The sequence below is a fragment of the Zootoca vivipara genome, chromosome 2 (assembly GCF_965207765.1).
Source record: "Zootoca vivipara chromosome 2, rZooViv2.hap1.1, whole genome shotgun sequence".
In the NCBI taxonomy this organism is placed as follows: Eukaryota; Metazoa; Chordata; class Lepidosauria; order Squamata; family Lacertidae; genus Zootoca; species Zootoca vivipara.
The window spans coordinates 114135968-114194395 of NC_142584.1; the positions used below are offsets into that span (position 1 = coordinate 114135968).

General features: G+C 46.8%; 2 protein-coding genes across 8 annotated transcripts; both read right to left on the reverse strand.

Annotated features, from left to right (window-relative positions):
* Window positions 1-14325: 14325 nt before the first annotated feature.
* LOC132591514 (uncharacterized) lies at window positions 14326-40210 on the reverse strand. Of its 6 annotated transcripts, XM_088663801.1 has the most exons (12): window positions 39924-40207; window positions 36861-36911; window positions 36168-36281; window positions 35573-35621; window positions 33884-34433; window positions 30561-30678; window positions 28962-29044; window positions 27512-27638; window positions 26412-26507; window positions 25797-25955; window positions 25565-25693; window positions 14326-23814 (listed from the first exon to the last, which is right to left on the reverse strand). In XM_088663801.1, the coding sequence occupies exons 5-12, from the start codon at window positions 34256-34258 to the stop codon at window positions 22646-22648; spliced, it is 2256 nt and encodes a 751-aa protein (XP_088519927.1). In that variant the 5' UTR covers window positions 34259-34433; window positions 35573-35621; window positions 36168-36281; window positions 36861-36911; window positions 39924-40207; the 3' UTR covers window positions 14326-22645. The 6 variants fall into 6 exon arrangements, with proteins under 6 accessions (XP_088519927.1, XP_060126329.1, XP_060126314.1 ...); XM_060270346.2 differs by lacking the exon at window positions 35573-35621; XM_060270331.2 differs by lacking the exons at window positions 35573-35621; window positions 36168-36281.
* A 4459-nt stretch (window positions 40211-44669) lies between these two features.
* Window positions 44670-58161, reverse strand: LOC148687103 (uncharacterized). Of its 2 annotated transcripts, none has more exons than XM_088663825.1 (7): window positions 58046-58161; window positions 52796-53592; window positions 52084-52207; window positions 51177-51259; window positions 47717-47843; window positions 46717-46809; window positions 44670-46623 (listed from the first exon to the last, which is right to left on the reverse strand). In XM_088663825.1, exons 2-7 carry the CDS (start codon window positions 53243-53245, stop codon window positions 45320-45322), a joined length of 2181 nt encoding a protein of 726 aa, XP_088519951.1. In that variant the 5' UTR covers window positions 53246-53592; window positions 58046-58161; the 3' UTR covers window positions 44670-45319. The 2 variants fall into 2 exon arrangements, with proteins under 2 accessions (XP_088519951.1, XP_088519952.1); XM_088663826.1 differs by having other exon boundaries at window positions 52796-53607; window positions 58046-58121.
* Window positions 58162-58428: the final 267 nt, after the last annotated feature.

The following is a 58428-nucleotide window of genomic DNA, read 5'->3' on the forward strand; positions in this document are numbered from 1 at the left end:
TATCAATCAAACCGAATGTTATGCCAAATCATCTAAAGAATTTTTTATTTGGGTTCCCATGCTTCAAGAAATTGGGAATTCCTTGCAACTGTCCACTGCCGTCTTTTTTCTAAAGTTCAAATCGTCCTCCAAGTTCATAATAATCCAGATCTTCCCCTTACAGTCACATAGATGTATTCCACTTTCATCCGATTGTTTCCCAGCTGCTGAGATAAATATCAAACAAAGTTTCACAGATGTTCTTTCTCCTGTGTGAGTTAATCAGTCCAGCCTCCCCATAAATCTTCTTAATGGAGCTCCCTGTTGCGTCGAAGCAGCTCGAAGTAGCGCCATCATGGATCAATGCCTTGTCGTGGCGAAGGGGCTTGAATAACTCAGAGAAGCTATGAGCTATGCCATGCAGGGCCACCCAAGATGGACAGGTCATAGTGGAGAGTTTTGACTAAACGTGATCCACCTGGAGAAGGAACTGGCAAGCCACTCCAGTATCCCTGCCAAGAAAACTCCATGGACAAAGACAACAGGCATATAAAAGTTATGACGCTGGAAGATGAGCCCCTCAGGTCGGAAGGCGTCCAACATGCTACTGAGGAAGAGCGGAGGACAAGTACAAGTAGATTCAGAGCTGATGAAGCGGCTGGGCCAAAGCCGAAAGGACGCTCAGTTGCGGATATGCCTGGAAGCGAAAGGAAAGTCCGATGCTGTAAAGAAAAATATTGCATAGGAACCTGGAATGTAAGAACCATGAGTGGAGGTAAGCTGGATGTGGTCAAAAATGAGATGACAAGAATAAATATCGACATCCTGGGCATCAGTGAACTAAAATGGAAGGGAATGGGCGAATTCAGTTCGGGTGACTATCATATCTACTACTGTGGGCAAGAATCCTGTAGCAGAAATGGAGTGGCCCTCATAGTCAACAAAAGAGTGGCAAAAGCTGTAATGGGATGCAATCTCAAAAATGACAGAATGATCTCGATACGAATCCAAGGCAGACCTTTTAACATCACAGTAATCCAAGTTTATGCACCAACTACCGGTGCTGAAGAAAGTGAAATTGACCAATTCTATGGAGACCTACAACAACTTCTAGAAATGACACCAAAGAAGGATGTTCTTCTCATTACAGGGGATTGGAATGCTAAAGTAGGGAATCAAGAGATAAAAGGAACAACTGGCAAGTTTGGCCTTGGAGTTCAAAATGAAGCAGGGCAAAGGCTAATAGAGTTCTGTCAAGAGAACAAGCTGGTCATCACAAACACTCTCTTCCAACAACACAAGAGACGACTCTACACATGGATATCACCAAATGGGCAGCATCGAAATCAGATTGATTATATTCTCTGCAGCCAAAGATGGAGAAGCTCTATACAGTCAGCAAAAACAAGACCTGGAGCTGACTGTAACTCAGATCATCAGCTTCTTATAGCAAAATTCCAGCTTAAACTGAAGAAAGTAGGAAAAACCACTGGGCCAGTAAGATACAATCTGAATCAAATCCCTTATGAATACACAGTGGAAGTGAGGAACAGGTTTAAGGATTTAGATTTGGTGGACAGAGTGCCTGAAGAACTATGGATGGAGGCTCGTAACATTATACAGGAGGCAGCAACGAAAACCATCCCAAGGAAAAGGAAATGCAAGAAAGCAAAATGGCTATCCAACGAGGCCTTACAAATAGCGGAGGAGAGGAGGCAAGCAAAATGCAAGGGAGATAGGGAAAGATACAGGAAACTGAATGCAGATTTCCAAAAAACAGCAAGGAGAGACAAGAGGGTCTTCTTAAATGAGCAATGCAAAGAAATAGAGGAAAACAATAGAATGGGGGAAACCAGAGATCTGTTCAAGAAAATTGGAGATATGAAAGGAACATTTCGTACAAAGATTACCATAATCAAGGACAAAAGTGGTAAGGACCTAACAGAAGCAGAAGACATCAAGAAGAGGTGGCAAGAATACACAGAGGAATTATACCAGAAAGATATGGAGGTCTCATACACCCCAGGTAGTGTGGTTGCTGACCTTGAGCCAGACATCTTGGAGAGTGAAGTCAAATGGGCCTTAGAAAGCACTGCTAATAACAAGGCCAGTGGAAGTGATGATATTCCAGCTGAACTATTTAAAATTTTAAAAGATGATGCTGTTAAGGTGCTACACCCAATATGCCAGCAAGTTTGGAAAACTCAGCAATGGCCAGAGGATTGGAGAAGATCAGTCTACATCCCAATTCCAAAGAAGGGCAGTGCCAAAGAATGCTCCAACTACCGCACAATTGCGCTCATTTCACACGCTAGCAAGGTTATGCTTAAAATTCTACAAGGCAGGCTTAGGCAGTATGTGGATCGAGAACTCCCAGAAGTGCAAGCTGGATTTCGAAAGGGCAGAGGAACCAGAGACCAAATAGCAAACATGCGCTGGATTATGGAGAAAGCTAGAGAGTTCCAGAAAAACGTCTACTTCTGCTTCATTGACTATGCAAAAGCCTTTGACTGTGTCGACCACAGCAAACTATGGCAAGTTCTTAAAGAAATGGGAGTGCCTGATCACCTCATCTGTCTCCTGAGAAATCTCTATGTGGGACAAGAAGCTACAGTTAGAACTGGATATGGAACAACTGATTGGTTCAAAATTGGGAAAGGAGTACGACAAGGTTGTATATTGTCTCCCTGCTTATTTAACTTATATGCAGAATTCATCATGCGAAAGGCTGGACTAGATGAATCCCAAGCCGGAATTAAGATTGCCGGAAGAAATATCAACAACCTCAGATATGCAGATGACACAACCTTGATGGCAGAAAGCGAGGAGGAATTAAAGAACCTTTTAATGAGGGTGAAAGAGGAGAGCGCAAAATATGGTCTGAAGCTCAACATCAAAAAAACCAAGATCATGGCCACTGGTCCCATCACCTCCTGGCAAATAGAAGGGGAAGAAATGGAGGCAGTGAGAGATTTTACTTTCTTGGGCTCCTTGATCACTGCAGATGGTGACAGCAGTCACGAAATTAAAAGACGCCTGCTTCTTGGGAGAAAAGCAATGACAAACCTAGACAGCATCTTAAAAAGCAGAGACATCACTTTGCCGACAAAGGTCCGTATAGTTAAAGCTATGGTTTTCCCAGTAGTGATGTATGGAAGTGAGAGCTGGACCATCAAGAAGGCTGATCGCCGAAGAATTGATGCTTTTGAATTATGGTGCTGGAGGAGACTCTTGAGAGTCCCATGGACTGCGAGAAGATCAAACCTATCCATTCTTAAGGAAATCAGCCCTGAGTGCTCCCTGGAAGGACAGATCGTGAAGCTGAGGCTCCAATACTTTGGCCACCTCATGAGAAGAGAAGAATCCTTGGAAAAGACCCTGATGTTGGGAAAGATTGAGGGCATTAGGAGAAGGGGACGACAGAGGACAAGATGGTTGGACAGTGTTCTCGAAGCTACGAACATGAGTTTGACCAAACTGCGGGAGGCAGTGCAAGACAGGAGTGCCTGGCGTGCTATGGTCCATGGGGTCACGAAGAGTCGGACACGACTAAACGACTAAACAACAACAACAACAACAAAAAAGCTCAAATCACTTTCGTTTTCTCTCATAGCCATGAAGATTTATGATCATTATAGAATTTACAGCTTTTTCAGGCAGGAGACCCAAACATCAAACCATAAACTCTTGGTAAATTAATGGATCTCCTTGCCCTATAGCTGAACTTAGCTTCAGGTCGCTGCTCCAATTTAAAGTGCGTCACAGCTCATAAATCCTCCGAACGCGTCCAGAACTTCTTCCGTCCGACTAGGGGGGGGGGCTTTTCTCATCGGCAACTCCACATCTTTAAAAAATATGCTCAGTAACAACAATTATAAAGTTCAACTCACACAGTCTTTTGCTTCTCTTTCACTCCAAACAAGCCAGGACATCGCGTCCGGGAAGGTACGAGGCAACAATATGAAGAAAAAAAAATAAAAACTCACTTCCCTTATCGCTCCGTCCCCATCAATCCTTCTTCCAGATGCAGTACAGTCTTTTGACTCCTCTCCCTCAGCAGCATAAATTTCTCAGCAGTAAACAGCGCTTCTTCCCCTCCTTCTGAAGTATGTCCATAGATTTAAGCCTAATTATCTTCTTTAACCATGGAAATCCCCGCCATGCAGATTAGCGTCCGGGAGTCCTGGCCCTCGTAAGTGCTCAGCCCAAGCTCCCCCCACTCCAAAAACAGTCGGAGTGGGTCTGGGGGCATCGCGGGCCAGCGGCCCCTCTCCGTAACCCCCGGAGAGGGTAGGGGGTTGCCATTTACTCCCCTAGCAACCGCCAAATTCCTTACGAAGGTCAGAGAGATGGAAAACAGGTCCGCCATTCCTGCAGGCGGAAACCGGAACCCTCTAAGCAAAGTATTTTTATGGTCAGCTAAGCGGGTGGCGCTGTGGTCTAAACCACTGAGCCTCTTGGGCTTGCTGATCAGAAGGTCGGCGGTTCGAATCCCTGCGACAGGGTGAGCTCCCGTTGCTTGGTCCCAGCTCCTGCAAACCTAGCAGTTCGAAAGCACGCCCAAAAGTGCAAGTAGATAAATAGACCCTGGGCCCATGACCCATGTTAGCAATTTATAGGCGTTTCCGTGTGCTGCTCTGGTTTCGCCAGAAGCGGCTTAGTCATGCTGGCTACATGACCCGGGAAAACTCTCTGCGGACAAATGTCAGCTCCCTCGGCCTGTAAAGCAAGATGAGCACCGCAACCCCAAAGTCGTCTGCGATTGGACTTAACTGTCAGGGTCCTTTAGCTTTACCTTTAAGCATAGAATGTGGCACACGTCATTTGGGCGCTGTCTGCACTACACATTTAAACCTGTATCATACAACTTTAAACAGTTATGCCTTCACCCAAAGGATCCTGGGAACTCTAGTTTGTTAAAGACGCAGGCAGCTGCAAGGAGACCCCAATTGCCTTTGCAGAGCTGCACTTCGCAAACTGGCTTAACAAGCAATCCCAGGAAACTCCGGGAACTGCTGATCTGCGAGGAGAGTAAGAGTCCCCTAAGAATTCAAGTTGCCGTGAAGCTCACTGGTTGCACCTGGTGCGAGTCCTTGCCTCTCAGTCGTTTAACCTATCTCACAGGGTTGTTTTGAGGAAGAATTGGGAAGCGGGGGAGCTGTGTCTGCCACCTCGGGACCCACAGATTCCGCTTTGTTCTTGCAGGGCCTGTTGACCTTTGAAGACGTGGCCGTATATTTCACGGAAGGGCAGGCGGCTCTGCTGAACCCGGTCCAAAGGGCCTTGTACCGGGAGGTCATGCTGGAGAATTATGGGAATGTGTCCTCGTTGGGTAAAATCTTGATAAAATCTTAAAATGGAAAACATAACCATGGTTGTACAGCAGCCTTCGCCTACCATATCGTTGGGCTACAACTTCCATCACCCCTCACCATTAGCCATGCTAGCTAGGACTGATGGGAGCTATAGTCCAAACCGTCTGGAGGGCACCAGGTTGGGGAAGGCTGGTGTACAGGGTAATCCTTGTGGTCTGCCTAAGGACGTAAATGCATTTTCTGAATTATTTTGGCGTTGCAGAGCCAAACATTCATTCTGAAATTATGGGTAAACATGCATTCATCCTGAAGTGATGGCTGAAAGCAAAGGAAAATGGGAAGCTGTCTTATGCTGAGTCAGATGACGGGTCCACCTCGCTCAGTGTTGTCTAGCAGAAGCTCTCCAGTGTGTCAGGCAATATTTCAGCTCTACAGACGCCCTGATCTCTCCCAGCCTTAACTGGAGATGTTGGGAATTGAACCTGTGGCTGTTCCATTGAGGCTGTTCCATTGAGCTAAGGGCCTCCCCTACAAGAGCGTATAAATTTTTTTTCCTTACTAAGCACCAAGTAGGCATATACAGAGTTTTTATACATAGCCTCTATCAGCAAAGTTAACTCGGCATAAACTCTCCTTTTGCATAATAATAATAATTATACCTTCTGGTATACTGGACCGAGGCCATTTAGGGCTTTAAAGGTCAGCACCAACACTTTGAACTGTGCTCGGAAACGTACTGGGAGCCAATGTAGATCTTTCAAGACCGGTGTTACGTGGTCTCGGCAGCCGCTCCAAGTCACCAGTCTAGCTGCCGCATTCTGCATTAGTTGTAGTTTCCGGGTCACCTTCAAAGGTAGCCCCACGTAGAGCGCATTGCAGTAGTCCAAGCGGGAGATAACTAGAGCATGTACCACTCTGGCGAGACAGTCCGCAGGCACGTAGGGTCTCAGCCTGCATACCAGATGCATGACTTGAGGTTAAACCTCAGTAAAGAAGAAGAAGAGAAAAGAAGTAATGGAAGGAAATAAAGGAAGGGAGAAGGGGGGGGGGGGGAATAGTACATCTATGTAAGCTTCCATTTCTGCTCCTGTTGTTTTGTTTAATGGAAAGAGTGAATTGAATAAAAATGAAAGTTTTCAGCCAGGCAAAATGAAAGATTAAATGGTTACATAGGCTTGGTCTTCTTAAGTTTATGGATATATATATATATATATATATATATATATATATATATATACCACACACACCCCCAATCAGCCAATTGTGACCTTGATTTCCCCCAACCCCTCGTTCTTTCCCAAGAAGGATTGCCAATCCTCAAGCCTGACCTCATCTCCCAGCTAGAGCAAGGGGAAGACATGTGGGTGCCCGATTCTCAGGGGACGGATGAAAGCAGGATCTCCAACACACACACAGGTAAGGGGCTTGGGATAAGTTGGGGATTCCGCGCCCCCCCCCCGGACCCTCAACAATTAGCAGTTGCCTGAAACTCTTTCATTTTCTCTCCTCCCCCCCCCCCCGCCTGAAAGTGTGACCACATCTAGCTCGATTAGGAATGGGAAGACCCACCAAATTTGCTTCTTTTCTCATTTTTCTGATCTTCAATTTCATTCTCCACATTCCTGCAGCAAATCTGCCAATTTTGTTTCTTTTTTTAAAAAAAAACCCCTCTTGGAAATTATTTCTCCTAATAAGACACACGTTTGCCTGCAGTTTTGACCAACGTACAGTGGTCCCTCGACTTACGAATGTAATCCGTTCTGAATGCACATTCATAGGTCGAAAAGTTTGTAAGTCGAAAAAAGCGGTTTCCCATAGGAATGCATTGGAAACCAAAAAAAACCATAAGTCGAGTAAACCGCATCTAAAATTTGTAAGTCGAGAAAACCGCATCTAAAATTCGTAAGTCGAGAAAACTCCATCTAAACCGCTACGGTTTTCCTTTCGGATGTCAAAAAAAAAGTAAGCGTGCCGCCATTTTTTTTCCATTCGTAACTCGAAATTTTGTATGTCGAGTACTTTGTAAGTCGAGGGACCACTGTACCCATTTTTGCAAGCCGCTTCTCCGACTGTTGCATTTTTGGATGCTGTTTTCGCAAACGTATTGATTCTTATGCCCATGTTTACCTCAGATATGCCTTTTTCTAAATGTCGGTGGGAGAACCACATCATGAAATTTGGACAGGTGTGCTTTTCGAAGGGCGGCTCCATCTCTGTTCTCATACTGCCTCGGGAAGCATAAATTTGGCTTTAAATGGGAAGGGAATGGCATTTCTTCCCAGTCCCTTAAAGGGATTCCAGGCCTCTGTGTAGCATTTGTGGGGTGCCCCATGGAACACAAGTGGGAAGACCCTCTAGCGAAGGGCCGTATACCCTTGTGGCAGCCTTCTGGGGCCCCCATGCCAGTGGAGGGTGTGGCCAGGGACAGTGGGTGGAGCCAAAGTTGAAAAGTGGGCGGGCCAACAGACGTTCCATACAAGACATATTTCCATCCTCTATTCAGGCGAGCAAAAGGCATTACAGTGGAGCGATGTCATAAGTACATTTAACGTACACGAATTCAACTCCATGTACCTGTCGAAACAAGGCGTGGGTGACTGTCAAAGCCAAGTGTGGGCAGTTCCACCCAGTGAGCCGTCTTGGGGTGAGCGTGAGTGCGATTTCCTTGCCGAGCACACCGTCCTTCAAGGACAGTGTTCATCATACCCCATGGCCCCTAAACGCAAGCTAGCTGCCTGCAGGTCACCTGGAGGGCAGCGCAAGAAGCAGCGATCTGTTCCAACGCTGGAGGAAAAAGTGGCCGTGTTGGATTTACTGAGGACTGGCCTGTCTGTCTCCAAAGTGGCCCGCGTATACGGCCGCAATGAATCGAGCATCCGTGCCATTAAGGTTCGAGAGAGAGAAATACGCCAAGCCGTGGCCTCGGGTGCTCCCATAACGGCTAAGGTGACGAGCCAAGTTCGCGATCAGACTTTGGTGAAGGCGGAAAAGGCGTTGTACTTGTGGCTGGAAGACATGAATGCCCAAGGCGTTCCCATCGATGGCAACATGATGCGAGAAAAAGCTCTTGACCTGTACGCGCTGTTCAAGCCTCTTACCGAAGAGGGGCGGCCTTGCGATGAGAAGGAGTTCAAAGCCAGCCAAGGTTGGCTCAACAGCTTTAGGAACCGCTTCAACCTGAAAAACGGGCACAGCCCTGGCGACGCTGCGCCCGCCAGTAAACAAGCAGCGAAACCCTACTCCAAACAGTTAAAGAAACTGATAGAAGAAAAGGGATATCTCCCCGAGCAGGTTTTCAACGCTGGCGAGACGGGGCTCTTCTGGAAGAAAATGCCCAGCCGCACGTACATTTCGAAAGCAGAAAGGCAGGCGGCCCAAGACCGTGTGATGTTGTTGCTTTGTTGCAACGCGGCTGGGCATTTAATAAAGCCCGGCTTGCTCTGTGGGTCTGCAAATCCTCGTGCCCTAAAAGGCAAGGACAAACACCTCCTGCCTGTGTTCTGGCAATCGAGCAAAAAGGCTTGGGTGACGGCAGCAATATTCCTGGATTGGTTCCACCGATGCTTCGTTCCGGAGGTCAAGCGGTACCTTGAAGAGAAAGGAATCGACTTTAAGGTGTTGTTGATTGTCGATGATGCTCCCGGCCACCCCGAGGGAGTCCGGTTTGGACATAGCGACGTCGAAGTTGTCTTTCTGCCCCATAACACCACCTCTGTCATCCAGCCTCTGGACCAAGGCATAGTTCGCTGCTTCAAGGCAAAGTACGCGAGTCTTATGTTCTCGCGGGTCTGCAACGCTATGGACGCTGATCCCAGCCTCAGCGCGGCCGAGCGTTGGAAGTCCTTCAGTATCGCCGATTGCATCACTTACGTCAAACAAGCCACGGATGCGATCGAGCCCGAAACGGTCAATGCGTGTTGGCGAAACCTGTGGAAAAAATGTGTGAATGATTTCAGGGGTTTCCCAACCATTCACCATGAAGTGGAATGTATCGTTCGGGTGGCCAGGCAATTGGGCGGCGATGGCTTCAGCGACATCCTCGAGGAAGAAATAGAAGAATTAATTGAGGGCCATAGAGGAATGTCGGCTAGCGAAGAGCCAGAGGATCTGATAAAATCGGAAGAGGAAGATGACGACGAGCAGGAAGAGCCGGCAAGTTGGAACCTTCCCAAATTTGCCGAGGTGTTTCAAGCGGCAAAGCACTTGAACGATTTGATTTCGGAATATGATCCCTCCCTGGAGCAGAGCCTCAAAATCACACGTGGCATTGCGGAAGCCTTGAGGCCGTACCGAGAAATGTTTGAGCAGCTCAAGAGGCAGCAGCGGCAGTTGCCGGTCGCCATGTTGTTCTCGAAAAAACATCCAGCAGCGGATGAGCCATTGCAACCGACTCCTCGAGCGGACACAGAGCCAGCTGCCTTGTGTGCGACTCACTCTCCATCATGCAAGCCTGGACCATTTTCTGCCGCATCGGCATCAAACCCTCGTGATCCCTCAGCAGTGATGTCGGGAGACGAGAAAGACCAATTGCCCGAGTGTGTACAGCAGCCCTCTTCATTGTTTCATCCTCCTCGTATACAGGTGTGTACCGCAGTGTGCTTTATGGGTGGTTTAAGGGATTTTCAAGGGTAATTTTGACTATACGAATTTTGCGCTAAGGCACTGAGTTCGGAGCCTAACCCCCGTGTTAGATGCGATTCCATGGTATTTATAGTTTGAGGATACATAGGGCAAAGGCCCTCAAGGAGGATGTGGGGCAGGTTTATGATGGAGGGGGTGTAGCCTGATGAAGCGCATGGGGGCTGGCTGGAGAGAGGGGCCCGGAGGCCAGAGTTTCCCAGCTTCTGGGTTAAAATAATGCAATTACTATAGAGCTCCAGGTTCAAATCGCCACTCGGCTGTGAAGGCCACTGAGAGATTCTGGGGCATTCACACATACTGCCTAATCTGCCTCACGGGGTTGTTGTGAGGAGAAAATTGAGGGGTGGGGTATGTACCATGCCCTGAGTCTTCTGCAGAGAAGGCAAGGTGTCCACATAGTGAACAAATAAATGCTACGCTCACCAAAATGTATGTTTCTTTTGTATTTGTTTGCAGTGCTTTGGCTCCTCCGATAAGATCAAGGAGGTTCGTGGGACTGTTTCCCTCCCCTTCTGTACCTCCCTGACCCACCTGGCAATGTCTGCCACCTCATAATGGCTTCTTTTTTACCAAGAGATGGGCAGATCCTGCTCCTCAGCTAAGGCAAACCTTTTTGCCCCTTCTCATTTGCCCACCCTTATCCCTCCACCCAAGGATGACAGGGATTGGCTTGTTTATCATTGTATCAAGTCTGAAGGGGTCTTAATGGTTTATATATGGTTTTCCTTTCTCCTTTCCGTATCTCTTAGTGCAGGCATCGCCAACCTTTTTGGGGCTGGTGGGTGTATTTGGAATGCGGTGGTCACAAAATGGCTGCCACCAGGGGCATGCCTTGAGACAAAATGGTTGCCACATATAGAAGAACAGGGAGGAAAAATGAAACCGGGCAGGGAAGCTCTGCCATTGACAGCTCCATCAATGGGCGTAATGTGCTTTTTACTGATCATAAAATCATAGAATTGTAGAGTTTGAAGGGACCCGAGGGTCATCTAGTCCAACCCCCTGCAATGTTCTGTTTGACATTCCGGTTGAGTTTCAGGGCACTTCCAGGCAGCCATTTTGTGACCACCACATTCCAAATACACCCACTATTTGGGGGTGGGATTCAGGCATGAGATTATGGTGGGTCTGGAGCTCTGGTGCAATAAACCCTCCACTCCCAGCTTTACCCAAATTTCCATTTTGAATTGTCGTTTTCCTCTCAGTTTCCCTCCATCCCTGCTAATAATAAAAATGACGAAGGGAAACTCTTTGTTTTTCTGTTCTGTTCAGAACAAGCGGGAGCCTGGGTGCCCAGTCATGGCATCTGATAAAATGTGGGCCTGCTCAAGGGGCCCTACATTTAATGTAGGAGAGGCTGATGTGGATTTTTGAAGTAATCTTACTCAGTAGGCACCATAGGAGGTACTGGTGGGCATACGTGGGCACCATGTTGGTGGCCCTTGCCTTGTCCATTTTCTGAGGTTGCTTCTTACACGGGTCAGCAGTGAATCTCTTATGTTTTTTGCTCTTTTCTCCTTGCAGGCGACTCGGAGAAGAGGCACTCATGCCTGGAGTGCAGCCGGCGTTTTGCTCGGAAATCATCTCTCGCCAGACACCAGAGAATCCACGTAGGAGAGAAACCCTACAACTGCTTGGAGAGAGGGAAGGGTTTCCTCTGGGAGGCAGAACTCGGGAGCCATCGGAGAGCCTGCCCGGAAGATAAACCGTATAGGTGCCAGGAGTGTGGGAAACGTTTTGTTTACAAATCGAAACTCAATGTGCATCGGAGGGCCCACACGGGAGAGAAACCCTACAACTGCCTGCAGTGTGGTAAATCTTTTGCCCAGTGCTCGGCCCTTGTGATCCACCACAGGGTCCACATCGGGGAGAAACCCTACATGTGCTTAGAGTGCGGGAAAGGATTCCCACAGCAGTCGGAGCTTGCAAAACACTGGAGGACCCACACGGGAGAGAAGCCCTATACCTGCCTGGAGTGTGGGAAAGGTTTTCTTCAACAGGCTCACCTCAGCGGACACCAGAGAATCCACTCGGGCGAGAAACCCTATGGCTGCAGGGGAGTGTGGGAAAGGTTTTGCCGACAAATCGAACCTGGTAAACAACCAGAGGACCCACACAGGGGAGAAGCCCTACGATTGCACTTGGTGTGGGAAGCGTTTTGGCCAAAAATCCCACCTCGTGAGACACCAGAGAGTTCACACAGGAGAGAAGCCTTACAACTGTTCAGAGTGTGGGAAACGTTTTGCCCAAAAATCAAATCTATTTTTTAACTTTCCCTTTTTCCTTTCTGTTTGGAATACTGTCTTTGCATTATTCACCCGTGAGAACATTTGAATGAAAGGCGAATGAAAGGCAGATAGCACAAGTAGAACTCTCCAGAGTCTACCATGAGACATTGGAGGAATCCTTTTTCGGTCGTCCTGTCTCATGCAAGATATAAACTCTTGCCATGCCATGCATTATTATTATTTATTTATTGAATGTATATACCGCCCTATACCTGGAGGTCTCAGGGTGGTTTGCAGAACAAAATCAAATTATAAAACTGCAAAATATATAAGGGTAAAGGGGCCCCTGACCATCAGGTCCAGTCGTGCCCGACTCTGGGGTTGCGGCGCTCATCTCGCTCTATAGGCTGAGGGAGCCAGCATTTGTCCGCAGACAGCTTCCGGGTCATGTGGCCAGCATGACAAAGCTGCTTCTGGCGAACCAGAGCAGCGCATGCAAACGCCGTTTACCTTCCCGCTGGAGCGGTCCCTATTGATTATAAAATATATAATCAAAATAAAAACAACAACCCAATAAAGCCCTGTTTAGGGAAGAGTTTTTTAAATAACTGATGTTTTAATGTATTTTTCATCTGTTGGAAGCCGCCCAGAGTAGCTGGGGAAACCCAGCCAGATGGGTGGGGTATAAGTAATAAATTATTTATTATTATTATTATTATTATTAACATTATTAACATTATTAAGCCCCCTCCAAAAAAGCCACATTTTAAAAGGGCATAGGATGTCAATCAAATCAACCAAAGACCTGGTTAAAAAGGAACATTTTTGCCTCGCCTAAATGTGTATAATGAAGGCGCCAGGTGAACTTCCCTGGGGAGAGCATTCCACAGATGGGGAGTCACTGCAGAGAAGGCCCTGTTCTCGTGTTGCCACCCTCCGGACCTCTCAAGGAGGCACACAAAAAGGGGCCTCAGAAGATGTTCTTGGGGTCCAGGTAGGTTCATATGGAAAGTGGTGGACCTTGAGGTATTGCAGTCCTGAGCTGTTTACGGCTTTATCGGTCAGAAGCAGCACTTTGAATTGGGCCCAGAAGCTACTGATAGCCAGTGCAGTCGGACCAGGATCGGTGTGATATGCTCAAATGGTCTTGCAAACCTCGCAACCATCTGGTCTAGGGAACCACCCACTAACAGTGCCTCAGTCTTATCTGGATTGAGTTTCTGTTTGTTGGCTCGCATCCAGTTCATTATCGAGGCAAGAAAGAAGAGGGGCAGGTTCTTTAGCAGTGTGGATTTGGCATGTTAGTTTCTCTGCCACTTTTTTTCAGACCCTTTGGTACCAGGCATCAGTTCTCAGACCTTTAGCTGTTTGCCAGCATCTGGCAATTTTCAAGCTGCTGCGAGCAGAAATGACAGCATTTCTTTATATACAGCTTGGAAAGTCAGTGTTATTCATTATTCCCACTACTGCTGGGGCGGGAGACATGTTGATGTTCATCTTATAAAAGTTTTTCAGTTCTTTAAAATCCTCTGTCCAAAATGCAAACAGAGGTTTGCAATGCCACCAGGGGCATAGGAAAATTCCTGGACTCTTCTTATCTGAATGCTCATATTTTCAACCCTAAAAGGGGAACTTTTTCTACATCAGGGAATCCCTTTTGGGTTGGGACACTGTTGTACTATTTCAGTCTACAGTTGGCTAGGATAATTCAGACTTCTTGTATTAATTTACAAGACTCTTGACGGCTTGGGTCTAGAATATCTTAGGGCTCGCCTGATCACTTATATCCCTGCCTCTCACCAAGCACTTTGTGGGACTCACAATTTGTGGCTCAAATGCACGGTTTATAACCCCAGGAGCCATGCATTCAGTACTGTGGCCCCAATCCTGTGGAACTCCCTTCCACCTGAAATTGCACATACATGTTGAACTTCAGGCATTGAACAACAGTCAGCCTATTCCAGCAGGCATTTTAAGTAAGTTATACTGTGTCGATTTATGAAACATGTTTTTTGTTGTATTATTATGGTTCATGGATTGTTTTATTTCTCTGTAAACTGCTTTGTGACCACCCAGTCTTAGAAACTGGGATAGGAAAGCTAGGAACCCAATGGCTCCTGGGATCTGGGTTGTGGGCGCCAAAACAGAATGTCTAGTAGCCATGGGGGGGGGGGGTCAGCAACACTTTTTTATTTATTATTTTGAGAAGCATGAACTAAAACACAATTCACTTAAGTGACACATTGTTAATATCACATTTTTAACAGAAATTGTTGCTGCATGTTTAATTTGGTGTTTGCACAATAAAAAAATATTGGTACCATACTTCAGTTTTCAAAACACTCTTTATTGTTAAACATTGAAGGCTGATCCTATAGCTCTAACTGATCTTTGTGTTTTTTCATACAGAATCTTTGTAAACCTCTTAAGAGACTATTGTAGTTACATGGTATATAAATTGTATAACTGAATAATTGAATAAAAACCATTCCCCGCCACTTCCCTAACTGCAAAAAGTCAAGAGGTTCCTTTGGAAAGTACCTGAATCCATTTCAGTTGTCCAAACTTAAATTTCCTGGTATTTCCATCCCTCCTGCAAGCTACTGACTGTCTGGCGGCACCCTGACTCTCTTAACTACACACAAAAAAATTTTGCTAAGTGTTTCTAGGGTTTCCTCATAATTTATGTTGCTTTTCTGCTTTCACCTAACAATGTCACGATAATACTGCATTTTTGTTTCGCCAATCCTGCTTTTCATATTTGATGTATATCCTGCATCTAGTAACTCAATAAAGAATTGAACCGCTCTAAATCTAGTTCCCATTTTTATATTCCATGTATATCCTGCATAGCGACGTTTTTAATGTTTCGTTATTATTTTTAAAATATGCTGGAAGCCCAGAATGGGTGGGGCAGCGCAGTCAGGTGGGCAGAGTACTGCTACTAATACAAAGGCTTTGCTCGAATGATAAAGCAGTGAATTCCTCAAAATAAGAGGTAGGGGAACTTTTTGGCTCCGAGGGAACTTGCAGGGTAACACTGCCAGGTAGGTAGAGAGATAGAGGCTGAGAGATAGCGACTGGTCCAAGGTCACCCAGCAAAGTTTTGTGGCTCGTTGGGGATTTCAATCTTAGTCAAATTGGGGCAGGAGGAGAGGAAGGGGAGCTGAGGAAAGAGTAGATTCCTTCGACTGTCAGTTTTGAGGACAAAACATGGAGGGAACGAGGGATGCTTCCTTATAACCCATGGGTAGGCAAACTAAGGCCCAGGGGCCGGATAAAGCCCAATTGCCTTCTAAATCCGACCTGCGAACAGTCTGGGAATCAGTGTGTTTTTACATGAGTACAGTGGACGCTTGGGTTGCAAACATGACATGATCCATGCGGGAGGCACGTTCGCAACCCGCAGCGCCGTGTCTGCACATGCACGGGTCACGATTCGGCACTTCTGCGCATGCGCAAAGTGCGATTTAGCTTTTTTGTGCATGCGCGAGCATCAAAACCCAGAAGTAACCAATTTGGGTACTTCCGGGTTCGCGTTGTGCACAACCCAAAAAGACACAACTGAAGCATCTGTAACCCAAGGTATGACCGTAGAATGTGTCCTTTTATTTAAAATGCATCTCTGGGCTATTTGTGGGGCATAGGAATTTGTTCATTATTTTTCTTCAAAATATAGTCCGTCTGCCGCGCCCCCCCCCCACATGGTTTGAGGGATAGTGGACCGGCCCCCTGCTGAAAAAGTTTGCTGACCCCTGTTATAACCTCATCAGGCCATTGGTCCATCCAGCTCAGTATTATTTTCCTACGTCTGCCTTTTCCAACCCATGGCCTGTCAAACTCTATCCTGAGTGAAATCCCCCAGGCCCCATTGTTTCAGGCCTGGCGACCCCCTGCTCCCAGTGTTTCCTATGGCTGCCAAAGAGCTCTTGCCATCGGAAAGTTCTTCCTAATGTTTAGTTGGAATCTCTCTCTTTTTGTAATTTGAATCCATTGGTTCGGGCCCTACCCTCCAGAGCAGGAGAAAACAAGCTTGCTCCCTCTTCCGTGCGACAGCCCTTGAGATGTTAGGAGATGGCTATCGTATATCCACTCAGCCTCCTCTTTTCCAGGCTAGTCATACCCATATCCTTCAACCGTTCCTCATCAGGCTTGGTTTCCAGACCCTTGATCATCTTGGTTGCCCTCCTCTGTATACATTCAAGCTTGTTAATATTCTCCTTAAATTGTGGTGCCCAGAATTGGACACAGTGTTCCAGCTGTGCTCTGACCAAGACAGCAGAGAGCTGTGCTATGACTTCCCTTGATCTGGACACTAGATTTCTGCTAATGCAGCCTAGAATAGTATTAGCTCTTTTTGCTGCTGCACCACACTATTAAGCTTGTGGTCGACTAAGACCTCTAAATCCTTTTCACGTGTACTACTGGCAAGCCAGGTCCATTAACTTTTATGAGTCTTCTCTGTGTACAGCTAACCCTGGACACAACCCTTACTTTTGTGTTGTAATTTTGGGCATTTTTCTCAATTTTATTTTATTGGTCAGTTGGCAGCATTTAAAAAATAAAATAAAACCTGCACCTCAGTTTTTTTTTTACACAGGACCCAATTTTGGTGATATCAGGCATGCAAAATTTAATATGTGCAACGAAATTGTCATTCATTACTCTTTATTTGCAGAACATTTTGCCAATACACTATGAAACTCTTAAAGCAACCATGCAAAGGCAGCCACCTACACATCCAGTTATTTAAAAAAAAATCACCTCAGAAACAAACCTCCACACATAGACGACTCCCTACACAGTATAACAAAATAGGGGGAGGACTTAATTTGGAGAAGCCGCCATTTGTTTGCGGTACTGAATGAGTGGAGTCACCCTGATCAAATCTTCTCTAACCTGAATTTACACACAATGGTCAAAGAGAACCCAAGGCATTTTACATTTGTAAATTCAGTTTCTTTTGATTGAGGAGTTGGCCGGTTTTCAAAATGGAGTCCCACATCTCAGGGATCGTGGCGAGCTTTCCCTATTCCCCCTCACCTGCCTTTATTTAATCTTCACTTGCATACAGTATTAACATGGCGGTAAGTCATATTATTGCAAGGTGTACTCCAGATCACGGTATTTCACAGCAAAAACTTGCAAACACAGTAAAGGAGCGAGATTAAAATGAGAGGATTTCAACGCAAGACAGGTAACAATAATGTGAACTAAGCATGGATAACAAAAAGCAAAATCTAGGTTAAAATATTTTAAAAGATACAGAATGTCTATGATACAGTACAACTTGGAATCCTTGAAGTTGATGCTTCGTGACAATGTTAAGGCCGCTGGAGCCCAGGGGAGGGATGTAATGGCAATCTCAGAAAATTCTGACATTTATCAGTAAAGCCAGAGCACAAGATGATTCGGTTAAAAGAAGAAGGTCATTTACCAAATGACCAAGTATTTTTCTTGTTTCTGATTTTTGCAAGTGAGGAGTGACATTTAGCATTTATTTGGTTGTACATTTCCAAAACAAGTATAATGATAAAATTCTTTCTAATACAGTACCTTACTGAAGTTTCAAGACCAACTACAGTCAGCTAGAATGAATTATACAAGAGTAACATTTCCCATGGGCTGCAGGCAGAACCCTGACAATCAGGGGTAGATCTCAAAAATACGGAGTGCCTGGAAATAATCATACCCTCTTTCTCCACCATTAACTGGTAAATGTCAGCATTTAACAAGGGCAAGCAAGTCCAGGATGATTTAAGAAATGAATCCATTTTCATATGACATCCCCCTGTACCTTAATCATCCCCGTAGATGAGCTACTGCTATAAAACTCTGAGAAACGCCATACACTATAGCAATTTTCTTTGAATTACAGGATGCTTTTATTGGCAATTTATAAAATTCAACCTCTCAATATTCAAAAAGCTTAGCATAATGCATTTGTGGAAGGTAATATATCCCCCAGAGACCGTTCAGCGTGCTCACCCAACCCTCCGTATTGTTCACACAACATCCCATGCACCTACTAAGCCCAGTTCCCCACTAATATTGTTGCTCTCTAGTCTACATTAAAAATTACAGAACGACTGTTTTGCATCTTTATGCAGAAGCTAAGTCCCGCTGCAGTCGAAGAAGCGATTTCAGCATTGCAGGCTTAAAAGTACTCAAAAGTGTTAGCATACCTGTTGGAGTGAAACTTTGCTGCATCCATCATCCCATACCATTGATTTAATCTCAAAATAGCCCATAATCTTTGCTTTTAAAACCATACCAACCAACCACAATTGCTCACCGATTAAGAGCCAAGCACCAGCCTTGAACCTACAGTGGTACCTCGACTTACGAATGACTCGACATCCAAATTGTTCGAGTTACGAAGGGAAAAAATGGCCGCGCGCTAACGAATTTTTTGACATCCAAAGGAAAACCGTGGGCGGTTTTAAGATGTGGTTTCCTCGACTTACGAATTTTTAGATGCGGTTTACTCGACTTACGGATTTTTCCGCATTTCCCCCCCTCCCCCAATGTATTCCTATGGGGAAAGCCACGAAAGCCGCTTTTTTTTACTTACGAATTTTCCGACTTACGAAGGTGGCGTCGGAATGGATTAAATTCGTAAATTGAGACTTCCGGTCTGGCACCATCAGAAATCGGCAAGGGAAACCTCGGGCTCAGAGGTTCCCTGCACTTCGGGGGGGGGGGGAGCCGCTTGGGCAAAGCGGCCCCCCGGAGAACTCCTGGATTGGGCTTTCCAGGAACGTGGGTACCCAGCAGAGCTCACCAGAGTCTCGCCCGCTGCAGGTAACCCCGCTTTTTTGGGGGGGTGACGAGAGCAGACGGAGCCTTGGGACATTCGCTTACTCTGAAGCGCGAAGCTCTGTGCCGGTCTCAAATTGAGCGCCAGATGCCTCCAAAAATCGATTTGGACTTGTAAGTAAACTTTTTAACCAATTTGGAATAAGAATTTGGACCTGGGAGGGGAATCCAAAAGAAAACGGAGGTCGTTCCCCCCCTCTACCGAGATACCAAGATGCAATTATTGAGCCTGCAGCCATCATGCTGAAACGGGACTCTGAATTTCTCTAAAAATCAAAGCGGACCCCTTCCCTGTGGCAGCAGAGCCAAGGGAAGGCGATTTATTTTATATGCGTGGATTTCCGCAAAAAAATTGGAACTTTGCATTAACGAGCTCTCCGGCAACCGGTGACGGGAAACTGGAGGCTTCGATCAGCCAATATTAGGACTCGTCTCTGGCACAACAGCCTAAACGCCATATTGTAACTTGAGAAGACAAAGGATACAGACAGTCAAAACAACACCACGAGATGTGTGAGAAAGGGATACAAAGTGTATGGGAAAAAGTTCAAGAAGTGTTGACAGGAGTAAAAGAATACAAAAGACTTACAAAGTTATGGATTGAAACTCAGCGACAACTTCTCCCTCCAGACAATTTTGAGACACAGGTTGAGGACATAGATTTCACAAGCATTAAAGTTGTAAAGGAGGAAGAACAAGAGGAGCTACAGATTTCGATCGATGTGCAAGTGGTGAGAGAGGTTGCACAGGACATACGTTACAACAAAGGAGCTCCAATGTGTGAGGAAGCCCAGGAATCGCTTTTCCCAGTGAGAGAGGGAAAACAGGTTCTTGGGGAAAATGACCAAGCTGTGACATTCAACAAAGATGTGGCTGGGATTCGAACCTCCTTAGTGAGAGAAGGGAGGCAAGAACCAGGTGAAGGACATGCTAAATGTGGGGACAAGAAAAAGGAGGAACTGGGGTGGGGTTGGCAGAAGGTTTGCTGGAGAGAGGAGGGTGGGCTGGTGTGGTCGAGAGATGGAGTGGGCTGATTAATAAGGCATCGTAACTATGGGATGGATTAAATGGTCTGAATTGGAATACATATAAGGAACTGATCGAGATGCCCAGTGGAACGTCAATCGGGAGAAGGAGGGGGGATTCGGATTAAATTAGGTTAGAAATGAGGTATTAGAATTGTTAGAATGGAAAAGGTAGAATATTTTTAAAGAAAATCAATAGGCTAAAGGGATTAATTAGAAGGAATAAGTTGTGTATTAATTTGGAGTAAAGGATTATATCTAAGTATTATTTTAAGATTAAAATTGTTAGTTCTGGAATTGTATAATCAGGAAAATTGCTAAGATGGGATATAATTAAACTCGGGAAGGAGGGTGCGGGGAAGTCGAAGTTATGACAAAGATATTAAAATATTAAGATTGTATTTTTTTATTTTTTTATTCCTTTTCCCCCCTGGAATTTTGTCCAGTTTCTTTTTTGTGCTATTTTTGTTTTTGTTTTTTTCCTCTTCTTTTTTATGTTTTCTTCTTTTTACACAGTATTAGGATATGATCTGATGTGATGATTTGTATCTTAAATTGGAAAATGCCAATAAAGATAATTTTAAAAAAATAAATAAATTCGTAAGTCGAGGTACCACTATAATTATTTTAGGGTCAACCAGATAAAAGCATAAAGCATACTGCTTCCTTTATTAACATTTATTTGGGACTTGTATGGAGGCGAGAGTGTTTGGCTTCTGCAAAGGATTCTTTGCTCCCCAAATTATGGATGGGGGAGGGGGTTTGGTCCTCTCACCAAGCCAAGAATCTAAGCCACCCTTGTAAGCAAGCTCATAAAAGTCATTTACCCACAAGTCCTCTTCACTACCAGTCACTGAGCAGGCTGGGAAACAAAACAACAACAACAACAACAACAACCCTGCTTTCTATTAAGCATACTGGTTGATGTGGGGATTCTACCATTTGCCTCCTGTGCTGTTAAGAAGAGGAATTCCTTTAAGGCTAGAATGGAGTCCAACAAGGCTGGTACAGGAGAATTGGCTTGAGCCCACTCCCTCGCTTGCATGGGATTCCTGCTCGCCTGTGGCGACCAAGCGAGCTGTTAAAACACAAGGCTGATCTCGGTGCAGTCTTAAAACGGGTTTACTTGGAAGTAAGGCCTTCTGATTTTAAGGAGATTTTACTCCCTTGCTATTTTGCATAGGATTGCAGCCTATATATAAAAACATTGGTATTGATTTCTCAAGAGCCCACACAGAGACCAAGGAGAATAAAAAGCGCTGCAGCATGCCGAACTCTCGTGGCAGATAATACAAAACTAAAGCCCACACATGCCAGTACGTTCGGGAATACGGTAAGCTCCCTCAGATATTCATGATGCAGCTATATCGCTTGTTCTTAGACTCTAGTTTCCATCAGCCCCAGCAAGCATATGGCCAGCGCTCATGGATTATGGGAATTGTAGCACCACCTTCAGGGGGTGTCTGCATCCCAAACTGAATTAATAGGAACCTGTTCTCAGTAATTTATTTCATTTTTGCCAGATTTCAGCAGAACCTGTTAACCTATGGCTCAATCTCACAAATCAGCTGATAACTGTTAAGCAGAGTGCTCTTTCTCATGCTTCCCCTTGCAGGCTTGGAGATTCCCAGTTCAGGTGATGTACAGTACTCTCTAGTTTTGTGATTCTATAACTGTGACTTTCTTCAGCTGTCAAACAAACCCAAATACCCTGAACTGCCCCGCTGCCCAACATTGTGCAACTCCCCAAATGTGGTGCAAAAAAATCCAACCCACATGTTTCCGGATGGCCTCCACCAAAATATCGTTTTGGAAAATAATCCCTTTTTAACTATGTTAGAAGTGTGGAAAACGACAAACCTTTCTGATGATACCCTTCCCTTCCACTTTTAGATCTCTGCTAGAGCAAATCTATACGACCGGGTTTACAAACTGAGAGTCTAGAATTTTTAACCCAATTGATACCAAGAGGCAACGAACCCCTTTAAAAACACCCTCTTTAAAATTTGGTGTGGGTCAGAACAAGCAGGATCGGTGTCCAAATTCCCTTACCCCCCAAAAAGTTAAATAATGACCAGCTTTCGAAAGATGGGAGAGGACAAAAGCGGTGTTTTTTGTTTGTTTACAGACCACCCTGATTGTCATTCATTCTGCCACAGCCAGTTGCTGAATCTCATTCAGTCATTTTGCTTCCATCTAGTCCGAAAGAGTACAGAATCACCATCGATTTTGGAAGCAGAAGAGAGCAACAACTGGGTCAGAACCAAAAGAGCATTATTTTTAATGCTCTGCCTCTTTTCCCTTTTTTTTGGAAGGCATACACCCAAAAATGTACTCTTTGAGAATCCCTGTTCTCTGGTCAATAATTATAGATCTCTCCTCTTAAGTCAAGCAGGAAGTGGGCATAGCTGTGAAATGCGAGCAATCTCCCTTGCAGAGCTGGATCTCCCTTTCCGAAGATCCTTTGCCTAAAGATTCAAACAGAGCTCCTGTCAGTCAGATCTTGGATCGATGTATCTCTGCTTTGAAACATGCTTATTTTCAAGAATGTCTAAAGCATGGCTTTCTTGCTTGACCAGGCAATCTTACTCATTGGCCATAGGCCTGGATGAGGCTCCTTCCCTACTCTGAGCATCATTCACAGCGTCAAGGTCCTGTCCTCGGTTAGCTCTTTCATGACTAAGATGGCTTGATCTCCGACGGAAGTCTCCTCAATTGTCCACAGGTTGGGCACCCCTCCTTCTCCGGCGTCCGCCGAGGGGGCGTAAGACGGAATGGGCCAGTGAAAAGTTTCCGCAGGGTGAGTGTATCCATAATAGTTCTCTTGCGTGAAGCCGATGCTCTCTGGAGTGAAGCTCTGAGTGATGTCCAAAAAGATATTGGCTCCGACCGCAGCCTTGCCCTTGCGCGACGACCGGCCCTTGTGGCGCTGGGCGTCGTGCGTGTTCTGGTGGCGGATGAGGTGAGAGCTCTGGTTGAAGCTCTTCCCGCACTCGGTGCACCGATACGGCTTCTCGCCCGTGTGGATCTTCTGGTGCCGGAGCAGCGTGGCCAGATCGTTGAAGCTCTTCCCACATTCCGTGCATTTGTAGGGCTTCTCCCCGGTGTGGATTCTCTGATGTCGGAGGAGGGTCCTGCGGTCGCTGAAGCTCTTTCCGCATTCCGTGCACTCGAAGGGTCTCTCACCCGTGTGCACCCGCCAGTGGGCCTCCAGGTTCGACTTGTCGCAGAAGCTCTTGCTGCAGCTGGAGCACTTGTACGGCTTTTCCCCCGTGTGGCTGCGCCAGTGAGTCTTGAGGCTGTACTTGTTGTAAAAGCTCTTGCTGCAGCTCGAGCAGTGGAACGTCTTCTCCCTGGTTTCCACGTGAGTCTTCTGGTGCGTAATAAGATTTGTGGTCCGGTTAAAGCTCTTCCCACACTCCGGGCATTTGTACGGCTTCTCGCCCGTGTGGATTCTCTGATGTCTAAGAAAGCTGGTTTTGTCGCAAAAGCCTTTGCTGCAGACAGTGCACTTGTAGGGCTTCTCCCCTGTGTGGATTCTCTGATGCACCTTAAGGCTCGCCTTGCGCGTGAAGCTCTTCCCGCAAACCTTGCACTGATTTTTTCTTTTGCCTTTGTAAACTTTCGCCGGAGCTGGCAACCCGTTGAAGTCGCTGCCCTGGCAATTGGGTTTATTCCGCCAGTCTTCTGTTTGGTCGTCCTCGTTTCTCTCTAATCCTCCTTGATCCCCAACATTATCTTCCTCCTCTGTATCTTCCGACAACACTCCGTATGGTTCCCATTCACTCTCACTCTCCCAGCCATCACCTAGTAGAGAGGGAGAGAGAGCGATCAATACAATAGTGAAGGAAATATAAAAGATTCAAACTCTGCGAAATCACGGCAAGTTTATTTCTGAGAAGAACAAAGAGCTGGAAAATGGTTATTTTGCCTGTAGATCCCTTCAGCATCTTTAAGGGAAGAGACCACAGCCTTTTTGATACCTGGGAAGGTTATTTATTTATGCCACTACTGCGGCTCGTGTTCTGTTAGCCCAAAAATAGAAAACGAGCGAAGTCCCAACTAAAGAAGAATGGAAAGAAAACAGGAGACTTGGCATCTATGCACAGGTCCCAGCCTGTCATTCTAACCACCAAAACACACCTGGTGTCAGACAGGGGCAGCTCCATGTCATCGCTACCCTAACCCACCAATGGGTTCCTCATGCCTTGGTGCCAAATGCCCCTCCCAAGCCTCCCCAGTTACCCCACAGGCGACACCCCTTACCAACCCTACTTTGGGCCCTCCTTGAACTCTGATGTTACCACCTGCTTGCCTGGATGAAGGCTGGAGACGGTGTGTGAGAGTTTGTGTAGAAACCATCATGGCCTCCCCCAAAGAATCTTGGGAAGTGTAGTTTATTAAGAACTGATGGGAGAGACCTGCTCCCCTCTCAGAACCGCCATTCCCAGCATGGCTTAACAGTCAATCTCTCTTCCTACTGAACTCAGGGAATTGTATCTCCGTGAAGAGAAGGGCTGTGCTTCTTAACAACTCTCGGCACCCTTAACAAACATGGCTTCCAAGATGGAAAGAAGAAACAATCTCGACCAGGGAAGAACAGCAAACCAAATTGATGGACTATGCTGAAATGGCAAAAATAACTGGAAAGCTCAGGAACCAAGAGGACAAAAACTTTTAAAATTTTATAACTTATTTAGGAGACCATTGTAAGAAGATGAAAACATGAGCAGCTAGACTGGTGACTGGGAGCGGCCGCCGAGACCACATAACACCGGTCCTGAATGACCTACATTCGCTCCCAGTACGTTTTCAAGCACAATTCAAAGTGTTGAAGCCCTAAACGGCCTCGGTCCAGTATACCTGAAGGAGCGTCTCCACCCCCACTGAGGTCCAGCGCCGAGGGCCTTCTGGCGGTTCCCTCGTTGCGAGAAGCCAAGTTACAGGGAACCAGGCAGAGGGCCTTCTCGGTAGTGGCACCCACCCTGTGGAATGCCCTTCCACCAGAGGTCAAAGAGAACAACAATTACCAGACCTTTAGAAGGCATCTCAAGGCAGCCCTGTTTAGGGAAGCTTTTAATGTTTGATGGATTTCTGTATTTTAATATTTTGTTGGAAGCCACCTAGAGTGGCTGGGGAAACCCGGCCAGATGGGCGGCGTATAAACAATGAATTATTATTATTATTATTATTATTATTATTATTATTATTATTATTATTATTATTATTGTAAGGTAACAAAGACTATGGGCAATTTGGACGGATTTAAAAAATGTGGATAACGGATTGATATGCAATTGTAAATATTGACATTAGGACCCATGGAGGGGATGGGGGAAAACCTTGAGATTTAATTGAAACTTTTAATTGATTTTGTTATAAGTTTATTTTTTAAAAAACCAAATAAAAATTATTTCAAGAAGAGAAAAGAAACATGGTTTCTTTGTTTAAAATGGGATGAGATTGCTTCAGTTGTCTGGTACAGATGTGGCCATAGTCAAACAGCATCTGTTGGGAAGTCAGAGGGCCCCCATCCCGGCTCGTAGCGGACACTCACTCTCTGCAGCTTCAGTCACAAAAGAAATGCCCTCTTGGGATCCTCCTGGTTGTTCCTCGAGTGGCTCTCCTGACAAAAGGCCTTCCTCTTGAGAGTCCTCTATGCTGAGGGGTGTCCCAGTCACGCTACCTGTGGCGGGGGGGTGGGGGGGGAGGAGAAATGATCAATTTCTGTCTGAACTGGACAGAAAAGCAGGATATGAATCTTCTAATAAGTAAATCTACGTTGCTACCGGCTGATTCCTTCTGCCACGTTTCTCTCAGCGGACTTCCCTCGGGGGTCTCGGCTCCTCTTCCATTTCCAACGTTTTCCTTCGCCTCTTCCCTCTCACTCCCTTTCGGAGCCACTTCAGCCGGTCCCCCACTGTGTTCGCTCCCCCAGAGATTGGCCACTGAAACAGGAGACCAAGAAGAAAATGGCACCTTAAACCACGAGATTTCCCCTCAAATCCCTGGGGAGGGGGCGGCACACCGGTGCCTCACAAATCAGATGGTGGCCTGCTTCACACAACAGGCCAGGCCAAAACTTGGCTTGGAGAAGCTCCTGAAAAGGATCTTGCAGCTGCTTTTTGATGTCCAGAGCTCAGCCATGGTTTGGCTCAGCGTGGCCTCCAAACTGGGGCTCGTGGTAAAGCTCTCTCCTACCTAAGGATATAACCTTGTTCCTTGGGAACCAAGGGAAGGAGCTTAATCACGAGCCCTGGGTTTGGAAGTCATGCTAAGTCAATCCTTGGCAGCAAAAACCAGGGAGGATCAGAGTTTCCTTCTCCTAGATGGGCTACCTTCCCAGGTTCACGAGCCCCACCTGCCCCCCTAAAAGGTCCCAAATGCTGCAATTAAGAATCTACCTGTTTGTTGTTCTCCTTCTTCGGAGCTCTGGTCAAATACCTCTTCCTTTTCTTCCAACCAGGAGATGAGATCAGGTTTAGGAACCGGAGGCCCTTCTGGAGAAGAACGGAAAAAAGCCCATCACACACCCCAAAACTATTATTTCTGGCCTTCTTGAGGAACTCCAAAGCAGCCACTCTGAAACTACCCTGGCCACTGCCACTCCAGCACAATATTTGAGAAGTCAAGATCTTCTAACTGAGGGATTGAGGGGGAATCTGCTGCTGGCTTTCAGATTTTCTTGGACTCCAGTTCCCATCCGCACTGCAGCCAGCACAGGCAACAATCAGGGAAGATGGGAGTTGAGCGTCTTGCAGGTTCTGCAGGCCAGGAAGTTCCTCACCTTGAAGGTTAGAGAGATCGGTCAATGGCCGTTAGCAATTATCTGCTACATATTTTGGAAAGTGGTCTGCCCATCTGTTCTCTATAGGTTTGGATGCCTCTCAAGATATTGGGGATTGAAGCTGGGATGTCCTGCCTACAAAGCAGATGCTCTGCCAGTGAGCTGTGGCCCTTCCTTATGTTTCAACATAGAATGTCCCAAAATAGAATCATAGAGTTGGAAGGGACCCTGAGGATAATCTAATTCAACCCCCTTACAATGCAGGAATATGCAGCGGTCCCATACGGGGATCGAACCCACAACCTTGCCATTATTAGCACCACGCTCCAACCACCCAGCTATCCAGCTGACATATGTGAGATGACTCACCCAGAGCTATGACAGGATCGTAAGGTGCTTTGTCCCAAGCCAAACCATTGGTCCACATGTTTCAGCACCGCCTACAGCAAGCATAGGCAAACTTGGCCCTCCAGACGTTTTGGGACTACAATTCCCATCATCTCTGACCACTGGTCCTGTTAGCTAGGGATCATGGGAGTTGTAGGCCAAAAACATCTGGAGGGCTGAGTTTGTCTATGCGTGGCCTACACTGACCAGCAGCACTGGCCTTTAAGGGTTTCAGGCAGGGAAGATTCGCATCCAAGGCCCAATTCTCTGCCACAGGGGTTTCACGTCCTTCCTCGGTGTCCCTTCACCAAAGAGCAAAGGGATCCTTACCCAGAGAGGCGACATTCCCATAGGTCTCCACCATGACGTCCCTGTAGAGGGCTCTCTGGTCTGGGTCCAGCAGGCCCCATTCCCCCTCCGTGAAATGCACAGCCACTTCCTCAAAGGTCACAGGCCCCTGGAAGGAAGTGGGGATAGCGGGAAGTCATTCTCACAAAGAGTCCCATGCAACTAATCCAGAATGAGGCAGCTGGACTGGTGACTGGGAGCGGCTGCCGAAACCATATAACACCGGTACTGAAAGACCTACATTGGCTCCCAGTACGTTTCCGAGCACAGTTGGTGCTGACCTTGGGATTTCCACAGTGTTGGTGCTGACCTTTAACGCCCCAAACGGCCTCGGTCCAGTATACCTGAAGGAGCGTCTCCACCCCCATTGTTCTGCTCGGACACTGAGGTCCAGCTCCGAGGGCCTTCTCCTTGCAAGAAGTGAGGTTACAGGGAACCAGGCAGAGGGCCTTCTCGGTAGTGGCACCCGCCCTGTGGAACGTCCTCCCATCAGATGTCAGAGATAAACAACTACCTGACATTTAGAAGACATGTGAAGGCAGTCCTGTTTAGGGAACTTTTTAATGTGTGACATTTTAATGTATTTTAATCTTTGTTGGAAACTGCCTAGAGTGGCTGGGGAAACCCAGCCAGATGGGCGGGGTACAAATTTTATTATTATTATTATTATTACTATGAGGCGGAAAACTTTCCACTTCCCTGTATCCCAGGATTGGGGAACCCAGTGCTATTTTTTTTCTATTAAAAATATGTTTAGGGGTAGCCTCATTTTGACTCAAAGGACGTGGGTGGCACTGCGGGTTAAACCACAGAGCCTAGGGCTCGCCAATCAGAAGGTCAGCGGTTCGAATCCCCGCAACAGGGTGAGCTCCCGTTGCTCAGCCCCAGCTCCTGCCAACCTAGCAGTTCGAAAGCACGTCAAAGTGCAAGTATATAAATAGGTACTGCTACAGCGGGAAGGTAAACGGCGTTTCCGTGTGCTGCTCTGGTTTGCCAAAAGCGGCTTTGTCATACAGTAAATGGACAAAAGTACAAAGAACATGCATGACTTATATTGAAATACTGCCCCTTAACAAGGCCAAGCTTTCATCAGTAAAACATGACACATCCACATTCCATGCTGCTTCACACATTAAATGCTCGCTTCCGTCTGAGGCTCCCGGAAAGACCGGGAAAGGAAATGAAGCCATCATCGGGGGTAGCAATGGAACTGACGATTCACCATGCTAGAGAAGAAACTAATTCTTAAAAAAAAAAAAGTTTCTTCTCCCGTTAGATTCATAGAAAGTTTAGGGGCATGCGTACCCCTGTGTCCCCCAGAAAAAAGCACTGGGGGAACCTAAGACTCAAGGGCCAAATGTGGACCTCCAAGGGGTGTGTGTGTGTTTGTGTGTGTAACAAAAGGAAGTCCCTTTGAGGATCTTTGCCTTACCTGATCGGAATCCATAGCATCTGTTTCTACCCCAGCACAAAATGAAGATGAGCCACGACTTATTTCAGCAAACAGCTCTCCACCTGCAAAGCAGACAACATGATGACAAGGCAGTTATTCTCTAAACACATTTAATACGTGGCACTCGACTCTTGACATTATTGGTGTGCTAGATAAGAAATAACTCTAAAATGTGTTGAGAGATGTAAAGAAGAAAGAAAGAAAGAAAGAAAGAAAGAAAGAAAGAAAGAAAGAAAGAAAACACAAAACATACTTTGATAAGCTGCGAACCTGTTTTGAGCACACAAAAATTGTTAGAATTATTTATTCAAATTGTAGGATAATAGACTATACAGAACTGGCAAAATTAAGAGAATCTAATGCTGTTTTAAGGAAGAACAGAAGCCTTTTCAGACTATTATAAAGAAATATTATAGTATGATGAACTTGCGAGCAGGATTTGAGCTATGAGCTACAGAAGTAATTAGATTATTATACTGTAGTTATGATTTAATAGATAGAAGATAAAGTGCAGAAGGGAAGAAGCAACAACTTCATGGAAAATGGGGTGAGTAGTTGATAAAAGTAAGAGAAAAGATGAAATTTTGTTTTGACTGTGTATGTTAAAAACACTGTAACTTAATAAAATGTAATTAAATAGTAATAATTTGTGTACCACCCTTCATCCAAAGATCATGCGATGGTTCACAACAAACAAATGTATTCTTATGTATCACAATGTAACAACGTACTCCATTCATAGCTGCCAAGTTTTCCCTTTTCTCGCGAGGAAGCCTATTCAGCATAAGGGAAAATCCCTGTAAAAAAGGGATAACTTGGCAGCTATGACTCCATGTATTCTAATTCAACCACTAAACTATATCCATCTCCTGGAATGAGGTGTGGCACTCTTAACATCAAAGCAAGCAATTAATTGCTCATTTTACCAGAACGAAAAGGTTGGGATGATCCCAATGACAAAACTATGCTTGCTCTTCTGGATTAACACAAGGTCTCTCTCCACTGTGCTAATGCTCAATGTTTGGTTAAGGATTTTCCATTAAAAGGACAAAGGAAGGTATCACTTTCCAGTTCATTGTGCTTGAACTGGAAAGCTTCCAGAAGGAAGGATAACTACAATGTTTGGACTGCAAGGACAATAGTTAGCACTCACCCTTCAAGTCAGAATTGGAAAAACATTCTGCTCTGCGGTGCAAATGTTAACCACAGTTTTTTGATTCACTGCCACAGGTTTAAGGTTTTTAAAATAGTGACTAGACTCTTGAATTACAGCATAAGGTAAAGGTAACATTACCCTTGTATTGTTGCTGCTGAATTGTATATTGAATTCCGTAAAAGACCAACACAAGGAGCTCACCTCTTAGAGAGTAGCAGGCGCAAGAAAGTTATTTGCCCCCAAATGGCTCCTTCTCTGGAAAGACAGGTTTAATAAACGATGTCACTTTGCTATGGCTAAATTAACATCTTATTCAAGAGCAGGAGCCTCAAGCGACAGAAAGAATACACTTTGGGAAAGTTGGTCCAACCTTCCAAAATATATAGGTGATCCACGGACCTTCAAGCACCAGAAATCCTTACCAGGAAAATCTATGTCGCCATCATTTTCCTGCGCCATCACTCTGAACAGGGTCCTCTGCAAAATGTCTGATGGAGCCCCTGCCTGGGGGGAGTCAGCAGCCACGTCCATGAATGCCACCTGCACACAGAACAAAGAGAGGGAGCCCCCCCCCCCAGTCAGGAAAATAAAAGGGGCCAACTCTTTACGCATAAGCCTGATTCCAGTCTTCCTTCCCCTCCCAATAAATTTTTATTATTTTCTTTTTTCCGATTCTTTAACATCATACAACACATAATCAACAACTATGCAACAGATAGCTTTGCCAAGCTCCGACTTCCCTCCTCCCCTCAACAGGTAATTTATTTCATTCCAATCGCACATTTTCCTAGTTTTACTTAAAATCAAAGATGTAGGGTTTATCTCAGTCCCGCTAGTGTCTTCGTATCTTCATAATTATCTTTTACATATTCTACAAATTTACTCCATTCTTTCTGGAATCTCGTATCATCCTGATCCCAGATTCTGCAGGTCAGTTTGGCCATTTCCATGTATTCTAACATTTTCGTGCGTCACTCCGCTATCAAAGGTAACTCTTGGGATTTCCACTTTTGAGCTATCAATATTCTTGCCACCACAGTGGCATACATAAACAACCTTTGGTCCGATTTTGCAATTTCCTTAGCCATCAGCCCCAACAAAAAGGCCTCGGGTTTTTTAGGGAAGGTATACCTAAATACCCTTTTTAATTCATTATAAATCAATTCCCAAAAGGTTTTTATCTTATCACAAGTCCACCCCGTGTGGTAAAATTCACCAGCAGATGTTTCACATTTCCAACATGCCTCATTTTTCATTCTGTACATTTTTGCTAGCTTTACAGGTGTCAAATACCAGCAATATATCATCTTCACTACGTTCTCTTTTAAAACCGTACATGCCGTGTAAATTTTAAATTTTCATTCCATAATTTTATCCATGCATCAAATTCAATATTATGCCCCAAATCAATTGCCCATTTAATCATTGCTTCTTTCACTTCCTCGTCTTTAGTATACCAATCTAATAACAAATGGTACATTTTTGACAATAATTTGCATCTGCTTCCTAACAATTCAATTTGAAATTTTGACTTCTTTTTCTCAAATCCTAAATTTCTCTTGTCCGTACTGACTCTTATTCTTCCAACGGGGACCCAGCTCCTGAAACAACTGCCAGCAGTGACACATATACTGGGCATGCAGGGCCTTCTCTGTGGCATCACCCAAAGTATCACAAAGGATTGTGAGATGCCCCCAAAGGATCTCTCTGAAGTGGGTGATCAGGAAACAGAGACTGGGATCAGGAAACTGGCAGCAAACTTTCTCAAAGCTTTAAGTTTTCTGCTTTCAAATGTTGCTGCCCTGGGCTGGCTCTTCCCTGCTGGCTTCCCAGTAATAAATTCCCTTCCTTCCCACCAATTTCATTAATTGTTCACCCTAAACCAGTGGTTTGTAATACAGTGGTGCCTCGCTAGACGAATTTAATTCGTTCCACAGGTCAATTCGTGTAACAAATTTTTCGTCTAGCGAGTCCCAGTTTCCCATAGGAATGCATTGAAACTTAATCAATGCGTTCCTATAGGCTCTGGGGGACTGGCAGCGGCATGCAACGGGGCTTCGGAGAAGGTCTCCGAAGCCCCGTCCGATGCCGGCTGTGTGCAAGGCGGCGGGGGGAGAAGCTCTCTTCTCCCAGACACCGCCTCGCCTGCCTCCCCCGACACGGAGCGCAACTTCGGAGGTCTCCAAAGTTGCGCTCCATGCCGGGGGTGCGGGGCGAGAGGCGGCGGCGGACGGAGCCGAATCGCAGTGGGCGCTGCTTGCCCCCGCCTGTCTTCCCCGAGCCAAGCTGCATTTCGCACCGCTGCATTTCGGCTCCGCCCCCCCTGGCAAAGGAAGATTAGCTGTCAGCTTCCCGCGCTGACAGCTGATCTTCCTTTGCCGCTTTCTATGGCCGCGCTCCGTAAGATGAAGCGGCGGTCATAGAAAATTTTGTCATCTTATGAATGCCTCGCGCAACGCAAAACTCTTTAGTGTAGCGAGTTTTTCGTTGTGCGAGGCATTCATAAAGCGAGGCACCACTGTATTGTAAAAATCAAGACAAAACTGGTCTAAAAATAAAAGTTTTTTTTTTTTAATTTTTAAAAAAATCAGCCTTACTTCATTTGGTACCATTAGCAGCAGTAATAAGCACTTACAGAAAATCATTTTAAAATATTTGACTGCTGTTTTACACGGTTTTGCTTAAGAGTGGAGACTCCTGCCACAGTGAAACATTTGAGAATCGCCCGACTTAGATGACCAGCATGGCTGTTACCAGTGCTTTTTTTCTGGGAGGACATAATAATAATAATAATAATAATAATAATAATAATAATAATAATAATTTATTTATACCCCGCCCTCCCCAGTCAAAACCGGGCTCAGGGCGGCTCACACCAGTAAAATCCAATAAAACATAAAAAGCAATTGATTAAAATACAGATTAAAATACAGTATTAAAATTTAAAATGCAGCCCGATTTTAAGTTGTCCATAAATCCAAGCCACGAGGGAGGAAAACACAGGGGTCAGACTAAGTCCAACCCAAAGGAGTACAGTGGTACCTCGGTTTATGAACACAATTGGTTCCGGAAGTCTGTTCATAAACTGAGGCGTTCATAAACTGAAGCAAACTTTCCCATTGAAAGTAATGGAAAGTGGATTAATCCATTCCAGACGGTCCGCGGAGTAACCGTTCATAAACTGAAGCGAACTTTTCCATTGAAAGTAATGGAAAGTGGATTAATCCGTTCCAGACGGGTCCGCAAAGTACTTAAACTGAAGCGTTCATAAACTGAAACATGGGTGTAATTGGTTCCGGAAGCCTGTTCATAAACTGAAGCGTTCATAAACTGAAGCGAACTTTCCCATTAAAAGTAATGGAAAGTGAATTAATCCGTTCCAGATGGGTCCGCGGCGTTCATAAACCGAAAATTCATAAACCGAGGTGTTCATAAACAGAGGTTCCACTGTACACATACCCCTAAACATTTTGTGAATCTAACAGGAGAAGAAACAATTTGAAATTTTTTTTAAAGTTTTTTCTCCAGCACGGTGAATCGTCAGTTCCATTGCTACCCTCAATGGTGGCCTTTTGTCCATTTACTGTATTTATTTCCCCTGATTTGAATTATAAAATGCTGGTTTTCTTGAGTCAAAATGAGAGTACCCCTAAACTTTTTATTTTTAGAAAAAATGCACTACTTGTTACCCACCTGCGGCACCAGGTAATCACTTGGAAAAAATACCAGGATGCAACCCGCTCACCTGATCATCTTCTTGCTTCTTCATGAGGAAATCTTTGGCCAGGCCAGTGGTTGGGACACAAGCCTCCCCGTCACTCAACCTCGCCACGAAGCTCTGAATTTCTTCAGCCAGGGGTTGCTCCTTTGTGGGCCAAGCCGGTTTCAGCATCCGATGAGGAGGCGCGTCTAAGGGGATCACATCCTCTTTGCTCAGGACAACCGCTGCTCCGTTTCTTTCCCAGCATCCTCTACTGCTCCCAGCCTGGGCGGCAGATGGGTCCACGGCCACCGCTTTGTGGCCGACCAAGTCTTGCAAGTCTTCCGTCTTCACTTGGTGCTCCAGCGCGGCCTCCAACTGCAGACCTACAGCCAACGGGTCTCCTTGTTCTGCTCTCATTCTCTCTCGTTTCTCGGGGGTAAAGGCAGAATTTGGAGGGCAGCGGGAGGAGGTCGGATGCTACTTCGTGGGCCCGCAAAAGTCTACAGGCTGCTGTTCTGCCACACTGCCCAATGAGGCAGTCACATCAGAAAGGCAAAACTGAAGGGTTCCAGAAAGCCATCGGGTCTTAGCCCTGCAGGAAAGGGAGAGAAAGGACAAGGATGAGAATAACAAAGGAAAACAAGCACATTTTGCAGTTAGGAAAGTGACAGTGAAACGCATGGAAATGTGTGGGACGAATGAATGACTGATGGGAAGAACATCTTCCCATCAGTCATTCATTCATCCCACACGTTTCCATGCGTTTCACTGTCACTTTCCTAACTGCAAAATGTGGGTGTATTTGAAAAAGCAGTTTGCTGGAACAGAGCACTTTTAAGGAATAATAATAATAATTTTACTATTTATGCCCTGCCCAACCAGCCACTGTAAAACCTAAATTTTCAGCATGTAGTAGAATCCCTGCTACAAAATACTGTTCAGTGTATTTTCCTGTCACTTTCCTAACGGCAAAAAGTCGATTTCTTTCTTTAAGTGCATTTTATTGCATCAGAGAGAGCACCTTGACCACACATAACCTAATTTTCTCTAATGTGCTTGAATCCACCCGGCAAAACACTGGCTGGGAGGAGACCTATACACTTGAGATAATAATTTTAAAAAGGTGAGGTAAGGACTTCTGTTTTGCCCAAAGCTGTAGCCACATGCATGTCTACTTCTGAGGAAACACAGGCAGGACTAGGTTGCAACTCACTGGCAATACTGGCTTCTAGTCAGCTGCTGAGCTAAGTTCTGTGCTGCTGCTTTTGGCATATAAAACCCTATACCTAGAAGATCATCTCACTCCTTATATACCCAACTTTGCGCTGCACTCTGCAGGAGGGGGAATCCTGCAAATGCCATCCTATCAGGAGGTCCATCCTGCACAATATTGTGATATTGGGCCCTTAGTATACCTGAAGGAGCGTCTCCACCCTCATCGTTCAGCCCGGACACTGAAGTCCAGCTCCGAGGGCCTTCTGGCGGTTCTCTCACTGCGAGAAGTGAGGTTACAGGGAACCAGGCAGAGGGCCCTCCCATCAGATGTCAAGGAGATAAACAGCTATCTGACTTTTAGAAGACATCTGAAGGCAGCCCTGTTTAGGGAAGTTTTTAATGTTTGATGTTTTATAGTGTTTTTAATATTCTGTTGGGAGCCACCCAGAGTGGCTGGGGAAACCCAGCCAGATGGGTGGGGTATTATTATTATTATTATTATATTGTGGAACGTACCCTTTGGATTTCCCTCCTCGTCTTTGTTTCCGCAGAGATCCTCCCCGACCTGCATCAGTATGGGAATTGTTTTAAGTATGTTTTTTAATTGTTAAAAAAAGAGATGTTTTTAAAAATAAAATAAAATTTATTAATATTATATTAATGAAAATGAATAACATATTAATCCTAGGGGGAAATGATTAAGTTTAGCTTTTTATGTTGTGGTCAACTTACTATGCCTCCCTGGTTCTGAAAACTGGTGCAAGGCCGGCTCCTGCACATTGTCGTATTATTAAAATTGAACAAATAAATAAATCATTTTCTAAAAGGCCGGTTACCGCAGGTCGCAAATGAATTTACTGGACAGTTAGCAGAGAAGAATTTGGCAATTTGTTCTTGTTGGTATTATCAGGACCCGTTGAAAAGCACTGCAGTGTGGAATGCAAGCCAGTCATGCCCTTTCTCAGAATATTCCATTCCGTTCCGCCCTCCCAGTTTTCCCTTCCTCCTCACAACCACCACTGAGAGGCCTCAGTAACCCTTGAATTAATTGGGGCGTTCCCACGGGTACACATAATTACTATTTAACATTTATATTCCACTCGCAAAGCACCTGGGGGGGGCGCGGGGCTGCTTCCATGAGGCTCAGAATGAGTGTGCAAAACTAGTCCTTCCTTTTGCTTGTCTCCAGTCTACCGACATCTGGCTTCATAAGCATCCTAAAATTCTAGAATTAGGAGGGAGGGAAGGAAAACTTTTTGTGACCCACTTTTTGGGACACATCCTGCATAATCTTACATGTCCCCTCTTACTTTCCCTGTTCTCTATAAACAACCGCCCCCCCAAAAAAACGCCACAACCTTTTCATCACATGCTCCAACCCCCTTGATCATTTTGGACAACTTTTTCTGAACCTTTCCGCAGCTATGCAATCTCCCATTTATTCGTTTTTTAGGTGCAGCGGCCAGATGGATGGGGAAAGTGACCTCGAGGGCCGCCCTCCTTGCCTTGGGGGTCAAACCGGTGTGTTTTTTTCATTGCCCCTCCCCTTTCTACACTCTCACAATTGAAAACTGCCTTCCCCCCTCTTTTTTGTTTTTTTGGGGGGCTCCCCAAATCCCACCCCACCCTCTAAATTAAAGGGCCAAGCAAACTTGCCTCCATCTGCCCAGCTGGGGAGGAGGAGGAAGAAGAAGAGCGGGGGGGGGGGAGGGAGCAAATGTGGCAAATTATTAGACACCCCCTTGCGTTTCATGACAACTCTCATGCTGCAAATCTCCCATGCACACTTTTGCAAGAAACTCACCAGATCCCCCTCCAGCCATTGACAGCACACCCTGGATCTTCCCCACAGTGGCTGGAGGAGGGGGGTTTTTTTGGGGGGGGGGAGGAGAGAGAGAGAGAGAGAGAGAGAGAGAGAGAGAGAGAGAGAGAGAGAGATGAAAAGCAGGAAGTGACTTAATGCAGTTTACAACCCTCCTTCCTCAAAGGTATCCTAGGAATAGAGACTCGGTCAGCTTAACCCTTAGTTAGGGAAGCATTTCAGATGTATTGCAAAAAAAGGCAATACACACACAAAGAAGGAAACGCATCACAACACCTTGAGGGTTGGTCCGATGCGCGCGCGCGCGCGCGCCCACCCACCCACCCCTGGGTACTCTAAGGACAGCTCTGTTTTCCTGCAAACACACCATACGGAAAGACAGTGTACGCACAGTGTCCCTTTAAAGCAAGATACTGTACCCAATTGCTGTTTTCCTCTCAAAGAATTCTGGGAGCTGTAGTTTGCTGGGAATTGTGGCTCCGCCAGGGGTGAAACTACAGGACCCAGAATTCTTTCCGAGGCGCTTAAAAAGCCACAGAGCCATACAGTAAAGAGGTTTTAAAGCCCGCAAAGAATCGTGGGGACCTGTTGTTTGTAGGCTCCCACCACCGCCCCCAGCCTCACTTTCAGAATAAACATTTGCTTGCATTTCACGAAATATTTTACTGATAAGAAGTACACTGGGAAACAACTCCTAGCTGTGCTTGATCCATAACATAAAACACAGCTACCTTATAATACCACTGTAGGACATCCCAGACAGTATAAAACGAAGCAGCTACCTAAAAGCATGGCTGCTGCCCAGCATAGAATATTGATGGGCCTTGTATCTTCCTGCCATTCTCTCTTGCCACGCCCTTTGAAAACCACTGAAACAAACATAAAGCTATGCACCTCAGATATCAAAGGACAGAATGTTAGTCTCAAAACATTTAATGACCCCTGTACTTTGCACCAGTTTACTTCTCAACCTAGCCTACCCCACAGGGTTGTTGTGCAGATAAATGTAAAGTGAAGAGCTGCCTATCTATTACCCATCAGGAAGGGTGGAGTTAAAATGCAATTAATTGTTAATAAATAAATATGTTTATATACATTGGCTGCAAAATCCATCATGCTTCTACAGTGGTACCTCGGTTTACAAACACAATTGGTTCCGGAAGTCCGTACTTAACCTGAAGCATACTTAACCTGAAACGAACTTTCCCATTGAAAGTAATGGAAAGGGGATTAACCGTTCCAGACAGGTCCGCGGAGTACTTAAACTGAAAATACTCAAACCGAAGCATACTTAAATCGAGGTATGACTGTATAACCTCCAGGGGTATGTGGGACTCCAACTCCCATCAGTCCCAGACAGCAAGGCCAATGGTTATGGATTATGGGAGTTGTAGTCCAGCAACATCTTGAGGATCACGGGTTCCATCACCCCTGCTCTAAGGAGTTCTGGGCAATGTTGCAGGAGTCCCTTTCTCTGCAAATTCTATTCCCAATAATAATTCTATGAAAAAAACTGAGGCCTATAAAAAGTGACTAGCCCAAGCCTAGGCAGGTAACTTTATGGCTGAACAGAAAATTGAACTCAGTGTCATGTTGGGCAAAGTCCACCACTAAACCCTGGTCAATCTTAATCTTAATAATAATAATAATAATATTCTAGTTTGCTCACCCAACGGAGCTTGCAGGAAAACCAGCTGTAAACCACCAAAGCACATTTAGCAAATTTACATGCCATTCCATAGCAGAACTTAAAGCAGCAGCCTAAAATAATATAAATGGTTCTAATATAAACAGCCTAAAAGAATATGAAGATAAATAACAGAATATAAAATAGAAATAATATAAACAGTCTAAAATAATATGAAGCAGTCTGAAAACAATTTTCAAATCAACCGCAGCACTACTTTTTTTTTTAAGAAAAAGCCGCCTTCAATATGTGGGTATTCAAAGTCCATTTAAAAGTTTATACCCGGGATGGGTAAAACCTTTGGCCCACTCGGTGTTGTTGGACTACAACTCCCATCAGCCTTGACTAGAGGCCATATTGGCTGGGGCTGATGGGAGATGCAGTTCAGCAACACTTGGAGGGACAAAAAATCTGGTCTATACAGATAGGATCATATGCATATCACTTTGGAGGTCGTTTTGTAAGAGTGGGGCTACCAGCAAGAAGGCTCTGCTTATTTCGCCCAGAAAGCTGACTGATTTTACAGGCGGGATTCTGATCAGGACTTTGGGAAGTTTAGTTCTGTGAGAGAGAATAGGAATCTCTTAACAACCCTCAGCACCCTTAACAAACTACAGTTCCCAGGATCATTTGCAGGGAAACTGTGGCTGTTTAAAGTGACATGATACGGCTCTAAATGTATAAAGCAGATGGGGCCAAAGGCTGCCCTCCTACACACCAGACGTGGAGAAACTGTTGGCAAAGAATAAAAGCCTTCATCTCAGGGTTGTGGGTTCAAGCCCCATTGGACAAAATATTTCTGCATTGCAGGGGGTTAGACTAGATGACACTACGGGTCCCTTCAAAACTCAACAGTTCTATGATTCTATAACCTGCCTTCCTCCCAATGTTGGACTCCATCTCCCATCATCCCTGGCCCATTGGCCATACAGAAAGTCCCGCAACCACTGGAGGAACACCACAGCTTCCCCCCTACATTTCTATCCCCCAGAGGTGCTGGTGGTGAAAACTTGTGGCCTTCCAGATTTTTGTTAGACTCCAACACCCATCAGTCCCAGCCAGCATGGCCGGAGGACAAGGATGATGGGAGTTGTAGTCCAGTCCTATCAGGGAGCATTGCAGGTTCCCCAACCCTGCGAAGTCCATCCACTTACCTGCGCTCACTGGGGCTTACTTCTGAATAGACTTCTAATCATAGAATCGTAGAGCTGGAAGGGACCTTGGGGGTCATCTAGCTCAACCCCTTGCAATGCAGGAATCTTTTGCCCAGCGTGGGGCTCAAACCCGCAACCTTGGCATTATCAGCACCAGGCTCTGATCAAGTGAGTTATCCAGGCTGCACTTTGAGGTTTACTCACCCCGGTCCTCTAAGAATACGATCTGGCTGAGAGACTGCTCCAAATCTCCCTGGAGGATTCAGCTGGGCTTCTCTCCTTCTTTCTTCCCTTCTTACTCCATCTGGACCCCTCATTCTTCCCTCCTTCCGACCAGCCACCTCCTCCTGCTCCTCCTGGTTAAGGAAAGAAACGGATGCAACAGCAGAGGCCAGGAACCCCCAGCCCCTTTGCATGCATTTTAATACCCAAATTGCTATAAAGCAACCCAAACGGGCAAGAAGAAGGAGAGGCACACAAGCACACTTTGGCCCTCGAATGGTTAAGGGGACAGAGCTCTCGTTCCTAGAGAGGCAGGAAATGGAGGGTCACAGGAGGGGGGGTGCTGTCCAAAGTGTCCTCCTCTGCCCAGCTGAGTTCCTGAATCCTCTGCAGGCTGGTTGCAGTTTGTTTCGGGGGGGGGGAGGTCTGTAAGTAGAAGGTGCATTTGGCTGGGGGGCAGAAAGGGGGGATTTGGGAGAGGAGCAGAAGATTGCAAGCTGAGGAGTTAGCAAAAGGCAGTGAAACGCATGTTGGAATGGGGAAGGAGGAAGCCGTTTGTGGCAGAGTCAGACCACTAGTCCATCCAGCCCAAGGGCTGCTGCCTACTTTCACAGGCAGCGGATCACCAAAATTTCCCAAGCTCCTAGTAGCTGGGAGTTTCCCAATTTGAGATGTTGCCTGGCATTTTCTGCCTGCAAAGTGAACACAGGAATCAGCCTTCTACAGAGTCGGACAACTGGGTCCGTCTCGCTCAGCATTGCCTACACTGACTGGCAGCAGCACTCCACGGTTTCAGACAGGAAGGCTTTACCAGCCGTACTTGGAGATCCTAGGGGGTTAAACCTTTTGCATGCCAAGCAACTGTCCTGCCCATGCTTCTGCAAACCTTGCGGCTCCCTGGAGCTTCCCGATAGCTCCCTCTTCTGTCTGGGTGGAACTGTTTTGGCCCCATAACAAACAGCCGCAAGGAGAATTGAGGTTGCTTTCGTTCTGTATCAGGATGGGGAACCTTTCTGGGCAGCCTTTCGAGGGCCACATATCAACAGGAGGCAGCACTAGAGACAAAAGCGAACAGAGCAACAAGTGTAAATGCTGCTGTCACATAATAAGCTAGTTTCTATTCACACTCCCCTCTCTGTCCTCAATCTAGGCAAGCAAAGAGGTGCTATCAGAGTTCAGGGGCACATTCCCGCCAGGGGAAAATGCCCAGGAAGGGTACAAAGCAAGATTATTGAGGGGGTGTGGCCTGGGAAAAGTTCTGAGGGCCAGATAGAGAGAGCCCCGGGGGCCACATTCAGCCTGAGGTTCCCCACTCCTGAGGTCCATGACACTCTGCATTTGCCCACTGTTCTGCATGTTTCATTCCTCCAGGGTTCTCAATTCCCAGGTCTAACTGGAAACCCAGATGGCGTGAAGTGTTTTTGGGGAGAGAGCTTCTGCCCACCACCGACATCTCCTTGTGTGCCAACAGAACAGAGCAACAGGCAGGCCACTTCCCTGCTTCTCTAAGAAGCGATGGAGGGCCCAGACTAAGCTGGGCTCAGATCCTGCAGGGTCCACGGGGAACCGTCCTCAGGTCCCGAGTCGCCAGCTCCGGAGACACAAAGCCAGAGAAGAGATGGATACTGGAGAGCCAGCCATTTCCAAGCTGGAGGCCAGAGCAGAGAAAGGCACGGGAGATGCCTTCCCTATTGTCCAAGTGGAGGCAGATGGGCAATTTCCAAAATGGCCATTGCTGAAACGTGTTAAACGGGAGCAGGATGAGGGGCTGCTACAGCAGAGCTGGCAAGCCCAGTGGAAAGACTTCCTCAGAGTGGTTCAGCCCCACAACTCCAGCACAGAAAGCCCACAGCCGCCATGGGGGGGGGGGGGACACACCAAGTTATCTTTTATCCACAGTTGAGGGTCCCTCTGTGTGGATAAATTGTTGTTGTTGTTGTTTATTTCTACAAGGCAGGTGCAGGGTCTCTCTGGCCTTCCAGTTGTTGGAATTACAAATCCCATCAGCCATTGGCAATCATTGCTGAGGCTGATGGGACTTGTAGTGCAGCAACATCTGGAGGGCCAAAGGTTTCTCCACACCTGCTATGAGATCACCAGGAGGAGCTCTGCTGAATCTAAGTTCCTTCTAGTCCAGTAACTTGTTTTCCCAAAGCGGCCAATCGGATGCCTCTTGAGATGATACCAAGCAGGCTAGAGAGGCACTGCCCTGCTGTTCCACATCTCATATTCAGAGGTACAACTGCTGCTGAAGATGGAGGTTCCATATATCCTTCATGCGGATGGACCATTGATAGCCTCATCCTTCATGGGTTTGCCTGATCCCCTTTTAAAGGTTAGCAGCCATCACCACCTCCTGCAGTACTGTGAAAGACCATGCATGAAGTAGGGACAAAATAAACTTCCATTTGTTAGCTAAAACCTTTGCCTACCTAGAGGAGAGAATTCTCAGGTGAATATGCAATTTTACACCCCATCTGCACTGTACATTTAAAGCACGTGCCATGCCACGTCAATCAGCCATGGCTTCTCAAAAGAATTATGCAAACTGCAGTTTGTTGAGGGTGGCTGGGAAGCAGCAGTTATGTGTTGCTGGCCTCTGCAGCCACAGCAGCCGCTGTGATCCCCCACCTGTTTGACTTCACCCTCGGAGGCGCACTCCATTGTCTCTCAAGACAGGCAGATGCCAACCATTTTAAATACCTGTTGGGCAGCATGTGAGCAGTTGCAATACCTGCATTTTGCACCAACTGATGGGCAAACATTTGGAGGTCCGCATTGGTTTTTCCTCCTTGTGGAAAACCAAACCCAAGCAGATTCTTATGGGTGCTCTCGTTTCGTGGAATGGGTGGCAAACATTTCTATGCCTTCCATGAACTCAGCAACACCGATCCTCGCCAAAGATGCCAAGCCAGTTGCGGCAGGCTTGAAATAGCATCGGCCTTTTTTGCAGGACAGATCCTGTTTACATTCCTCCATTGTGAAAGCTGATGGTTGGTCCCTCTGCCTCTGCTTCCTGTTTTTTAACTGCGGTTCCCCAGTTCAGGTCAGGACACATCCTCTCTCCCCCCCCCATATTAACTGAATGGGTTTCCTGATGGTTTTCGACATACAGCCCAGCTTGTCGTCAAGAACGGGTTGCTGTTTACCAGCGGATGTCCCTAGCAAACCACCCCCTGGACGTGCAGAAACTTCTGTCGCTCCCAATGTTGGTGGACTCCCATCACCCATGGGCCAGTTTCGGTATGTTTAGTTGGAAACTTCAGGCGGCTCTGGCCATCACCTTTCTCCTCCTCAGCCTTTGTGTTGCCCGTGCAGAACGCAGCAGGGAAGAGGATAGGGACTCTATGTGGCCCGCGCGAGCCAATTGTGCGGCCCCCGATGCCACCTGCTCTTACTGGCGTGTCGCAGTGCGGTTGCCCATCTCCAGGTCATTGCGGCGCCAGAAATAGCTTGTGCACATGCGCGGGCCGGAGAACGGGGGAACACGCTCCCATACGCACGCACACAAGCTATTTCTGGTGCCGCACCGGACCTGGAAGTGCACCGGAAATGATGTATGCACATGCGCAGAAGCCATTTCCGGCGCCGCGCCAGAAAAAGCAAGTGTGCGCTCGTATGGGAGCACGTTCTCCCGCCCTACCGGCTCATCGCGCCATCAGCGCCGGAGGAACTGGCCCGAAGCCAGGTAAGTTTGGGGGCCCCTGCACTGGAGGAAGACTGAGGAATGGGAGAGACCTGACACACCACCTGTAGATGCACAAGCCCCCCACCCCCGTGATGTCACGGAGTGGCTGGATGCAGAAAAGTGGTGGGAGGTAGCAACTGGGGAACCCCCAGGGGAAGAAGGCTCAGAGCCTGGGGGTGTGTGGTGGGACAACAATGAGTGGTTGGAAGGAAAAGACTGGGAGGAGGAGGTGTCAGAAACTGAAAAGTTAACAGGGTTTAGTGAGCAGGAAGAGGCTGTGGCAGAGAGCAGTTCAGAACCAGTGGCAGAAGAGGAGCCTGGAGAGGTGAGGGGACCAGAGGCAGAGATTGAGTTAGGCTGGCATCACGTGTGTCTCCTCCTCCTTCTCCTACTACGATAAGTTCCCCTCTCCACTGGTCTCCCAGGACCAGAAGAGGAATGAAGACAGTGGAGCGGTGACAGACAAGGCCCTGGAGTCTCTGATTGCTCTGGAAGGACCTGAGGGAGAAGACTTAAAGAGAGCTGTAGGAAGGCCTTCAGTCCTGCCTCATAGGGGCAAGGCCTACTGGGAAGACTGGGTTTGCCTGGAAAGCTGTTGCTATGGAAGTTGCTGTGCTCACTAGGCCTGAGATGTTTTGTTTATTTGAATGAAGAGTTAACTTCACTGACACCTTGCGAGTTACTGCTGGTCTGTGCCCGACATCCACCTCCTCTTGAGCCTCCGTGATTACCCCCAAGACCCCAAGAGCAGAGACAGGGGGCGGGTCTAAGCCAAAATCTGAGCTAGAAAGCACAAAGCGCCCTTGGCAGGAAGTGGACAGGCACCAGAGTTGTCTCTCTAAATCCTTTCACCTGCCAACATCTCATTTCGAACAGCTACTAGATTTGCACTCGAGTTCTGGGCGTCTGGGGAAATGGGGAATCTAAGTTGGACGGCAGTGGTGGAGACTGGAACAACAACAACCGGACACCTAACCTCAACCACAGATCTTGCAAGAAATGCAGTATTATTTTTATACAGGACCAGGGAGAGGAGAAACTCAGAGGGAAACAAGTTTATCTCGAATGAGATGCAAGCAGATTGAAATTGGTACAAAAATTCAAAAAACTGACCATCTAGTTTCTAGCGCTCTGTCACAACAGAGGCCATGATCGGCCTCCCCAGACGGAGGCAGTATACTAGGTGCTGGGAACTGTGGTTTTGAGAGGGTACCACCTGTGCTCAGGGTCTGCTTGGTGGCTTTACATTGGAGCATCTGGTTGGCCGCTGTGAGATGAAAGTGCTGGACCAGACAGGGCCTCGGCCTGATCCAGAAGGGCTCTTTCTTACGTTCTTAGCAGTTGCTTAAGCACTACATTTATTTTATTCACGAAAACTCGGAACACTCACACTTCCAACTCTATACTGTAGCTCTACCTTGCTTATACTACTAGGATGGGACTGCAGTCTCTGCAGGGGAAAAAAGCCCGGAGAGATCTGGGGAAATGTTACATGCACACGAAACTCTTCTGCTGCACGACCGTATCATAGAAGTGGAAGGTACCAAAAAGGTCATCCAATCTAGCACCTGAAATGCAGGAATCTTCCACCTCTCATTTGCTTGAGCTCGTAACAAGTCATCTAATGTGTCATTCTCTTGTGGGCTGATTGGTGCTTTTATTTTTCTAAATAAAAGTCAAAAAGCCGCCGTTACGTGTTCTCTCTGGCATGAATTTTCCAGTGCCGAATGAGATTTGGACTCTGAGTGAAGCTTTTCCCACATTCGGAGCACTTGTAGGGTTTCTCTCCAGTGTGGAGCCTCTGATGCCTGATAAGATGTGAGCTCTGGTTAAAGCTTTTCCCACACTCGATGCACTTATACGGCTTTTCCCCCGTGTGGATTCTCTGGTGTGTGAAAAGGTTTGTGCTCTGATTGAAGCTCTTCTCACAAATGAAGCATTTATAGAGCTTCTCTCCTGTGTGGATTCTCTGGTGCCTGATAAGGCTTGATTTGTCGCAAAAGCTTTCGCTGCAGTCCGAGCATTTATAAGGTTTCTCCCCTCTGTGGTATCTCTGATGTGTAAGGAGGCTCCAGTTGCGACTGAAGCTCTTTTCACACACTGAGCATTTATATGTTTTTTCTCCTGAGTGGATACCTTGATGTGTCATAAGACCGGATTTGTCTGAAAAGCTATTGCTACAGAATTTGTATGGTTTCTCCTCTAAGTGAATTCTCTGGTGGTTAAAAAGGTTGGAGCTCTTACTGAAGCTTTCTCCACAGTCAAAACATTTATAAGGATCTTCTTCCGCATATATTTCTGGATGTCCAATAAGACTCATGTCATTAGAGATGCTCTTGCTAAAGATTACGGAACTACACAGATCCTTCTCTTCTTTGTGAATTCTCTCACGTGAAACATGCTTAGACTGAACAGAGAAGCCCTTGCTGCTTTTTGAGTGATTACGGGGTTTCTGTGTCATGTGGATTTTCTGGTGAGCAATAAGGTTTGAGCTGCGGCTGAAGCTTTTCCCACAGTTCAAACATTTATAGGGTCTCTCTCCTGTGTGGATTCTCTGATGGGCATTAAGACTCGATTTTTCGCAAAAGCTCTTGCTGCAGTTTGAACAGCTATACAACTTCTCCCCTGTGTGCAGCCTCTGATGTGAAGTGAGTCGCGTCCTTCGGTTGAAGCTCTTTCCACAAACTGCACATTTATAGGGCCTCTCGCCTGTGTGGATTCTCTGATGAGTAACAAGGCTCGATTTGTGACTGAAGATCTGCCCACACACAGCGCACTCGTTCCTCCTCCTTACTTTGCACGGTTCCTTTTGGAACGAGCTTTCGTGGAACTCCACATTGTGCAAATAATGGTATCTGTCCTTCCACTTCACTGCCGGCTTTCCAACCTGCACCTCTGGTCCATCTTCACTCACAAATATCTCTTTCGCACCTTGAGCCTCAGGTCTCTCCGCAGGAGCCTCATAAACTTCATCCTCATTCTCCCTCTTCCAGCCTGAAATAAACAGAGATGCTTGTTTATTTCCTGCTTCTAAGTTGAGAACAATGATGTTATAAGAGAGAAACAAAAGACGAGTCTTTTGCCCACCTTTAAAACTCTCCCCTTTCTCAGTACACTGCTCGATGAACTCTTCCTCTTCCAACTGGCAGATGAGGTCAGGCTTTGGAATCAGCAGAGCTTCTAGGAGATCAAAACATAAAAATCAAACAGCTGGTTATGAAGGGGCTGCAAGAGAGCTTCCAAGCTCTTTCCATCCACATAGGAAGGACTGTTGCTCGGTGCTACGGCATTTACTTTTGTATGTAGAGAGTCCCAGATTCAATTCCTGGTCATAGGTGCCAAGTTCTGGATTGAAAAATCCGGGATCAGCAGCGCTGCGGCACCGGAAGTCGCTTCTACGCACTTCTGGACATGCGTAGAAGCGCCTTCTGGCGCTGCGGACATTTTGGATATGGGCACAGCGGCATCGGAAGTCGCTTCTATGCATGTCCGGAAGTGCGTAGAAGCCACTTCTGGCGCTGCGGACATTTTGGAAATGGGCACAGCGGCATCAGAAGTCGCTTCTACGCGTGTCCGGAAGTGCGTAGAAGCGACTTCCGGTGCCGGCGCGGCACCAGAAGAACATGGCCACTGGCAGGAGCTCCGTAATCTAGGGGAATACAGGGTATTTTGCCATTAGGGACACCTGCGGGAAACGGTAAGAAAATACGGGGGTTTCCCAGGGAAAACGGGGTACTTGGCAGCTATGTTCCTGGTACCCCCAGGTATGTCTGGGAGAGATTCACCGGCCTGAAACCCCGGAGAGAGACTGCTAGTCAGGCCACATTCACACCTCACATTTAAAAGCACTATCATGCCACTTTAAATGATCATGGCTTCCCCCAAGGAATTCTGGGAGATGGTGTTTGATAAGGCTGCTGGGAGTGGTTAGGAAGCCCCTTATTCTCATCATAGAGTGACAATTACAGAGTGGTTTACCTGATTTGGCAGGGGCTGGCTGGGGTGAGGGAAGTTGGAGTCCAACAACATCCGGAGGACCAAAGGTTCCCCCCGCCCCCGCCTCATATATGGCCAAAGGTGTCCTTACCTAGAGAGGCCACCATCCCGTAATTCTGCAACATAACCTCCCGGTACAATGCTCTCTGGCCTGGATCCAGCAGGGCCCACTCCTCCTCTGTGAAATTCACAGCCACCTCCTCGAAAACCACTGGCTCCTGAAACACATACAAAACTATTTTCTTTTTCTTTTTTTAATTTTATTTATGCTTTTCAGGTTTATACATTTCAATAATTTTACAATCATTTTAACATTTCAAAACTCATCTCCCCCCCCTTCTTAAATTTATTTTCAATATCTTCTGCATATCCAAATTAACTTAATTTGCTCATTTATTCATCTACTTTAAATGCATACCCAAATAAAAATGCAGGTTATTACAATAATCCTGCCAATGCTCTTAAAAGGTAAAGGTAAAGGGGCCCCTGAGCATCAGGTCCAGTCGTGTCTGACTCTGGGGTTTCGGCGCTCATCTCCCTCTATAGGCCAAGGGAGCCGGCGTTTGTCCGCAGACAGCTTCCGGGTCATGTGGCCAGCATGACAAAGCTGTTTCTGGCAAACCAGAGCAGCGAACGGAAACGCCGTTTACCTTCCCGCCAGAGCGGTCCCTATTTATCTACTTCAGTGTTTCTCAACCTTTTTTGGGCCACGGCACACTTGTTCCGTGAAAAAAATCACGAGGCACACCACCATTAAAAAAGTTTAAAAAATTAACTCTTTGCCGCCCTATATTATAATTATGACTGTAAGAAACACTTGCCAAATATTGCTTTCCGGCGGGTCAAGCTCATTGCGGCCACGGGCAGGGTGGGAGAAAGCGAGGCAAAGATGGGGGTGTGGGATAAAAGGAAGGAGGGAAGAGGGGAGCGCTTAGTGTTGGGAGAATGGCAGCTGGGCTGGAAGAGCGGCGGCGGCGCCTGCGCGCGCTCCCTCCTCGCGCGCTCTAGCTCTCCGCTGCCGGGTTGGCGCCTCGCAGTTCGCGAGCCGCTACCTGCGCGCGCGCCCCCGCGCGCCTGCCTCACCTTGCCGCGACTTGGCCAACTTTTCTGCCCACCAGCTCTTGCCTGCGCTCCTCCTTCCCCCCGCCCCCTCTCCCCCCTCCCACTCTCGGCGGCGGATCCCTTTACCTTGGGAGAGGAGGGAGCCTGGGCGCTGTACGGCGGCGCTGCTCTCTCTCGGGGGGGGGGTTCAGCAGCCGTAAAGCGGCGTGAGAGAGAAGCGGGCGGCTTTCCCTCGGTCTCCCTCCCAAAATTTATTTGCAAAAAAAAAAAGGGGAGGCTCTGGCCGGCTTCCTGCAGCTAGAGCGAAAGGGGACCACGATGCTGCAAAATCGCCCTTCTCACGTCACGGCACACCAGCCAGCGTCCCGCGGCACAGTAGTGTGCCGGGCAACAGCGGTTGAGAAACGCTGATCTACTTGCACTTTGATGTGCTTTCGAACTGCTAGGTTGGCAGGAACTGGGACCGGGCAACGGGAGCTCACCCCATTGCAGAGATTCGAACCGCCGACCTTCTGATCAGCAAGCCCTAGACTCTGTGGTTTAACCCACAGCGCCACCTGGGTCAATGCTCTTATTACCAATGCTCTTATTGTTTACAATTTACAATGCTCTTATTGTTTACAATTAATCTGTAAATATTCAATAAACCATTTCCATTCTTTTACAAAAAGTTTGTTGTCTTGATTTCTTATTCTTCCGGTAAGTTTTGCCAATTCTGCTTATTCAGTAAGTTTTATTCTTCCTTTACTGGGACTTCTGCTTCTTTCCATTCGGGGGCAAGTAACATTCTTGCCGCTGTAGTAGCATACATGAATAAGTTTCTATACAAAATAAAAAAATTCCTTCAGTAGCACCTTAAAGACCAACTAAGTTGGTCTTTAAGGTGCTACTGAAGGAATTTTTTTATTTTGCTTCGACTCAGACCAACACGGCTACCTACCTGTAACAAGTTTCTATACAGTTTCTATACAAGTTTCTATACAGTTTCTATACAGTATATACTATACAGTTTGGGTAGTTCTGGCCTTATAATACAAAACTATTTTCTAACCTATCATCCCAGAAAAGAGGGTGACGATTGCTCTCCTTCCATCACACACCCAAAGGAGACAATAGGAACGGGTGGTTGTTTTCTCTCTGAGTATATGCAGCAAAGATGGAGAATGTGCAGGTGCCGTTGGACTTCCTGTTCCTCATCAGGCAATGGTGTTTCCTGCCTTGCCCCACCTAGCCTTTCCCAGACTATGACTTTGAGAGTAGCAGCAGCAGTAGCTGGCAACAGAGGAGTTAAGGGATATTTTTGAAAAAAATAGTTTTATAAGTTGTGCTTCTTTGTTTCTCAGCTTGATTATTTTACATGGTTTTGTATGTTTTGTGGTATTTTATATAATTTGCTGTTACTTTTATTGATTGGTAATTCTTTATTGTGGTTGAACTGTTTATTATTTCCTGATGTTTAATTTGACTATTTATTAGATTCTGATGGATTGCTGAATGTTGCTTTGTTTGATATAAGTTGTTTATTTTAAAGTTATTGTGATTTTTATATTGGATCAGACTGTTACTATTAATGTTTGATGTTTTATTGTGTTTTTATGTCTTAGAAGTTGCCCAGAGCGAAATATTACATCATCATCATCATCATCATCATCATCATCATCATCATTATTACCATCAGTCACCCAGCCAGCACAGCCAACTGTCAGGCATAATGGGTGTTGCACTGCAGCGATACCTAGAGGGCAACAGTTCCCCATCCCTCTTCTGCAAGGTTCAAAGGTTCATACCATCAAAATGCGCTGAACTCAAAGCTTTCCCCGTGGGTGGCTTTGAGGGCTTTGAACAGGAGTAGGGAACCTCCTGGGAGGCCAAATGCACCCCCTCTCCCAGCCTCTTTACTGTACACAGGTTTAAGAGTTGCATTTGCTGCTCCGCCTACTTTTGCCTCTGGCCCCGCCCACTGCTAGCCTGATAGGCTGCCCAGAACGGAATGTGGCCCTCAGGCTTAAAATTGCACACACACACACACACAATCCTTGATCTTGAAGAGTGAGAAGGAGGGGAATTGAGAGAGGTTCTTTTGTGGAATTGTGACAATAGAAGATTCCACCTAAACGTTAGGAAGAACTTCCTGACAGTAAGAGCTGTTCGGCAGTGGAATTTGCTACCAAGGAGTGTGGTGGAGTCTCCTTCTTTGGAGGTCTTTAAGTAGAGGCTTGACAGGCATATGTCAAGAATGCTTTGATGGTGTTTCCTGCTTGGCAGGGGGTTGGACTGGATGGCCCTTGTGGTCTCTTCCAACTCTATGATTCTATATAATCATATTCTTTAGGGAATTGTGAGAATTCTTATTTGGGGTGTTAACGATGGTATTTTGTGACCGACGACGAGTTATTGTGCCACCCTTCCTCCCAAAGAAGCCCAGAGATATATAAGAAGGTGGCATCCCATTTGTCCAAAATATGTCTCCCCAACGGGCTTTCTCCTACCTGAGCTGGCTGGATGGTGGCTTTCCCCCCTCCAGCAGAAAAGGGAGAAGATTCAGAATGTGCCTCAGGTGCCATTTCACTGTCTGTGAATGAAACGGAGGTAGAGTCAGAAGCAGAGGGCCAAACAAAGATTTAAAATCAGCCTTCTAGCCAATCAGGATAATTTTTTAAAATCAGCCTCCTAGCCAATCGGGATCTAATTTTTCATCTGCCTCCTAGCCAATCAATCAGGGTTTATTTTTTTAATCAGTTTCCTAGCCTAGGGTGGAACTGAAGATGCAAAACAAAACAAAACAGCACATTATAAAGTGTCGCACCCTGGTCGATCATGTTATCGCATGTGTTGTTGTTTAGTCGTTTAGTCGTGTCCGACTCTTCGTGACCCCATGGACCATAGCACGCCAGGCACTCCTGTCTTGCACTGCCTCCCGTAGTTTGGTCAAACTCATGTTCGTAGCTTCGAGAACACTGTCCAACCATCTTGTCCTCTGTCGTCCCCTTCTCCTAGTGCCCTCAATCTTTCCCAACATCAGGGTCTTTTCCAAGGATTCTTCTCTTCTCATGAGGTGGCCAAAGTATTGGAGCCTCAGCTTCACGATCTGTCCTTCCAGGGAGCACTCAGGGCTGATTTCCTTAAGAATTGATAGGTTTGATCTTCTAGCAGTCCATGGGACTCTCAAGAGTCTCCTCCAGCACCATAATTCAAAAGCATCAATTCTTCGGCGATCAGCCTTCTTTATGGTCCAGCTCTCACTTCCATACATCACTACTGGGAAAACCATAGCTTTAACTATACGGACCTTTGTCGGCAAGGTGATGTCTCTGCTTTTTAAGATGCTGTTATCGCATGTAGTATTGCCCAAACGAGCTCTCACCACCTCCCCCAACACTAAATGCAGGATTTTACCTTTATCTCTGTGGAATTTCATTGTGCTGGTTTTGGCTCCACGTCCCGGCCTTTCAAAGCCGTCCGACAGAACCTTCTTTGCATCAGATAAAGGGCCAACCACCTCTATGAATGGCTCCTGGACCTAAAATAGGAGAGAGGATTAAGGGCATCAGAATATGTTCTTAATGGATGGCCATCTGTCATGGATGCTTAACCTGAGATTCCTGCAGAGCATGGGGTTGGACTATATAACCTTTGGGGTCCCTTTCAACTCTATGATTCCCCCTTTCCTACACCTTTCTCAGCTCCTTCATATTTATTTATTTAAAATTTACTGTATTTAGTTTTTCAGATTTTGAAATTTGCAAACAGTTATCAAACAATCAACGTAAAAAGAGGATTCTGAAGAATCTCCTGGACGTCCCTCCTCCCCTCTGTGGGTCCTTGTCTTCCTCCTGCATATTGTCTATTAATCCATCATTTATTTATTTTAAATGGGTGACCAACAGAACAAAGCAACTTCCTTGGAGGAGAAAAAACAGCAACCTTAAGCCAAGCTAATAAGCAGTGCTGTTGTTAGAACTGAAATGGGATAGCCACCCCCCCACCCCCAGGTACTACCAGACTGCATGCTGGCTCCAACGGCACCAGAAAGGCTGGAGCTTCCTCAGCCCTGGTGTACAATTCCTTCATGCCCACAGCATGAACCACCAAAATGTAACCTGCTCACCGTTTGCCCTCTGTCCTCCTGCTGCTTCAGTAGAAAACCTTCCGCCAGGGTTACGGCCTGGACACAGCTCCCTGGGCGGCCTCCCCTGACCCACCTCTCCATCTCCGGGGGCAGGACAGCCAGGAACTTCTCCAGGACCACCAGCTCCAACATCTCTTCCTTGGTGAGTCTCTTGGGCCTCAGCCACCGGCAGCAAAGGTACAGGAGCCGGCTGCAAACCTCGTGGGGGCCAATGGCCTCTTGGTACCTGAACTGCCTGAACTCGGCACCGGAATTCGGAGCGTCTCGATTCAAGATCTCTGGAGCAGTTTTTCTGCAGGTTTCCACGCCACACCCAGCCCGAGCGCTTTCAGTCCTCCTCCTCTCTGCTTTGAGGGCAGCTGAATCTTGCAGAGCCTCCTCGGACTCCAGCCCCGCAGCCAAAAGATCACCTCGCTTTACGGCAGCCATGTTCTCTCTCTCTCTCAGGACTGGCAATGGGGCTCAGTCCCACGATTCAACAGCATTTGCTCTAGCCAAGCAATATACAGTGGTACCTTGGGTTAAGAACTTAATTCGTTCAGGAGGTCCGTTCTTAACCTGAAACTGTTAACCTCAAGGTACCACTTTAGCTAATGGGGCCTCCCACTGCTGCTGTACCGCCGGCGTGCGATTTCTGTTCTCATCCTGAAGCAAAGTTCTTAACTTGAGGTACTATTTCTAGGTTAGCGGAGTCTGTAACCTGAAGCGTCTGTAACCTGAAGCCTCTGTAACCCGAGGTACCACTGTATCCGGTTACCGAGAGGATATTCTTCTCCCTATGGAAACAGAAGCTGAATAATAATAAAAATGGGTAAAGGACCCCTGGACGGTTAAGTCCAGTCAAAGCGACTTATGGGGTTGCGGCGCTCATCTCGCTTTCAGGCCAAGGGAGCCGGCATTTGTCCATAGACAGCTTTCCGGGTCATGTGGCCAACATGACTAAACCGCTTCTGGCGCAATGGGACACTGTGACAGAAACCAGAATGCACGGAAATGCTGTTTACTTTCCCACTGCAGCTGAGGTACCTATTTATCTACTTGCACTTGTGTGCTTTCGAACTGCTAGGTTGGCAGGAGCTGGGACACAGAAACGGGAGCTCACTCCATTGTGGGGATTTGAACCTCCGACCTGATCAGCAAGCCCAAGAGGCTTTGTGGTTTAGACCACAGCACCACCCGCATCCCAGAAGCTGTTTACTGTACCGAGTCTCAGTTTACCCTAAGAAATTGGAGGCATGGGAATGGTGTGGGGAGAGAGGAGCCGAGCTCTGCTCTCCTAAAAAATGACTAAGGACCCAAACCTTCACGTAGGTTGAGAGACACAAGACAAAGCACCTGTGTCTCTGCTTAGGCCAGGGGTTCCCAACAAAATTTTCTCGAGGACCCCTCATCGAGCCGCTATTGTGACAAGGACCCCCATTAATTCCTAATCCTAAAATTAAAAAGTGAGAGCCAAATTTAGAGTCTTTTTTATACGTTTTTTACAGTTACAACAGAGTACTCCATCAGTATACAGTTAGTTTTAATTTTCAGTTCTTAATGAGATGAGTTAAATCTGTCCTTTGAGTTCATTATTTCTGAAATATTAGGTTCCAAACTTGAAACTTTCACTCTGAAATCTGACTGCAAATCTCTACCTGCCTACTAGTCAGCAGAAAATAACTTTTGGCTCCATTAGCACCTTTTTATTAAACAATTTTGGCTGAGTGAAACATATCCAGCGCCGTGGTGCGAAGATCCCTCCGGCGCGCCCCCCCCCCAAAAAAAATTCCCAAGAATTGACAACCTTTTTTAGGCAGGGGACCCCCAAAGTTGTTGACCATTTTTAGGAAAGGTTCCCCAGAAAAGAAGCTGACAAGAAGCTGCGGGTGGAAATTAGCAAATGCTAAGGAAAGAAGGGGTGAAAGAGATAGGGAGGGAGGGAGGGAGGGAGGGAGGAAGGAGTCAGAGAAAGAAAGAGAGGGAGGGAGGGAGAGCCGTGCACAGCGCCCAAGCGGCTCTTGCTTTTCTTGCTGGTACAGCGAGCTGGGAGAAGGGACGGACTGACAGGAGCTCCCGTCCACCACCACCCCTCCCAGCTCGCAGCAAAGCAAGCGGAGCAGGCTTGGTAACTGGCAGCGGGGGGGGGGGGGAATGGGGCATCCCAAAAGTGCTCCTCCTGCCTTCCGTGCCTGCGTTCCAACGGAAGGCAGGCAGGGAAGGCAGGCGGCTCAGCCCGGGAGAGGCTGTTGCTTTTGCAAGCAGAGCTACAGCCTCTTCGGGGCTAGAGCGCCTGCGTTCCGTGGGCTCCTCTAAAGCAATTACTTCGCTTGCTTTAAGGAGAGCCAACAGAAGGCAGGCAGGCGGCTCAGCCCGGGAGAGGCTGTTGCTTTTGCAAGCAAGGTGACAGCCTCTTCGGGGCTAGAGCGCCTGCATTCCGTGGGCTTCTCCCACCCAGTCACCCCTCTGTGCAAAGGGGGCTGATTTGTAAGGCGCCCGCACTGCTCCCTCACTGACAGAGGGGGTAAGACCACCACCCCAAAAAACAGTGGCCCCCTCTCTCTCTGGGGGTGGGGGTGGGCGGTGGAATGGGGTGGGGGAGGGGAAGGCGCAGCTGCCGAGGTGAAGAGGTGACCTCGCACCCGCTTCAAAGCCTCCCACCGGGTCCTGAATTGAGGGAGCAGGGGCGCCCAGCAGCGAGTCCGCCGCCCTCCGCCGACTCGGGAGTCTCATTGGGTCTCCTCGGAGGAGGCGGAGCCACGCCAAAAACTCCACAGAACAGTGTCTGAAGCTGCTGGCCACAGGCAGGGAGAGGGCGGGAAGGAGGCAAGCGAGCTCTGGGGCTTTCGGCGTGGCGCCTCCTCCTCTGAGGAGACCCAAGGAGACTCCCGAGTCGGCGGAGCGGATTGCTAGGGGCGCCACGCCGCGGCAGCAGTGCGTGGTGATCCCGCTGCGCGCGCGCTGCTCAGTACGCGCATCTTGGGGAGGTGATCTTGCGGACCCCTCTGGCATAGCTCGCGGACCCCTGGGGGTCCGCGGACCACTTGTTGGGAACCACTGGCTTAGGCTTCTGAAAAATTGGGGAAAGGCCTTATCTTACTGGCAGAGTATCTGCTTTGCATCTGGAAGATTCCAGATTCAATCCCTGGCTTCTCCAGGTGGGGCTGAGAAGAAGAGACTCCCACTTCAAATGCTGGAGAGCAACTGTCAGCCAGTGTCAACAGTTCCAAGCTACGTAGAAACCAGGCAGTTTCCTTTACTTCTTAAGCGGAGATGTGTTGTAGGAGTTATTATTCATTGTACCAGAATTTAGATCACACCCTTCCTCCAAACATCTCAGTGTTTCATACTGTCAGGAGCAAACTGGCTATAAATCACAGCATTCAATTTGAAGTTAACACTTTACAGTCAAACCTCGGTTGTCGAACGTAATTCGTTCCGGAAGCCCATTTGGCTTCCAAAATGTTAGATAATTGAGGCGTGTTTTCTGATTGGTTGCAAGAGCTTCCTGCACTCAAGTGGAAGCTGTGTCGGATGTTTGGCTTCCGAAAAACATTCAAAAACCGCGGCATTTACTTCCGGGTTTTCGGCGTTTGAGAGCCGAAACGTTCCAAAACGGAGCCATTCGGGAACTGAGGTTTGACTTGTATTAGAAAGAGCATGATCTGCACAGACTGGGCCAAATATCAGGCTTAAAGAGCCCAGCAGCTCATCCCTGTTAGGCCTTGCACCTGACTGAAAGTCCCTGCCCCACCACAGCTGTCCAAGTCCCCTCCTCTCCAGGGCTTTTTCCAAGCAAATGGAGACTTTGCCTGCATGAAGCCAACCTCTCCTCCACCCTTTTCATGCCTCTTCTGGTTCTGGGAGACAAGGGGGATGGAAGCTTGTCACACCAGGAGGAGGAGAAAACCTATGACTCCTCACCAGCCTGACCCATCTCTGCCTCTTGGCCTTCCTCATCCCACTCTCCTGCTTCAGCTTCTGCCTCTAATTCTGGGCTTCTCTCTGCCACAGACTCTCCATGCTGATTAAACCCTGTTACTTCTTCGCTTCTGACACCCAGTCTTCTTCCTCTGACCACCATTCCTCTGCATCCAACCAGTCTGTGACACATACATATAGGGTAGGATCCAGACTTGAGGTTCAGTCAGTTCCCAATGAAACCAACTGGACTAAAGCCATTACTAACTTTTCACAATGATTTTAAGCAGCCTAAGCATAACTGATCCAAGTCTACAACTCAAAGTTCCTCCGCCTTTTAAAAATTCTCACGACGTCCTTGAAAAGTAGACTAGACTGAGAGATAGTGACTGGCTCATAGTCACACAGTAACACTTGCAGGTGAGGGGATTTGAACTAGGATCGTACCTGTCCCACTCCAACCACTACACCACGCTGCCTCTCAGTTTAATAGCTGAGTGGTTAACATAAAGAGTTCTGTGGAACTCAAAAGCTTGCTTACTAATTGGTGACAATTGCAGTACAATCGCCCTAACTGCAAATCATAGCATGCACCAAACAGCAATTACATAAAACAAGGCATCAATGATTTGAAGAGAGGGAGTCGGAATTCATAAACATAATCTGCCAGACCTCTGAATCTCCTGAACAACTTATTTGCAACACTGTCTAGCTCTCTCTTTCCAATCTTTCTTGCAGCCAGAGCATAAATTGCCACTCCACGCGTCACAAATCTGCCAGTGTCACACAAACAGAATAAACTGTTTCTGCTTCCCGGAGTCAGCAAACGTTTCAGGAATTGGTCTCTTGGATAACCCTACATTTAAAGTATGCTTCACTCCCTGTCCGCCCCCCCCCCCGAACCCTGAGAACTGTAGTTTGCAAAGGGTGCTGAGAATTATAGAATCATGTGTGTGTGTGTGGGGGGGGGGGTCAGACTAGTTCCTATTATTCTTTTGTGGGGGGCGGGGCGGAATGGGATTTAAACATCCTTTAATTGCATGGTGTGTACACAGTCTTAAATCCCAATGAATTAATGGGATTTTATTCCCAGGTAAATGCAAGCAGGACTGTAGCCTTCTCTGCTCTCAGTAAAGGTGCATTTATTACTACCATTACTTTTAGATATTTTCCCCACCCTCTCAATAGACCAACCCGCAAATTCTTTAAATATATAAGTGTGTGTGTGACAATCATTTCTATAAATATGAAATCTGGTCTGCAATTTCCCCCCCTGCTACGCCAGCTCTCCATTTCACCCTTTTCACCCCAAATGCATTTTGCACTCACCTCTTTCCAGGAGAAATTCCAAAGCTCACCCACCCGACTTTTTTTTTTTTTTTTGCAAAGGTAGAGCGAGGAGGAATAGGCAAGGTTGGCCGGAAGTGCCTCCAGCAACGAATCAACCTCTCCTCCTGAAGAGACCCTCTAGGAATGCAGCACTCGGTCAGATTAACCCTTAACATGTTAGGAGGGTGGGAACCCACCACCCTGGAAAAGTGGCATCTGACTTTTTTTTGCCTTTTAAGTTTACAAGAAACATTTTTATAAAAAAAAATGGGAAAGGCTATTAAAAACTCAGAGAGCGGAAGTTTAGGATTTGCAGTCAGACTCAGGTGTGTGAAAAAGGTAATTGAAACCATATTCAATAACAGCGCAATCCTTTGCACAAA

What these genes read in the sequence shown, in the direction of transcription:
- LOC132591514 (XM_060270348.2), bottom strand. Translation starts at nt 34,258, where the DNA reads ATGAGAGCAGAACAAGGAGACCCGTTGGCTGTAGGTCTGCAGTTGGAG. An exon ending in TGGGAATGTCGCCTCTCTGG is followed by an intron (nt 26,508 to 27,511) that starts GTAAGGATCCCT and finishes GTTCTTCTCCAG; the next exon opens with AAGGGCCTCCGGTTCCTAAA. An exon ending in GTGGCAGAAGGAATCAGCCG is followed by an intron (nt 25,694 to 25,796) that starts GTAGCAACGTAG and finishes CCCCCGCCACAG; the next exon opens with GTAGCGTGACTGGGACACCC.
- LOC148687103 (XM_088663825.1), bottom strand. Translation starts at nt 53,245, where the DNA reads ATGGCTGCCGTAAAGCGAGGTGATCTTTTGGCTGCGGGGCTGGAGTCC. An exon ending in AGGAGGACAGAGGGCAAACG is followed by an intron (nt 52,208 to 52,795) that starts GTGAGCAGGTTA and finishes CTCCTATTTTAG; the next exon opens with GTCCAGGAGCCATTCATAGA. An exon ending in CCACCATCCAGCCAGCTCAG is followed by an intron (nt 47,844 to 51,176) that starts GTAGGAGAAAGC and finishes TATGTGTTTCAG; the next exon opens with GAGCCAGTGGTTTTCGAGGA.